The 68,400-nt window shown below is 58.7% G+C and overlaps 2 protein-coding genes across 2 annotated transcripts in view; one reads left to right on the top strand and one right to left on the bottom strand.

Annotated features, from left to right (window-relative positions):
* Window positions 1-2,385, bottom strand: part of MRGPRF (MAS related GPR family member F) — a 7,709-nt gene extending 5,324 nt beyond the window's left edge. The window contains exon 1 of the mRNA XM_069470295.1: window positions 2,220-2,385. The gene's annotated coding sequence lies outside the window, so the exon portion shown is untranslated. The remainder of the gene's footprint in view (window positions 1-2,219) is intronic.
* Window positions 2,386-20,202: 17,817 nt separating this feature from the next.
* On the top strand, window positions 20,203-50,666 carry TPCN2 (two pore segment channel 2). The gene is made up of 25 exons (XM_069471722.1): window positions 20,203-20,336; window positions 24,717-24,781; window positions 25,430-25,506; window positions 25,907-26,084; window positions 27,360-27,476; window positions 30,779-30,885; window positions 31,683-31,755; window positions 34,040-34,139; window positions 35,105-35,170; window positions 35,425-35,489; window positions 36,035-36,135; window positions 36,754-36,835; window positions 37,045-37,131; window positions 40,235-40,354; window positions 40,491-40,550; window positions 40,927-41,055; window positions 41,806-41,855; window positions 43,511-43,610; window positions 46,220-46,291; window positions 47,384-47,460; window positions 47,813-47,894; window positions 47,996-48,078; window positions 48,749-48,830; window positions 49,202-49,296; window positions 50,006-50,666. Exons 1-25 carry the CDS (start codon window positions 20,228-20,230, stop codon window positions 50,082-50,084), a joined length of 2,256 nt encoding a protein of 751 aa, XP_069327823.1. The 5' UTR covers window positions 20,203-20,227; the 3' UTR covers window positions 50,085-50,666.
* The last annotated feature ends 17,734 nt before the right edge of the window (window positions 50,667-68,400 follow it).

Genomic DNA, 68,400 nt, shown 5'->3' with positions numbered 1-68,400 from the left:
CAAGGCACACCCCTAGCCACGCATGCTCCCGCGTTGTCAAGACTAGAACAGCTGCAGGGGAGAGAAGCCAGGCCAGGGGAGGGGATCCGGGGGAAGGGGCGACCGAGCCAGAGACCGGTCCACTCTGGCCGGCCAGAGCTCACTGGTGCGCTTGCCCTGGGTCCCCTGGAACTGACCCCTGTCCTTCAACCTGAGCTCTGCCCCAGCAGGCAAGCACCTATTCCTTCCTGCAGTGCAGATGGGGAAACTGAGGCTGTGAGCGGAGAAGGGCCTTGCCGGGTCTCAGGCTGCTGGGCCCCTCCTCTCTCTCCGGGGAGAGCTCGGCTCCCTGCTAGGCTGAACTCCCCCGAAATTCCTTCCTTGGCTCGGCGCAGGTCAGCCCGCTCCCGCCCGCCAGCCACCGGCACCGCCCACCGCCGCCTCCTCCCGCCCAGGGCCGGCCGCCGCGGCCGCCATTGGCTGGAAAGGGTGCCCGTCCGCGCGGGGGCTCGCCCCCTCTTAACCCTTGCCTCCCGGAGCCGCAGCGCCAGGACAGCTCCCGGGGGCGCTTCAGGGCCCCTCGCACCTGCCGCCTCGCTCCCTCCGCCCCCCTGGGGCCTGCGCAGCCGAACGGCCGGAGCCTGGCCAGCGGGTGGCTCAGCCTGGGGGCTGCGCTTCGGGGTGCCCCCATGTGGGAGCACCCTTTTGCCTGTGGGAGTTTGTGATGCGTGTGCAGTGTGCTTGCAGATGGCAGGTGCTACGACTTGTGCGTCCTTAGTCTCCCTCCCCCCACACACTGCTTGAGTCCAGTCGGGCCACTGTCCCACTGTCATGGACAGGCCGAGTGCTTCTCCAGGCGCTGGGCTTGCCCAAGCTGTCCTGTGCCTGCGACCCCAGACCTCCCGCCCACTCTCATCCTTCTTGCGCCTGGGCAAGAGCCTCCACTCTTCTTGATGTCCCTTCCAGACACCCACCGCCCCCCGGGTCTGGGCCCCAAGCCTTGCCTCCAGGGTGTTCTGACTCTGGAGAGCCTCACGCTCTCACCCCGCGTGGCCAGGCTGGATCCCAGCTACACCAACCAGTGCCCAAGGGCAGTGGCCTGGGGCCTCCCGGCTGCAGGTGGGCATGGGTGAGGGGCTCCCAGCTCACCGTCCTGCAGACTGATTCGTTCCACGTGTGGTGTCCCTGGTGTGTCCTGCTGGGGATGATTTGAAAAGTGATTTCACTCATGCACAGAGAGATCTAGAAGCCAAGTAGACCCCAGATGAGCCATATTAAAGGACATGTGTGTGACACGTGGATGGGATGTGTGAGTGCGTGTGAGTGCGTGTGAGTGCGTGTGCTCCTCTGGGTGGGATCTGGGCTGTGACAGAACTGGTTTCCACTAATGCTGCCCGAAAACTCAGTCACTCCTGATGTCCCCACGCAAGTCCAAGGCTGGCGGGGCCACCTGTCTGCCCCCCAGCCTGCCCTCGGGAGGCCCCTCCTCTCCTTTCACCCCACCCTCCGTGACACAGCCCTGATGCATGCTGGGGCCCTCCCAGCCCCTCTTCTCGTTCCCTGGCCGCCACCTGGGCTGGGCCTGTGGGCACTGGCCATCTGAGGGGCCTGTCTGCGGCTCCTCTGACACAGACCCTGTGTTTCCTCACTCCAGGCCCTGGGGGACCTGAGGCCTCGGAGATGGTGGGACTGCAGCTGCCTGACCTCCTGTGGCCGACCCGTTGGTGTCCCCGCAGGACTACCCTGCAGCTGCTCCAAGCTAGGGCTCAGTGCTCAGGGAAGTGGCTGAGAGCAGGGGGAGCCATCTCCCTGTGCTTGGGACACTGCCTGCTGGGTGTTCCCTCCAGCCCTTCCAGAAAACATGCTTGGACAGCCAGCAAGGCTGGGGGAGGGACGGAGGGGGAGCCCCCACCCCTGGGAGGACAGAGCAGGGGCTGGAAGTGGAGGGTGGCTTGGGCTGGGGGTGAGGCCAGCTGGGGATCAGGGCCTGCCGCAGGAGGAAGCCTCTCCAAGATCCCCCTTGTCCCGGGAAGCCTTGGAGCCTTGGGAGTGGTGGAAGAGGTCCTTCACTGGGTGACAGCCGCTCTGGGGTCTCAGGGCTCCCTCTTGGAGCCTTGGGATTTCTGGGAGCTGCCTGCCTGGACGGTGCCCACCTCGTTTTCCTTCCCTGCCTGGCCCTCACCCTGCAGCCCCCACTTCCCAGAACACCCTCCCCTGGTCCCTGGGCCCCTCAGAGCTACCTGCAGCTGTCCCGATCAGCGGAGCCTCCCCTCTGTGGAGGGCTCCTCCTGCAGCTCCCGCCTCCGGCTGACCCACCAGGGCAGCAGGCCAGCGCTGAGCACTGCCCGGAGCCTCGGAAAATGCGAGCTCAGAGTGGAGGACGAGCCCTCGCCTGCTGGAGGAGATGGCTTTGGAAGCAGAATCCGCCCCAAACCCAATTCCAGGCCCGGCAGGAGAGGGTGGGGGGGGGGGAGGAGGAGGAGGGGCTGAGCAGGGATGAGGCTTCAGGAAGGAATGCCCCACTCCTCCTCCTCCTTCTCCTCCTCCTCTGGAGCCCCCCCAGAGTCCCACTGGGAACTCATCTCTCCGCCTGGTGACGTCACGCTGGCCCGAGCACTGCAGCCCCGAGTCCAGCTGTTAATCTCCCTCGCATTCTGCTGCTTGGCAAAGCTGCCCAGGAGAGGGAGCACCGGGCAGTGCACTGCCTGGCGCCTTCGGGCTGCTTCCAGTGGGCAGGTCCCCGCCCCATCGTTTCAATTTACTGAGGGGCTGATGCAGGGAAGCCGGGGCAGCAGGGTGAGAACTCCATGCAGGGCGGTGCAGAATTGTCCGAGAGGCGGGCGACACCACTCAGGGGGCACCCCACCCCCCCTTCCCACTTGGGATCTGCCGAGGGCCCCCTGTGGGCTTATGGAACCAGGAATTCCCTTTCTCCAGCCCTAATAGCAATCAGATGGTGCAAGTGGAAAATCACAGGCTCAGCGAGCGGGAACTTGGCAGGCTGCGGTGCCGGTGCGAGCGCCGCTCAGTGGGAGAATGAGTCAGGCCCCCCACCCCCACCCCGCCCCGCCCCGCAAGCCCCTCAGGGTCCTGGAACGGGTTAGTGCCCAGGGCACCTGGCACTGAGCCCAAGCCTGGGGTTTTTTGGGGGGAGCTGGGGGGGGGGCGGCTGTGAGGACTGAGGTAGTGAGGACCGGCCCTCTCCTCCCTGGGCCAGCTTTCTCATGGTTCAGGAAGCCCAAGGGAATTCTGAGCTTTCGCTGCAGGAGCAAACCGTACGTGGACTGGGGGAAGTGTGCCTTGGTGGGCACCTTGAAGAGAACCTCCTGCACCTGCCCTGGAGCTCCTGCCTCCTGCTTGTCCAGCCCAAGTGCGAACCTTGGCAGGGAGGAGTCTCAGATTGTTGCCTGCACAACCCAGACCGCTGGCTCCTGGGGTCTCTTTTCTGGGGCAGAGTTGGAGGGTTCTGGGATGCTGGAGGCTCACAGGCCACACCAGAAGGCCGAGAGAGAGGCTGGCAGGCAACCGGCAGGGTGGTGACCCGTCCCCTCCTCTCCCAGGGCAGCCAGCTGGGGCCCAGCTGGGCCACTTGTTTACATGGGATCGGGGGAGGCCGAATCCAGGCAAGTTCCAAGTGTAATTGCGTTTGGACACTTAAAAGGAATTGTGTGAAGTGGGCAGCGGCTCTGAAGTCCACCGCCTTATTTGGTATGGAAATTTGTTTCTCTCAAAATAAGCGAGAGGTGCTTGTAAATGGGAGAGCGTTTGTGGAGTCCCGCTGCCAAGGCTCGGTCTGTTGGGGCTGCTACAACACAACCGCACAGACTGGCTGGCTGCTGAGCGACACGTTTACTTCTTAGGGTCCTGGAGGCTGGACGTCCACGATCAAGGCAGCGGCAGATTTAGCGTCCGGTGAGGACCCGATTCCTGGTTCGTTGACAGGTGTCTTCTTGCCGTGTCCTTACATAGTGGAAGGGGCAAGGGAGCTCTCTGGGGCCTCTTTTATAAGGATACCAATCCCATTGATGAGAACTCTGCCCTCGCGACCTGCTCACTCACAGTGGAGAGTAGGTTTCCACGTGTGAATTCCAGGGGTGGAAGGTGCACGGACACTCCGTCTGCAGCAGCCACCCTGTGTTTCCCCAGGGGTCGGGGCCTGGGCTGTGGGATGGGCCGAGCTCCTGCAGACGCAGTTGATAGGAGCTCCAGTGGCTGCCTCTGATCTTGCGTGACCTCAGTCAACTCACTTTGCCACCTTGAGCCTTGGTTTCCTCACCTGTCAAGTGGGACAAAATAATGACTCAGGCTGGGCGTGGTGGCTCATGCCTATAATCCCAGCGCTTTGGGAGGCCAAGGTGCGAGGATCACTTGAGACTAGGAGTTTGAGATCATCCTTAGCAATGTAGCAAGACCCCATCTCTACAATAAATAGAAAAATCAGCCAGGTGTGGTGTGTGCACCTGTAGTCCCAGCTGCTCAGGAGGAGGCTGAGACAGGAGGATGGCTTTAGCCCAGGAGTTTGAGGCTGCAGTGAGCTATGATGATGTCACTGCACGCTACCTGGGGTGACGGAGTAAGACCCTGTCTCAATAAGAAAATAATAATGACTTACAGGGTCACAGTGAGGAAGGGATCAGATACCGGGTGGGAAAGTTCTTCACGCACCTCAGAAGTGCTCTCTCTGCACCCCCCCCCCGGCTCGGTGGGTGGGTGGCATCATGCACTCCCTCCCTCCCTCCACCAGGCACAGGGCTCTGGCTGACGGAGACTGAGGCAAGGTCCCTGCTCGTGCAGCCTTCGCTTTCTGTCCTCATGCTCTGAACAGCCACTCCCACCATCAGGTGTCCTCCCCGCCCTTCTCAGTAGAGATGAACTTTGTTTTTAGTTGTCCCCTGCCAGGAGCCTATGGTCAGACTCAGCAGTCCTATACCCTTCCCCACGTCCCTTCCCAAGGGTGCAGGCCTGGGCCCTCCTCTGCTGGGGGTTCCTGGGGGCAGGAGGCCAGTTCTGGGCAGTGATGTCTCCCTGCCAGGTCCTTCTGTGGTTGGCGGTTGTGCCGCTGATCCCTCAATGATGGGACCGGCGTGGACCAGCCCTCCCGGGGCCCTCTGCAGCCAGCTCTGACACCATCCTAGCACAGCACAAGTATCTACTGAGCACCTGCTGGGTACCAGGCACTGTGCTCCGTGCTGATGATCAGGACAGGCAAGGTCCCTGCCTTAGGGAGCTGACGTCAAGCTGGGAGGCAGACGAGAATCAAACGAAACAGGTGTAAAAGTGCACCTGCGATTAAGGCAGCACTTAGGGCCACTGGGCCACAGGGATCTGAACGCCTCCCTGAGGAGGGAAAGGCTGGGCACACGTCCATGCTTCCTTCCTTTGTATGGTGCTAGGCTGGCTCTGTTGGGGGTGTGGTCCAGGCCCCTCTCCCTGCTGTTTGACTCAATCCTTAAAGAGCTAAGATTCTCCAGGAACCCCTGAGGCCCTTTGGTTTCAACTCTTGAGATAAAAAGGTCTCCCCAAGGTCTAGCTGGCTTTCCTGATAGTGAGAATGAGTGGGACTCCCTCCTTCCCCTTCTGTTCCCCTCGCCAGCCTAGGCTGGTCCACTGTGTGCTAGGAGGTGCATCTTGGGAATCTGGCAGAAGCCTACATTTTCCTCTGTCCTGCATGTGGGAGACTATTCATTCATTCGTCCATCTGTCAAACTAACCATTCATTCACCCACCAACCCACTTACCCACCCATGCATTCATTCATCCATCCATCCACCCACCCATCCACCTATCCATCCACCATCTACCCATCCATCCACCCACCCACCTATCCATCCATCCATCCCTCCACCCACCCATCCATCCATCCAGCCATCTACCTATCCATCTATCCATCTACCCTCTAGCCATCCACCCATCTACCCATCCATCCACCCATCCATCCACCCACCCATCCACCCACCCATCCATCCATCCACCGTCTACCCATCCACTCATCTACCCATCCATCCACCCACCCACCCATCCAGCCACCCACCCATCCACCCACCCATCCTTCCACCCACCCATCCATCATTTATCCATCCATTTACCAATACCATCCATCCATCCTTTCACCCAACCACCTACTGAGCCATCCACCCTCCATCCACCCTTTCACCCATCTGTTCATTCTTATCTTCATTGAACATATGAACCAACAATGTTCGTGTTGGGAAGAGAATCATGGAGGAACCAGACATGGGCATGCAGAGCAGGTGAGAAATAGAAACAAATGAACACAAAAATTCCACCTGGAGTCAGTGCAGTGGAGAAACCAAACAGATGTGGTAACAGAAACGTACATGGTGGGAGGGGGAGGGACAGGAGGTGGATTGAATAGGTGTCCTGATTCCTAGATCCTGAGAACGTGTGACCTTACAAGGCCAAAGGGACTCTGTAGATGGGATGAAGTTAAGGATCTTGAGCTGGGGACATTATCCTGGAATATCTAGGTGGCCCCATGTAATCACAAGGGTCTTTATGTGACAGATGCGGGAAATCAGAATGAGTAGCAGGAGAGTGATGTGAGGGAGGGGCTGTGAGCCAACAACGCAGGCAGCTTCTAGAAGCTGGAAAAAGCAAGGAAATGGACAGTCCCCCGGAGCCCCCAGAAGGAGCCAGCCCTGCTGACACCTTGATTTTAGGCCTTTGGTCTCTAGAACTATTACGAGAATATATTTGTGTTGTTTGAGCCACCAAGTTCATGGTTATCTGTTACAGCAGCAACAGGAAACTGATGCAGGGCGGGTGCCAGGCTGGTTTAGCCAGTGAAGGGCTGGAAGCTCTTTCTACAGAGAAGATGTTTGAACTGAGACCTGCAGGAGGAGGAGGAGGAGGAGGCACCGCCCGCTGAGTCCTCAGGAAAGCACTGCAGGGTCAGGGATGAAAGTGCACTGGCCCTGAGGTGGGAAGGGTTAGGCATGGCTGGAGAGCAGGAGGGGAGGGTGCATGCTGGGGAGGAGGGTCGGCCCCGTGGGCTCAGCCCCTGCAAGCCCATGTGCAGAGCAGCCTCCCGGAAGCCTGAGGTCAGGACATTCCAGTTTCCCATCTCTCTAGTTACGCGAGAGATGCCCACTTTACGATTCCCCACTTCCCTGCTGCCCAGATACTGCTCGACCATGTCCACTTCTCCCCCTTCCCCTGGTCATTACCCTGCTGCAGGCCTCTGCCACCTCCCACCAAGACTGCCCGCTGCAGCCTGAGCTCCACGTCTGCCCCTCGCCAGCTCCTTCCTCAGTGTGGGCGACCCGCCGTGTGCACCCCTGTCCTGCCCACCTCCAACCCCAGGGTCAGCCTTGGTGCCAGGCCTGGTCCACCTCTTCCTCACGCGCCTGCCCTGCCCCTGCCTGGAGCAAACCCCAGATGACACCTCATTCGACCTGTGACCATTTCAGCACCAGACCAAACAATGAGCAACGTTTAACAAGTCCATGGTAGCCTTTTCATGCCTAAAAGTGGTGAATATAATTCCTTAAAAATCATTAAGCATCCAATGTTCAAATTTCTGTCTTTCCTTCTTTTTACAGTTGTGTGCGTGTGAATCAGGACCCAAGCACGGCCACCCCCACAGGCCAACGTGCTCCTGAGCGCCGCTGATTCTGCCCCATCTCTCTCCCTCCCGCCCTCCTTCTCCCCCACCCCGAGCTGGGTCAGGAGACAGACACATCACACAGTTAGGGAAACAGGTTCATATGGGGTGTGGGTGGGCAGAGGAATGGCCACTGTGCCTGGCTGGTGCCCACGTGGGCACAGAAGCTGCAGAGCCCTGGGAAGGGCCATCTGGCCCCCGCGGGCCCAGAGGAGGAGCTCGTGGAGAGGTCTGGCCACCATGGCCTCGTGGAGTAACCAGCCCCGCTGTGCTCACCTTCCAAACCATACTGTGATTCATGCTCTGACCCGGTTTCCAGGAGGATGGGATGGGGCCGACAGACAGTCCCGCACAGGCAGCCCCTTTGTGACTTGGTGTGATTATGTTCCTTCAACTAGACTTCACTTTTTGCGGGGTGAGGTGCAAGGACTTTATCTGGGCAGCGACCCCAGGAAACACTACAGGTAACTGGGAACATGAGACGGAAGGAAAGAATTAGGAGAATTCGCTCCTGCTTTCCTTCCAGGGGTCTGGTCTTTGGCCAGCCACCACCCCTCGTTGCCCTCAGGGATTATGGTGACAAGAGACACCTGCAAAGCCTACCCGCAAGGGCTGCTTGAGGGGCCGGAGACCGGCTGGAGCAGTGTGCGGACGGCTGTCAGACCCGCCGGGGGCCGGTGGGAGGCCCGTTCCAGATCTGGGGAGCAGGAAGGAGGGAGGCAAGAGACGACGCTGCCGAATGCTGAGGTCGTGTGCTGGGCTCCCTCCAGGCCTGTCGCTGGTGCATGCGTGCAAATAAAATTCAAATACGTCTTGATGTCCACACCAAAATTAGCCATTTTTACGTGTATAGTTCAGTAGTAGTAGGTACATTCACACTGTTGCACAGCCATCACCACCATCCCACCCCAGAACTCCTCATCCTGCCAGACTGAACTTGCGCCCCTCGAACACCAGCCCCCCACCTGCTCCCCCAGCCCCTGGTAACCCCTATTCTGCTTCCTGGCTCCGTGTGTGATGACTCCAAGTGCCTCGTAATCACATGGTATTTGTCTTTTCGGGTCCGGCTTCTTCCACTGAGCATCATGTCTTCAAGGTTCATCCATATTCTAGCCTGTGTCAGAACGTCCTTCCTACTTAAGCCCGAGTAATATTCCATGGTGTGGACAGACCACCTTTTATTCACTCATTTGGCAACTGACACTTGAGCTGCTCCCACCCTCAGCCTATTGTGCACCATGTTGCCATGAACATGGGTGCACAGGTATCTCTCTGAGACCCTGCTTTCCACTCCTTTGGGTGGACACCCAGACGTGGCATTGCTGGGTCACATGGAAATTCCATGCTGTTTTCCACAGCAGCCGTACAGGTGACATTCCCACCAGCATCCTCGCCAGCACCTGCTATTTCCTGTTCCTGGGATGCAGCCATCCTGGGGGGTGTGAGTTGGTACCTCATTGTGGTTACCTACACTTAGCTTTTGAGTAGAGAACGTAGTAATATCCTCTACCTAATATAATCCAACCGTCCCCTGTACTCCCAAAGCCACACTAACCCTTCCCTCCAAAAGAGGAGATAAAAAGTCCCATTTGTCCCTTTAGCCGCGTCTGGGTCATGTCCATTTCTCTTCTCCCTGAGCCACACCCCCCTTGGATATCCTGTAACTTAAATACCAGGTATAGGGCTAATCGCTATGAACACACTTTGTATCAGACAGAAGAGGAAAGGGAGAGGGAAGTGGGAAAAAGAAATAGGTGATACCTGCAAATATATCCCTATCAAAGCAAGGAGGAAAACACCTGTAGCCACAACAGCCCCTGTCCCCGTAATTCCGGAGGTAGATGACACCTCCTTTTCCTCTATGCATTCCATGTCCCCTTTGCCCTCAGGCCCATCTCAGCTGGGCGCGGTTCTTCACGTAGTGGTGACCCAAACCTTCATTCCTGAAGGATCCGTGCCATCAGGGGCCTTCCTCTTTTGGGTTGCTGCAGTTTCCCGTAAATTTTTACCATAGGACAGGGGAGTACTAAGGGTGCCCCAGACAATCTCCTGGATTCCAGGCACAGGCCTCCCTGTAGCAACCCGGCTTCCCCATGGAGTCAGGACGCGTCCCAGCCAGTATGGTGACCCCTCCCTCCCCCGTTGGCTCAGTGGTGGCTGGTTCAGAGTCTATTGCAACCCGTAGTCTCACGACGTATCGTTACCCAGCCAAGAAAAGGCCATTCCTCCGTTCAGAAATGCTCGCTTGGGATGACGGGAGCCTGGCAGGGCAGAGAACGCAGTGGGCATAAATCTATCCGTGTGCTTTATTTGTGGAAAACTGAGTTCCTGGAGCAGGAGCAACGTAGTTTTCAATGTAATAATGATCCACATTGGATGGCGGCTTTGGCAGAAGCCTTGTAGGCAGGGAAGACAAATCTGTATTCAGAGCGAGTGATTATTCCAGGAAAAGTAAATCTCCGTCCCTGCTATGACGGAAGTGGTCCAACGGAATCGGCCTGCCACGAGGTGACTGCTTTTCCCTGGGGAATGGGCGTGTGGGCTCTCAGGAGTGGCTGCAGACGTGCCGGCCTTGGCGAGGGGAAGCCCACGTTGCTGAGCCCATGCGAAATAGGGCGGCTAGAGAAACAGGCTGAGCAATGTCGTCGGCACAGGTCATCTGGTCCACCTGCGTGTCGAGAGCCTCCTCTGTGAGTTGGCCTTTGGTGAGTATGCCCATGGGCACGGATACTGACGTGCCCACCTTGTGCCCACTGAAAGAGGTTCCTCCTCCTGCCTCTTGCACAGACCTTGGACCCAATCGTCCAGTACTGTTCCAAGCCCCTGAGCATTTGTGAGGCGCTGTCAACGAGTCTGTGCAGACCCATATCTCTGATCGTCTCTCCTTCTGCGCAGAATGAACAACCAAGTGCACTGTTCGGAATTCTGTCCCCAGACACTTCAGGGCTGCCCTTCCTGGGGCCACTGAGCTACAGCTGTCCGCGCTCAGATGGTGCCAGCAGAGGCAAACGTAAAACAGGCCTGACGCTCTTCTTCGGTCAGCTGATGGTGAGGGACGCCCACCCCCGACCAGTGAGCTCATCTGCAGACTGGGGGGCGGAGCTGATGCAGCGACGTGGGTGCGTGTCTGACTCATTTGCTTGTGCAGTGGCTTGTGCCTTCCAGATCCACTCAAGTCTGAGCACCTATGTCCCACTTCCACTTGACAATGGTGCTACGCCACACATCTAAACTTATGACCTGTTGGGTTAGTTAACATCTAGTTTAAGATGGGCAGCTCAGATCACATGGTAACTTTGTGACCCATGGTCACACACTTAGTCTCTTCTGCGGCCTAAGAGCAAGCCAGGAGCTGTTTTTCAAAGGGGGAACAGTAATCTTCAGAAGAGGATATAACTTTGCTCCAAAATTCTCATAGTCTCTTCTAGGACACGCCTGTTGGAGCCTGCTGAGGGCTTCGTACGGAATCCCCACCTGCCCCAGACACTTCGAGATCCAGGCATTCCGTGGCACTTGCTTGCTACCACTGACGTGCATGAGCCTTGCCAAGACTTCTGGGCATTTATTGCTTCTTGTTCATCAGGTCCAAGCTGCGTGATCAATGAGTGAGGCGGTCTGCTGGACTGTGGAATGGTGGGGTGATCCATGTCCCCCAGAACCAGCTGTGATAGAGGGCTGGACAGCTGACAAGCCTCAGGTAAGATGGTGACGGTGTATTGCTGTCACTGCCAGGTGGAACGAGCTTCTCATTTGTTTTTGTTTAAATCATGATTATAGGGAAAAAAGAATTTGCTAGGTATTAGGAGCTGTCTTGATTTGCTCAGTAAAGATACCCCCAGGAGAACATATGAAATTGGAGTCATACCTGATTAAGTTCACAATATGATTTGGGTTTCTCTTTTAGGAGAGCGGCGGTTCCGGTGGCTTCTACTTGGCCATTTTGACCACAGTAGCCCTCGCTCTACCAGTCTGGTGGGAACCACTGCGGACTCTGCCAGTTGCTGGGAGTGTGAGCTCCACTCTGCTCTCCAAAACCAGGGGAATAGCCACAGTGGATCTGAGGACCTGCTGAGCCTCCTGTGACACGGATCAGAACCAAACCCCATGAACTGCTTGGCCTCATAAAGCCCCACTCCGACTGCGGGGCCACAGCGGAACTGAGGCCTCAGCCCAGATCCAGAGCCTGGCCACCCCCCGCCCCCCAGGTCTGGGCATTTCCTTTTCCCTATCCGCCCTTCCCAGATACCCAGCAAGGACACCCAGCTCCTCTTGTCGTCCAAGGAGCTCTGGACAACATCTGGGAATTGGGTTGGGGGCCGTGAGGCTCCACTGGGGAGATTCAAGTCAGGTGTCTTCATCAGATCCAAAGTGTTTTTCCTATCAAATCAAGTAAGGTCTTAGTAGGCTGCCCATCGATCAGGCTGAATGACATTAAACTGTAGTTTTTCAGGCTGAAAATGGTTGAATATCAGCAATTTTACGTGGTAAAATCAAATATTTCAGCCCCAACTGTGTCGTGATCGATCAGCCACTGCCACGGATCTCTGGGGGTCAAGCCATTCCGATGGTCACTCTGCTTCTCTCTGTGATGGCAATGGACCTTCTTGGTCTCTAGGTGTCCCTTGGCTTCTGCCACTTTGGGATTCCATCATCCTATTGAGTTCAGGAACCTCATTTCAATGGCAGCGTCTCCCACTGTTGCTCTTGGCCTGCAGAGAGCAGCCCCTACGAAACCTTTCAGACCCGCCGATGTCCCCTCCGCAGTGTCGTTCTCGGAGCTCTGGGGGGCCCCTCCCTCCTGGGAGCCTGGTTGGGGTTGAGACAGCAGGTTGTACATAATACACCCACTCTAGTGCTCCTCTCTCCCTGAGGTTTTGGACGCCTTTCTCTGCAGCAGTGGCTCTCAACCAGGGAAGATTCTGTGCCACCCCCTCCAAGGGGACATTTAGCAATGTCCAGGGACATTTCTGGTTGTTACAACCAGGAGGGGTGTGTTTCTATCCTCTAATGGGCCAGCGATGCTGCCACAACAAAGAATTATCTGGCCCCAAATATCCGTTGAAAAACTCTGCTCTACAGTATACCAAAGACCTCCTGCAACCTCATCTTCATTTAAACTGGGCCACCTCTGGGGCCAGGTTTCAGTCGATGACAGGAGCAAACTGTTAGAGCCACTCCCTGCTGTTGAGCTAACACATGGAACCTAGAGTCTCCGGTGAGTGCACCCATGTCAAAAAAACCAAGCCTGACCCAACATGACATTTCCTTCATCCTGGTCTAACACCTTTGGGGTGTCGTTCTCATATACCTGCCCTAGGTTTCTGCCATTATAAACTGGAAATATCTTGCAATTCTTTTTTTTTTTTTTTTTTCTTTTTGAGACAGAGTCTCACTCTGTCGCCCAGGCTGGAGTGCAATGGCATCATCATAGCTCACTGCAACCTCAAACTCCTGGGCTCAAGCCATCCTCCTGCCTCAGGCTCCTGAGTAGCTGGGACTATAGGCGTGTGCCACCATAGAGACCCGGCTAATTTTTTCTGTGTTTAGTAGAGACAGGGTCTCGCTCTTGCTCAGGCTGGTCTTGAACTCCTGACCTTAAGCAATCCTCTTGCCTCGGCCTCCCAGAGTGCTAGGATTACGGGTGTGAACCACCGCGCCTGGCCCACAAATCTCTTGCGGATCCCTCCCCCTGTTAAACTTAACCAGGAACCGTGTACGGAAGGGGATTCTGGGACTGGCAGTTTTCAGTCTTAGAAGGATGTGTTGGGGCCACGTTGAAAACCTTCGATCACACTCTCTCTTTTCTGGTTTTAGTGTGTATTTTGGAATTGAGAACGTTTGTGTTCTTGTTCTTGTGCCTACCTCCACACCAATACCTTTATATGATACCCTCAGTTCCCTCTTTTTCTTTTTGGCTTTTGCTGTTTGGTTTTCTACTCTGAGCAGTGGTGCTCTTTTATTGTGTAGTTTTAAGAAGCTTCTATTTCGGGAAAAATTTTCTTGAATTATAATCCATGTTATTTGTTCTGTTCCATCGCTTTGGTTTTCTTCTGAGATTCCTATCACATGAATCTTGGATCTTTTTTTTTCTTTTTTTGAGACAGAGTCTCACTCTGTTGCCTGGGCTAGAGTGAGTGCCGTGGCGTCAGCCTAGCTCACAGCAACCTCAAACTCCTGGGCTTAAGCAATCCTACTGCCTCAGCCTCCCGAGTAGCTGGGACTACAGGCATGCACCACCATGCCCAGCTAATTTTTTCTATATATATATTTTATTTGGCCAGATAATTTTTTTCTATTTTTAGTAGAGACGGGGTCTCACTCTTGCTCAGGCTAGTCTCAAACTCCTGACCTCAAGCGATCCACCCGTCTCGGCCTCCCAGAGTGCTAGGATTACAGGCGTGAGCCACGGCGCCCGGCCACGAATCTTGGATCTTATTTGCCTATTTCCCACGTCTTTGATTTTCCCTGAACAGTTTTTTTTTTTTTTGGTCCCAACATTTCCTTTTGATTTAAAAATTTTCCTGCTTTCCAGTCTGTTTCTCTTAAGGCATTATTTGCAGTGCTTCTCTGCTCTCGTGTTCCTCTCGGTTTCAGTCTTCATTTCTTCATTAGTTTTCTCTCTTTTTGTATTTCATTTTATTTTAGTGGGAACCTGGGTTTGTATAGTTTTCTTTTATGTAAATTCCTTTCTGAGTTCATAGCCTCTTTTCAATTTTTCCTGTTCTCCAGTTGCTTTGCTTCTGAGTTCTTCTATTAAATAATTCTGGTTTATGCTATTTTTCCATAACTTCTATTAATTTCTTAATAGCTAAATTATGGCTCCTTTTGAAATGTTAAGGTGACGGCTTTTGTCCGTTTTGAGAGCGTGACCTTTTCAAAAATTAATTGATTAACTCATTCTGAAAACTCCCATGACAGGTAGAGGGCGTGTCCTTTCAGCGTGTCGTCATTGGCTGTGCAGTCTTTCCCTCAAGCCTCTTTGCACGTGTGTTGACAACAATTCTTTTCTGTTGCTCTCTCCCCGCAGTGAGGTACATCTTTCTGAGCATTTCGGAAGGAAAGGTGACAGGAGGCTCCTCAGAGCTCCTCTGTTGTCAGTTTCGAGACGAGGTAACAAGCACGGCCCACGCTTTCTGCAAGCTGCCGCCTCTGCTGCCTTCTCCCTTCTCCCTGGACGGTCTCCTTTCTGTCCCTGCCCTGGTCAATTTAGATTCCACTCCCAGCAATTTTCTCTCTGCGCTGGGCCTCGTCTTCCAAGGCAGTTTCGTTTTCTTAGTTTTGAGAGCACACAGCCCAAAGGTCTCGCTGCCCTCACCGCGCTGGGACGCCCACTGGCCTCCTGCTCTGACTCCTGTTGCCGGCTGGCCCACCATGCTTTGCAGGGGGGAGCTGCTGGCGGTGACGTGGGGCTTCTCCAGTTCCCAGGACCATCAGAACCCACCCCAACACTGGCTTTTCTCCTTGTCCTCTTTTGCAGTTGCTGATAACACGGGGTCTTGAAGCTGCCAGTGACTCCTCCCCGCCTGCATGTAAGCTGCAGTTCTGCTGGGCTTGTTGGGGTGGTCTGTGAATAGGGCCATGTGGGAAGGGCCTGAGCTAGGCGTGGTCTCATCCCAGTGGGTGCCACTGGCAGCTGTCTGTAGCATGGTGGTGCTCCCTGATCCGGGAGAGGCGGATGGTGCCCCTGCCAGCCCCTCGGCCTCAACACGCAAGGAGATCTGTGCCCCAGGCACAGTCCCCCGCACCTGGCCCATGTCGGCCAGGAGTGGGGAGAGCACCCCAGCTTCCTTGCCCCTGGGTGGGATACCTCGGAGGCTTATTGTTTGTCTCCCAGAGGTCCCAGTGGGGACTGATCCCAGCTGCCACTTGCTGAAAACCCACCATATTTGACTTCCCTTTCCCGTCCCCCATCACACCAAAACAAACTACTCTGCTCAAATCCTTGCCTCAGGGGGCTCCGCTGAGCCTTCTCCCCAGAGGTGCACCCCAGCCCCGAAGGCCTCTGGACTTGACTTCGGGCTGGCTCCTCTCCACTCCCCGCCCCCATGACTCTTGTCCCCCATGGCCCCTCCCTTGGGCCACCACGGCAGCTCGGTTCCCAACATAATAAACGATCTGGGGTCCCCCAGATTCTTGTAGCATGTGTCATGAGCACGAGAACTCAGAATAGCCTGCGCCTGGCCTGGGAAGCATCTGGTTTTCCCAGGGGCTGGGCCCCAGGGCAAGGATGAGGGGGTTTGCGTGCCCACGACCCGCCCTATGGCCCTGTGCCTAGCTGGTGCACTCTCCTTCCTGTCTTGGGGCCAGGCTTGGTGTCCACTGTGCCCCTCACTCACTGTGTGACTGTGAACCAAGCACATGGCCTCTCTGAGCCTCATTTTCTCCAAGTGCAACAGAGGGATGATGGCTGGGCTTTTGTCTGAAGCAGTTTCAGGGCTGAAGTGTGACAAGTGATTAGAGAATACCTTGTGATCTTAAAGCACTGTGTTATTTTTCCCCCAGAGATGGGCGAGAAAGGTAGGGGTGGGACGGCAGGAAGCCAGGAGGAGGTCCTACTGCGCATCCTTCCTGTCTGCAAGCCCAGGGCCATCACCATTGTCACCCACACTCTAGGGATGCAGAAACTGAGGCCCACCAAGGCATCAGGGCTGCCCGAGCTCATGGGGCTGGTGGTGGGCAGGTGGAGGCCCAGGCTCTGCTCAGTTGACAGTAAGGCCTGGTCACTTTTCCTTTCTTCCATGTGACTTTAGAAGTTACTGGAAACTAAAAATGAGCACTTTTTGAATTATTCAATAATGCCTAGAACAGTTAATGGTAGGTAGTAGGTGCTCGATAGATGTGTAGGTGAATGAGTAAGTGAATAAATGAAAACCATAAAGCTAGAAAGACCTACGTAGCCACATGCTCTCTGCCCACGAAGCTGAACAGAGGAAACCTGGCTCCCCAGGGCGGGGGGACTGGCCTAGTGCACCCAGGGAGGAAATAAGTGTGGCCGGGAAGCATCTAGAACAGGGCAGGGAGCCTGACATCGGATGGCCAGTGACTCTAGGCTGCAAGCATGCTTGGGTCCCTCTTGGGAGGTTCCTGCTGGGGAGAGGGCCCTCCCTGCCTCACACGGACTTTCTCCACCTCAGGTGACCTCCATGGAGGTATCGCGCTGGTGCTTCCCTTGTCTGATCTTGTAGACGCCCCGGCAGCCACTGGAAGATACTGTTATTTCTGCTATAAAAAAAGGGGGAGCTGAGACGCAGAAATGGTGGGCACTTTGCCCAAAGTCACACAGCCAGGGCAGAGTTTGGAAGCCCACAGGGCATTTCTGACATTCAAACCAAGTTTGGGAGAAAAAGCTCTTGGTAGATGGCAGAGCCTCCAACAGCGGCCCTGGTATGACATAAGGGACCCTTGGGCGAGAAAAGTCAGTGTCCCCACCAAGAGGACGTCTTTCTCCACTGCAAGTTCCAAAGGACATTGCATAGACAGGCAACAAAAGCCACTTTGGAGACTGCAGCTGTGCGGCTAGGGCGTTTCTTGGTTGATTTACTGGGGCAGACGGGAGAGAGAAGGACAGAGTCCCCTTATGAATCTCCTGGGTTGTTTTCCTGCATGGGGGGAGGGCAGGGATTGGATTTCCATGCAGAGGCGCCTTCTCCTCTTCATCGCACAACACTAGCTCACACTCAGCCTGGACACTCCGTCTGGCCGTTCCATTTGCAGGAGGAAGCTGCTCTTTTGTGGCTGTGAATGGCGATCCCAGCTGAGCTGCCACTGGTTTACCCTCCGCTCCGGGCTCAGACTCACTTTTCCCGATTCTTCCCACCCTGGACAGGTCTGCGGACGCGGTGGATGATATGCCAGTGCTGTTTTCGGAGGACACTGTGCCTCCAGCTCATTGGGCGATGCGGCCCTGGGAAGGAACATGGCAGAGGCCCTCCTGCCTCAGTTTCCTCATCTGCTGACTCAGGAAGGTGACAGCTCTCTCAGTTCACAGGCGGGATGTGAGAACCAGATGAGAACTGTGGTGTGGGAGATGACCTGGGACTGGGGCAAAGGAATGAATGTTAACGCAATGTCTTGTTAGGTAGACAGCGAGGGACCTCTAGCCCCTCCTGGGACAAAGGTGGGCACCCCACCAATTGTCACACCTGGGGGAGGAGGGAACACTCTGCCAATCAGAACTTAGTGTGCCAACTGCAAAAGAATATAGAGGATTCCCCAGCCTGCGGTGGGCCAAATAGCACAGGTACAATAGGGTCTGGAAAGTGACCTAGAACAACTTAGGCTAATTATCATGTCATTAGCTTAAGTCTACATTGCAGTTCACCCGCCTAATGGGCTTTCAGAGAGGCTCATGGGCAATCCGCATACACAGTACAACTCAGGATATATAACTCCCACTGACCATCTAAGTGGTTCAGTGGTGACGTTTGAACCACGAGGAGTGCCCAGCCTAGACACTATAAAACAGGACCCCAGACCATAATTGGGGCCCTCCTGTTATGACAGGGGCTCTGTTTGTTGTCCGTGGTGAACGTATCTTGCTCTTGCTCTGTGAACCTGTATCTTACACTGGCTCTGTAAACCTACCTTGTTCTTCCTCAATAAACTTCGTTTCACACTTGCCTTGCTTTTGGTGTGTCTGGTCATTCTTCTGCCAAGAACACACCAAGAACTGAGAACGAGATTGCCGACCCGACAGCCTCACTTGGTGACTTCCACACTGCATATTGTGGTAGGCAGCCTTCTAAGATGACCCTGAGATGGAGCAGGGACCCCTCTTAGGGGCCAGCTGGGCTCCCTCAAGCACCGAAATAATAAGCACATGAAAAGATCCTCAACATCACTAATCATTAGGGAAATGCAAATCAAAACAGTAATGAGATATCACCTCACACCCATTAGGGTGGCTACTGTCAAACCAAACAACCAGGAAAATAACATGTTGGTGAGGATGTGGTGAAAATGGGAACCCTCGTGCACTGTTGGTGAGAACATAAAAGGTCAGCTGCTGTGAAAAACAGTACAGTGGTTCCTCAAAAAACTAAATTACCACATGATCCAGCAATTCCACTTGTGGGTCTGTACCCAGAAGAACTGAAAGCAGAGCCTCGAAGAGATATTTGTACATAGCAACGTTATTCACAGTGGGCAAATGGTGGAAGCAACCCACGTGACCATCAGTGGACGAAAGGCTAAGCAAAATGTCATGCGTAAATTCAGGGGAATATTATCCAACCCTAAAAAGGAAGGAACTTCTGACACATGGATGAACCTTGAGGACATTTTGCTACATGAAATAAGCCAGTCACAAAAAGACAGATACTGTGTGATTCCACTTATATGAGGAATCTAGAATAGTCAGAATCATAGAAAGGAGAATGGTGGTTGCCAAGGGCTGGGAGGTGGGGGCAATGGGGAGTTAGTGTTTAATGGGGACAGGGTTTCAGTTTGGGGAGATGAAAACAGTTGTGGAAACAGACGGTGGTGATAGTTGTATAGCGTTATGAATGTGTTTAATACCACTGAGCTGTACATTTAAAAATAGTTAAGATGGTAAATTTTATATGTATTTTAATCCCCCAGAAAGGGGCAAAAAACCCAAAGAGATGTGGTAGAGAGAGGTCAGAGAAATTTGGAGTATCTTGTATCTTCAAGCAGCTCATTTGAAGCATGACAAGGAGTCAGCGTGCCCTTGCTGGCTTTGATGGGGGAGGGGATAGATCCATCATGGAAGGAATGCAGTGGCCACTCTGAGATAAGAATGACACCCAGGCCACATCCGGCAAGAAAACCTGGACCTCAGTCCTAGCCCCATGGGAACAAATACTGCCAACATCCTTGCTGAGCCTGGAAGTGGATTTTCCCCAGAGACTCCAGATAAGAGCTCAGAGGCACTGTGACTTTGGCCTTGTGAGGCTCTGAGACAGGAACCCAGTCAAGCCGCTGGCCTTCTGGCCTCCAGGACTGAGAGATAATAAAGGGGAGCTGTCTTATGCTGAGTTCGTGGTAATTTGTCACTGCAGCAATAGAGAACAATACAAGCTCTTTATATACTAATTTTAGATATGTTGTAAATATCTTTTCAAGTGTGTCATTTGTGCTTTTAAACTCTACCCTTAATTCTATTTAATTTTCCCAATTTCATTATCAGAGGGTAAACTCGAGTTCCATTTTGGGGGTGCCCCTCGCAGTCACCCCCATGTACCCAATACTCACATGCATCAGAACCATCCTCATCCTGAATCCTTGTTAAAACTCAGATTCCTGGGCCCTGCACCCAGAGTTTCTGATTCGGTAGGTCTGGAAGGGCCCAAGGTGTGCTCTGGGTCTGAGACCGACCACTGCTGACAACGCAACACCCCCCCAACCTTCAGACAGTCCTCAAGCCGCAGGTGCCGCCCCTCCCCGGGCGGAAGAAGCTGAGCCCCACCCTCGGGGGCGGGACCCTCGAAGCTCCGCCCCACGCACGAGACCTCCGTTCTCATTGGCTGGTGGTGAAGAGCGCCCGTGCGACACAGTGCTCTGCGCTCCTCCTGCGAACGCCAGGGGCGGGGCGCTGCGCCTGCGCAGAGGGGTCGGGCGCTCGGGCGACCGGAGTTTCGGTGAGGGTCGCGACCTGAGCGCCGGATGGCGAAGCCCCGGGCGGAGTCGGAGCCCCTACTACGCCGGGCCCGCGGCGGCAGCGGCGACTGCCCGGCGGGGCTGACCACTTGCCGCAGCGTCCAAGCCAGCCCTGGTGAGCGGCCTGGCCCGGGACAGGGGAGTCTGAGGGGTTTGGAGCATCCGGGGGACTGGCTCGCGCGTGGGCATCCTGCGGTCCCTGCACCGCACGTCGCGGCCGGGCGCGCCCACACCGACCGGGCGCCGGGCGCCAGCGGAGCCGCTTGTCTGAGGGCCAGCGGGCTGCGTCCGGAGGCCCCGTCCTGGGATGCGGGCGGAGTCGGGGTCGCTGCGGGGTCGTCGCTCCGAGGGCCCTGGGGCAGCCTCCTGCGGCCCTTCCGCTTGCGGGCCGGGCCCACACCCTGGAGGCAGCGCTTTGATTTTTCCCTTTTCTAAGGGGGAAAGCTGGGGCTCAGAGAGAGGCGTTACTCTAGCCAAGGTCACACAGCCAGTGAGTGGCCGAGCTGGGATTCAGCCCAGCTGGAAGCGACTTGCCAGTCCTTTCTGCTATGCTGTTCCTGGTCCCACTTCCCGTGGGGCTGGAGCTGGCCTCCTCAACCGGGCCGGCTGCTGCAGCTTGCCTTGCGCCAGGCCCAGCGTCCCCTCTCCACCTTCCTCCTGCCCTTCCTGTTTACCTCCTGGCTGAAGATTGCTGAATCCTTCCCTGGAGAGTGCGGCCATCCATCTCTGGCTGACGTCTAGGGGATTAGGTGCTGGGTTAGAGGCAAGAAAGGCTCAGCTTCATTTTACAGATGAGGAAACTGAGGCCCAGAGAGGCCCCAAGACCTGCCCAAGGTCACAGCGCTCTGTTCTGGTGCAGCTGCTACTAGTACCACTCTTGGTGTTGGTGCCTGGGCCACTGCCCTCTCTAGACTTCTTTTTCCTTCTCTGACGGGTGGGGACCAGGTTGGAATCATGGTCCCCATCCACTGGTCTGTATCCTGAGCCCATCCATGGAATAGTGGGGGGGGGGGTGCCTTTGGGAGGTCCCTGACAGGGTTTGATGAAAAAACTAGAGGCTGAGGTGGCCACCCTGTCTGCCCACCTCAGAGGCTGCCCCCAGGAAGTTCTGCAGTTGTCTCCTGGGACCAGTCAGGATTGAGGTCTGCAGGGACAAGGTTTTGCAGGTCCCTTGCCAAGACACGTAGGCTATGGTGGTGTTTGGGGGACACAGACTTTTGTCTCTGGAGGCCTGGGTGCCTTTCTGGGGCTGCCCCTTCCTGGCTGTGTGACCTTGGCAGGTTGTTTAACCTTTGTGAGTCTCAGTAAAAGGGGGTGGTAATAAGGGCCTTGTGAGGATTCAGAGAGATGCAGAGGTTGCCCTTAGCACAGGGCCCAGTGGGGCAGTGTGGGGTGCCGATAACTGTCCCGGGTAGGAGTCCGTTAATTATTGCAGGTCCTTGTCCTTGGCAGAGTGGACATGTGGCAGATGAGACCTGCTCTGTTGAGATAGGAGCCAAAGCTTGGCAGTGTGGCTGGCAAGAGGGGGCCCTTGGTGGGGAGGCTCTTTGTCCCCACACTGTGGCCTCAGTGAGGGCTTCTGAGAACGTGGACAGGACACTCTTGTGTTCTGACTCTTCTTGTCCAGGCCCCCGGCTGGGCTCACACAGCACAGGAGCAATGGAGACTCAAAGGCTCATTCAGTCTCTGCGCCACCGCCCGTGTGGGGCTCTGAGATGGGGGCCTGGTGCTCTGGGTTCACAAGTCCTGCTGCTACTGGATGCCCTGAGGACCCCAGTGGACCCTGCAGTCAGGTTCTTCTGACTCAGCCCCACCTGGTGAGGCCATGGCCAAAGGTTGAGGCCAGTTGCTTTCTCTTGTTCCTGGGTCAGAAAAACTCCCTTCGACTGGTTTTGAAACAGTCAGAGGACAAGGCATTGCTGTGCCATAGAAGCTTTTAGACTAACAGGAAAGGTTTATGAAGTGCTTACTTTGCAAAGCACTCTGGCTTCAGTAACCCGTTCAATCTATGCGTAACTCCTACTGGGTAGGGTCTGTGAGGAACCAGGGCACAGAGAGGTTAAAGGACTTGCCCAAGGTCATCTGGCCAGGGCCCTGCACAGGTTGTGCAGGTGGAGCCTGGAGCAAGAGGGGAGCGGGAGTTTAGACCTGGGTGTTGGGGAGCAGAGGCTTGGGGCAGGGAGACCAGTCCAGGGTTGATGTGTGGGAAGCAGCCGTTGAGCCCCTTTGTCATCTGTGCTGAGGCAACATTCTGACCTACTGTGCCCCAGTGGGATGGGTGGGGTGTGGACAGGTTTTTGCTACCCAGAGTGATGACCTCAGGGCAGGGTGAGCTGCTCCAGGGGAGTCCCTGGACCCACAAGTTGGAGGATGGTGCTCCTGGCAGAGGCAACAGCCTGGGCAGGGGCTTGGTGGCTTTGGAGAGCATGGCCTTGGCAGAGCCAGGTTCAGAATGAGTGGCATGGAGGGTGCGAGGTGGGGAAGCAGCCCTGGGGCTCTGCGGTGCCAGGCTGGGGCGGAGTGTGGCCTGCATAGTAGGGCCCTGTGAAGAGCTGTGATGTGCTCCTGAGCGTTTGTGACAAGATCCTCAGGCTGCTGCAGGGTGGGACACCGGGCAAGATTGGGTGGCCAGACTTAGAATTTTACAAAGCAGCAACCAAAAAGCCAGGTGCAAGGGAACCACGAGCAGCTAGGCAGCTTCAGGGGTGTGCGCCCCCCTTTGCCTGTGGTGGCCTGCATGGGTGGTCGTGAGCCCCTTCCTCAGTTCTGGGGCCGGTGGGATTCCCGGGCCCTTGGCAGCCTGACTCTTCTTGTCTGAGATTCTGTCTCTCCCCAGGGAATTTGGTAATGTGGGGACTCTAGACCACCTGCCCTCCAGGCTCCCCTCAGGCTGTTCATTTACTCATGGGATAAACCAGCTTTGAGCATCACTGTGTGCCCGAGCCCTCCGCCGTCCTGGGCTGTGCAGATACAGCGAAGAGCAAAACAGCGTGGCTGCTGTTCACAGCTTTCCCAGGACACTTTCAGGGGATCCCAGCAGTCACCACCTTCAGAGCTTCCCTGGGAAAACATTTAGGAGTCCTCGGGGTGAGCCAACTGGTTGTACCTGTCGGGAAACCCAGACAGAGGGAAGGTGCTTGCTCTGGGTGACACAGCAAGGCCGTAGCAGAGCCAGGACGGGGCCAAGCCTCCTGCCTCTCTCACCAAGGTCACCCACGTCTCTGATCAGTCCCTGGGCCCAGCTGCCTCTGCCTCATGTCCCCCAGTACGAGCCCTGGGACAGGAGCAGCTGCCTCCCCAGGATTGGCAGGCAACATGGGCTGGCATCTCATCTCCAGGCCCTGACCTGTGAGCTGCCCTGGGCTCCCGGGCCACGGGAAGTGGGACGTCAGCCTCCCAGCTGCTCTGCCGCTGCGGGCCTCTGCTCCCCCAGCTTTCCCTCTCCCTTTGTCTGCTGCACAGCAGCTTCCTCTGGGGGCACCCCAAGCCCACCTGCAGTGATGGCCCAGTGTGCCAGCTTGCAGCTCCTGGGCGGGTGAGGGGCTTGTGAGCGGGCTGGGGTGCTGGGACCCGGCTTTTCTGCTGCCTGAGTTTTCCGGAAGGCCCCTCCTAGTCAGGAGCCAACTGCTACCCTCTCTCAGGCCCGCTGGGAGAGGTTGTGCCATGACAACTCAAATCTTTGGTTGGTGGAGGCGGGTGGCCACCCTTTGCCAAGGAGGGTGCTGGCAGGGGCCTGGGGGACTCGGATGCTCCCTGGGTGCTGACCCTGGGGTTGATTTGGGTAGGGTCACCTGATCCTTTGGTCCGTGATGTGCAGGGATGGGACTTCGGTAGTCTCAGTGTTGGCAGTACCTTCTGGTTCTAGAGATCAGCTTTACATATCAGTGTTAAATTCATGGTCTCCTTTGACAGAGGGTAGGGAGGACACTGAGTACAGTGTCCTGGCAAAGGCTGCTTGGGACTAGGCAGAAGAACAGTGATGGCAGTTGTTACTGAGCATGCTCCATGAGCCAGACCTGGCAGGGGGCTCCTGCGCTCCCACCTTGCACCTCACGGCACCCTCTAGGGACCTGAGCAGGGCAGCCATTCCACCCCCATTTGACAGAGGAGGAGATACCCGCAGTCTCCATGCCAGCAGGTGGGAGAGCCGGCCCTGAACCCCGAGTCTGGTGCCAGGGCCCTGCAGAATGTGCTGCTGCTCATGGGTGACACTGGGTGCGTGTGCTCTCCACGCAGAGCTGCTTCCCCTCTGGGCCCGGTTCCCGTGCACATGACACAGTGGCTGCTTACCTGGTTTGGACCCTGCCTGGGGCACGCACAGTGCTGCCGAGGAGGGGTCCTGTCTTCTGGACACACTGCAGCGTGCAAGGCATCTCCTTACAAACGGAGCCTTGCACGGAGCCGCAGCCAGCTTCTCTTCTCGGTCATGATCGTCCTGTAAGGGTGAGGCCACATGATCCCGTTCAGTTGCCCAGCGTGTCCTCTCGGCCTGCAGGTGCTGCTGCCAAGTGGGGCCTCTGCATTGACCAGGCTGTGGTCTTCATCGAAGATGCCATTAAGGTGGGTGGCTCCTGCCCCCTATGGCTGGGTCTGGGTGAAGGCTGCCTGCTGGCCGGTAGCCTCTCTGGCCCCTCCATTCCGGGTTGTCCTGGGCCAAGGCCTCAGTTGCCGGACTTTGGTTAGGATAATGGTGATGGCTGGGCCTCTGGGCACTGCTCTGCTGAGTCCTCTGAGGGACGTCTTCTGAGTCCTGGAACCATTTGCTTCATTGATTTACCACCTTCCGAGGCCTGTCATGGACCACCCAGTTCTAGGTGCTAGGTTGGGGGGCCATTCTGGAAGATGACACAGTTGCCTGGTGGCTGGGAGGCTCGGCCTTGCACATAGAAGAGGGCCTTGTGGGCAGACAGAGGACGTGGCTATACCCTCAGCAAATGTTCCCTGAGTGTTTGTCAGTGCACCTGCTGGCCCTGGGTGTCTGGCCCTGAAGGAGTGCTCGGTTTCGGGGCACACCTTGCAGCTTGTAATGGTCTGAGCCTGCTGGGTCAGGGCAGGCCTCGCCCACATGCTGAAACAAGCCCTGCCGTCCGTAGCCCGTCTCCCGACTCGGGCCTGCCTTGGTGGGAAGGGTGCACTGCCTGAGGCTGTGCGGTGAGGGGGCGCCAGGGCATGCTGCTCACGCTCCCCTGCGTGACCTTTCATTTCTAGTACCGCTCCATCAACCACCGCATGGACACCCGCTCGCTGTGGCTTTACCGACGGTATTACTCGAACCTGTGCCAACGGTGAGGATGCCCCCAGGCTTGCTTGGTGGTGGGAGGCTGGCCTCACCTGTGCTGGGGCCCACACCTGGCCTTGGGCTGGGCAAGCTCCTTTCCCTACGAGTGCAGAGGAGGCCGACGGCCCCCTCCTCCCTGGAAAGGGGCCCAGCCTGTAGCTGGTGACGGGGGTTCCTTTGGTGACGGGGGTTCCTTTGGTGATGGGGGTTCCTTTCCAGAACACTTAGATCAGCCAAGGGCAATTGAGTTGTGGCCAGGTCAGTGATATTTGCAGTCATGAGAGTCCACAACCCCCGAGTGCCAGCTGCTGCCGTTTGGACTGGTGGAGTCGGTCCTGCTCATCAGCCTCTTGGCCACAGAGGGCTGATGGTTCTTACATTTTAACTAACTTTTGTCCTTTTTCCAGGACTTTGAGCTTCACTATTTACTTGATCCTGTCTTTGGCTTTTATTGAGACCCCGTCTTCGCTCAGTAGAACGGCGGACGTGCGCTACCGCTCCCCGCCCTGGGAGCCTCCGTGTGGCCTGACAGAGAGCGTGGAGGTGCTCTGCCTGCTGGTCTTCGTGGCCGACCTCTCCGTGAAGGTGAGGGCACCAGCTCAGGCGCCGTGGCCCTGCGCACTCCCCGCAGCGGCCCTGGCTGTCCTGCCCCTGACTGTGTCTTTCCTCATGTATTTCTGGTGCTGAGCTGGCTGCCAGCTCTCCTGACTGCACCGTGACCCGCTGAGCAAAGGCCCGGGTTTCCTGGGCAAGTCTGGGCCCCGAAGCAGAGGCTGTTTCAGCTCTTCTCAGAAGTCTAGGCTGTGTGGGGGTGGGGTGGGCGGGGTGGCGCAGCCTAGCAGGGCCCCTGGGGACGGTCCCGGGCCTGGCAGTGCCACTGTGAGGAGAGATCGGAGCAAGTGAGGACCAGGTAGTCTCTTCACGGCTCACTCTGCCACCCCCAAGGGAGGAGGAGAGGACCTGGGTGGGGCAGAAAGGCATCTCTTACCACACAGCAGCTCCTGCAGGTCCGACTGGATTCTGTCTGTGACCCGCGTCCTTCTGCAGGCTGGAGGTGGGCCTTCCCTTGTTCATTTAAGCTTCCGAGCCTTGTCAGAGCTTAGTGACTTTCCAGAAAGGCTCAGGGTGCTGGGTCCGGTGTGGGCCACATGTTCTGTTGCCCGATTCCAGTGCTGTGGTCCCAGGGCCGCCACGTCCACATCCAGCAGCCCGAGGCTGCAGCCTTCCACAGGGTCAGCCCTGCTGCTCCTCGGGTTGGCCTGTGGGCTTGCGTGGCCTCCCGGTCACGGTCACGTGGTGGCTTTGTCTAGTGCTGCCCGCAGTCCCCTGTGAGAAGGGTGGCTTGTGTGCTGACTGAGGGGTGTGGCTGGCTCCTGGTGTGTGTGATTGCAGGCCATGGGGGCCGTTTCTTGTTTCCTCGTTTTTAGCCAACGTGTGATTAGCAGGTTTGGGGGGTTTTAAACTGGAACTGAAACTGATGAGAAGCTGTCATTAGCATTTTTTGAATGATTGGCACTTTGGGGAAGTCTCAAAAGGTGAGAGAGAACATGTGTGCGAGCTGTGACCTCTGGAGGCAGGAAGCCCATTACAAAACTGTTCCCAGTTTTTGAGGAAGCTGAGGTCAGAGAGGTTAGGTGCTGTGCCTGAGGGTGCACAGCGAGTGGCTAGTCGTTGAGATGGGAGCTCTGGACCCCTGATCTCGGCTCAGCTCCCGCTTCTCCACGACGTCGCGTGGATGTGGATGAAGCTCTGTGTGCTCTGTCCACCCTGATCCCTGATTGTCCGCACCGATGCCCTCTGGCTGGCTGCAGGGCCAGCGTCTGTGTGGCTGCCTGCTGGCTCACCCCATCTCTCTTGCAGGGCTACCTGTTTGGGCAGGCCCATTTCCAGAAGGACCTCTGGCTGCTGGGCTACCTCGGGGTGCTGGTTGTGTCTCTGATAGACTGGACCGTGTCCGTGAGTCTCCTTTGTCGGGAGGTAGGTGGTAAGGCAGGGAGCCCTGCGAGGGTGTGGGCGCGAGCTACAGCTGCCCAGGGGAGCGGTGGGACAGGGGTCCACGGCCTGCAACTGTCTTGTACACCTGCCTGGCATTGCCTACTTTCTGTGGCACTTAAGTCCCCCATTGGCCTGGGAGACTTGTCCCCACCTTTCAGGTGCAAACCCTGAGGCCTAGAGAAGGCCTGAGGCTCCTTAGTGAGGGGAGGACCTGGGAGCAAGTCCCCGGACCCCAATCCTCGGCTCTGCACTTTTCAGCTGAATTCCTCAACTGGCTGAGTCCCCCATGAAGGCGCCACCCAGGGCCTCACCATGCCCAGTAATTGCATCCCAAAGCTTTGCGAGGCCTGGCAGTGAGAAACCCACTTCCCCGCTGCCCGCGAGCGTCTCGACCGCAGATTCTGTTTCCCCTCAGAGCACCGAGAAGCACCTCCCGTGGTTTGGTAGGAGGGAGCTGGGCAAGGTCGGTGTGCAGTCAGCAGTCCCCATCGGGGTCTGTCAGGGAAGCAGAACCCCCTCCTGCTGCTTTACTAGAGAAAATTGAACATAGGGACTTAAGGAGATGTTAAGTAACCAAAAAAAGGGAACCAGGAACGCAGCAGAACAGTAGGAAGCAGGCCCTCCCCTGGGCTGGGGGAACGCAGGGAAGAGGTTGGGGTTATTAGCACCTGGACACTGACGGGTGGGACCCACAGAGCTGGGACCCTGCCCTCTGCCCTCTGGGAAGGGGTGCTGCCCCACGTGCTGGGCCTTCCAGAGGCTTGGTGACGTTGGTTCCAGGAGTGCTGACTGGGGAGGCCGGAAGCGCTGGGCACAGCCAATAGGAATAGCCCGTGATAGGAAGGCAGTGAGCCCCATCCCCACCTCCTGTCTGGAAGCCTCTCCCAAGGCTCCTGCTGGTAGCACCTAACAGCTGCTGCAGGGGAGAGAAGTGGTGGGGTCTCAGCCCCAGCAGCACGGCAGAGCTGAAGGGCGGGTAGAAAGCTCAGCTCCTTGGTCTCCACGGCCTCCTCCTACGTCCATGCACGAAAGCTTCCCACCTGCTAAGATGCAGCCCTCCTCCCTGCAAAGGAGGGGCTCCCATGCCCTCCCCAGGAAGAGGAGAGGGGCAGCCCAGCAGCTGCCATTTCTGAGTCACGGGTGTGGTGTCTGTCCTGTTGGCCCCTGGTTGTTCTGTAACTTACAGGCTAAACTGTAAACTACCACTGGGAATCCTTCTGTGAAGTTAGGAGGGGCAAGGAGGGAGGACAGAGATTCATTAATATGCATAAACACGTGCCTACATAACCAGCAAGGGAGAAAACACGCATAGCTAAGATAGCGCTGGTTTTGCTCCGGCTGTGGGCCTTACTGCTGTTCCTAACCCTTTCTGCCACCTGCTCCCGGTCCCTTGCCTCATGCACTTCCCCAGCTGGCCTGGGTTCTTCACCCTCATTCCTGAGGGACCGAGTCCTCGGTGGTGCTGCTTTTTTTTGATGGCTGGAGTTCTCTGCTAAGTTTTCCTGTTAGATGTGGGAGTATTAAGAGATGCCCCGGAAGACCCCTGACCTGCCTTCTCTGCCACTCTCGGGGGCAGCATCTGTTGTTGGAAATTGGAATCCTTCACCCCGCCCAGCACATCAGCTCCCCTCCATGAACTAGTTATGGTCCAACCCAGCGGGTCCAGCGTGTGTCCCTGCTGGAAGCATCCCTCCTCGGGAACGGATGCTTCCAGACCAGGGGAGCCCAGAAAGCCGGGAGTGGGAAGTGGCAATGCTGCCACTCCTATCTCCTCACCTGGGTCCCCGTGAGTCCTGGCTAGGGGAGGAGCAGCTCTGCCGAGTGGCCAGGGGTTCTGAGTCTGTGCTGTGCTCAGTAGCCCACAGCTGGCGGCGTCACTGAGTCTCCCTAAGGCTCTTGCACCGTCCCGCAGGCCGGCCGCTGTCGGGGAGCGCTGGGGCTGCGCTGTAAGGTGCGTTCTTTGACCTGAAGCTGTGTTTGCAGGGCGGTGAGGTGGTGGCTGATTCTGCACCAAGTTCATCCAAAGCGTGATGGGTGCCAGGATGGAAAGGAACCCAGAGCAACGCTAGGGGAGGCAGCGCTGCCGCTTTATGCCGAGACAGCAGTGGGGGGACAGCCAGCAGGCGAGGGCTGCGGCCGGTAGGCCCGGGGTGGGCTGGAGGGGCTGGGGGGCCTGCTTCCCTGGGCCCTGCAGGCCACAGTCAGAGGCTGACAGCCGTCAGAAGGTTTTGGTTTTGCACAGGGAGCTGACAGTGCAAGACTGGCGCTGAGAGCTTGGGTTTGAGAGTGACCGTGGGAGGAGTCCAAAGTGTAAACGTGATACTTAAAGTCACAAGGATGGATGAGCTTGAGTCAAGGGTGTAAGGCCAGAGGGAGGAAATGAGGGGTACAGGCAGTGGGGGGCTGGCTGGAGGCTCAGGGAACCTGGGGGCAGCCTATCTGGTGCTGAGAGCACGAGGCAGGGCCAGAAGGTGTCTGTGGGTCCAGTGGCCTGGAAGTTACTGCGGGTGGGTCCCGGTGCCTGGGAGAGGAGGATGGATTGGGACAGGAGCAGGGAAGTGTGGAGCCAGTGAAGGGGAGAGGGGGTTTGGTGTGAGTTGAAGGTGTGGTCACAGTGGGGGAGATGGGAGGTGACAGCCAACCCTTGAGAGGGCTGGGTGGCTTCCGAGAATGGCAGGTGGTGGGCTGTACAGGGACCCTTCAAGGGAAGGGGGTAGGAGGGGGTGTGTGTGGGTGTATGTGAGCGTGGGGAGTGCAGTGTGTGAGTGTGGGGGTGGGGGGCTCTTGGGGACAGTGTCTGTTTCTGGGAGGGGAGGAAGGACGGGAGTGGTTGGGGATGGAGGAGGCAGGGACTGGAGGGGGCTATCTCCTGAGAGGTGGGCAGCAGCTTACTGGTGGCGTGGGGTGGTTGGGTGCTTTGAGAGCAGGCGGCAAGGGCTGGGAGGAGGCGCACCAGCCCCTACCCTTTCTGGCTGTGCCCTGGGTGGGCAGTGGGGGACAGGCTCTGACACGGACTGGGACAGAAGTGCTGGGTGGGGGAGCCTGAGACCACAGTGCCCAGGAGTCAAGAGACACAGAGGCCGGCAGCAAGGAGGAAGAGTGGGGCCGTGTGGCCCGGGAAAGGCCTAAAGCCAGTTCTGGAACCCAGGCCCCGACTCTGAGCCTGGGGCTTGCAGGGTGGCCCCCAGGGCACTGGGGTCTCTGGTCCGTTTGCCCCTATGGTGGCAGGTGTGGGGTGGGACTTAGGATGCAGGTGGGTTCTCAGTCGCCTGGGTCTCTTGCAGCCCCTGCGAGTCCGCCGGCTCCTGCGCCCCTTCTTCCTGCTGCAGAACTCCTCCATGATGAAGAAGACCTTGAAGTGCATCAGGTGGTCACTGCCGCAGATGGCCAGGTGGGCTCTTGAGGCTTGCAGGGTAGGCCATGCAGTGTGGGGTTCCTTTGCAGCTGTGCTCAGACCCCCTCCATGCTCGCCAGCCCTGGCTCCCTCCCGGCTGGTGGGGAAGCTGGTGGGTGGGCGTCCTGGGGCCTCTGGTTCTGGTTGGAAGGTTGGGAGCCCTGTGAATACTCTGCTCACTGGGTCTGCTCGTCCTCTCCTGTCTCCCCGTGACCGCCCTCCCCTCTGCTGTCTCCTTCCACTCCACGTGGCGTTGGCGTGCCCTCCGTGTTGGCATGCCCTTGGTGTCAGCTTTATAAGGCCGAGCTGCTCCTGACGTGGTTCCTGCACCACCAGAGGTGTGGGGCTCTCGCCTGCATTCCAGGCCCAGCCTCTGTCCAGCCCCCACCCTCCCCTGCCCCCTGGAACCCCCATTCCCTCTGTCCTTGCCAGTGGCAGTGCCGCTGCGTCCCCTATGGCTCCTGTGCCTGCCTGTCTCGCCATCCAGCCCAGATGGATGGAAGTGGACTCTCTGCTCTGAGGGTCCCTGGTCCTTGATGCTGCTTCTTCTGGGCCCCCAGGGTTGCGTTTGTCCCTGCCGAAGAAAGGGGGTTCTGCTAGGCAGGACCAGGCCTGTCCTAGACCCCATGGCTGAGCACAAGGCAGGTGCTTGGGGGAGAGGGCGGGCCCGAGCTGCTGCCTGGCTCTGTTCCGGGTACCAGGCTCCGCGGGCGCTCCCCTCCGGAGCCCTGCCCATCCCACGCGAGCCGCGGGCCGCACTCTATCCAGGGCTGAGTGCCTGTGTCCTCCCCCAGCGTCGGGCTGCTGCTGGCAATTCACCTGTATCTCTTCACCATGTTTGGGATGCTGCTGTTCGCTGGCGAGAAGGTGAGGTGCCTGGAGGGCTGGGTGATGGGATGGACAGAGGGGCTGGGCTGGCGTCATCTGCACTCACTTGCTTAATCCAGTCCAAACTCTGTGCACTAGTCTTGGGCCAGCTCAGCAGAGATCGAGGACCAGGTTATGCCACCTGCCCGAGACCCCCTCTACCCTTCCCTCCCTTCCCATCTCCCCGTCCCCCTTCCAGCCTCCCTGTTCCTCCCACCTGAACTTTGTTTCTTCCTCTCCCTCCTTCTCGTCCTCCCTTCCTCTTCCCCCTCCCTGTGTCCCTCCTTGCCCCTCCCTGCTGGGTGGTCACTGAGGGTGATTCTGCTGGTTCGTCCTCCAGCCCCTGTCACACCTGCTGACACCTGGCGTTCCCTGCACCCCTCCTGGACTGTGGCTCCCGGAGGGCACTGGCCTACGGGGGCGGCCCCACCCGTGCACACTCTCCCTGCTCTTGTCTCCACATCGTCTTCTCCAGCTGCCTTGGCACCCGCCTTGCTGCCCCCCACCCCAACCTGCGATGCCATGTGTCTGTCCTGTCCTGGCCAGGGTCACTGTCCTCCTCAGTGTCAGGCTGGTGCTTCTCTCCTGCTTTATCCTGGGAATGTGGGTGGTGCTCGGCCAGGGCTGGTCTTCACGAGTTTATGGCAATATTTGGGGTTGAGGCTGTGCCGCCCAGGAAGGGAGGACTGAAGACTGCGCCTCTAACCCTAGGTGGAAGGAATCAGCCCTGAGGGGCTGCAGCCCCAGTGCCTGTGTGCGCGCATACGTGTGTATCTGTGTCTGTATGTCTGCAGGTGTGTGTGTAGTGTGTGTGTCTCTGTGTATCTGTATGTGTGTGTATCCAAGCGTGTGTGTGCCAGGGTGGCGGGGGCAGCTGGGCTGCTGCGGTGGGACTAGCCGGTGGAATCTCAGTGATGGCCGCAGTTACTGCTGTTGCCCAGAGCCCAGGACAGGTGGCCAGAGTCGGCATGGGGGCTGGAGGTGGTGACAGCCTTGGCCTCAAGACTGGGGCTGTGGGCCTGTGTCCCAGAAATGCTGAGTGTCCCGAGGTGCCTGGCAGGCTTGGGTTTCTGCCCCAGGAGGGGACACTGGGCTGAGCAAGGTGGGTGTTGTGTAATTATGGGGGATACGGCTGCTCACTGTGGTCTTGCACGTCCAGTTCTCTGCAGCTCAGAGGAGCATGTGGTGGTGATGGACCTGTCCTGGGTGCCTTGACCTCAGCCGTTGTGCCCCCTTGTCAGCCTGTCCCGGGGTGGGAGCTGGGCCTTGCCCCTGGGTGGCCTTGTTCAGCATCCCCTGGCTCCTCCTGGCTGAGGGAGCCCCTGACCTTGTAACCCCTGTGTCCCCTACCCCTGTAGTGGTTAGCTCACCTGTCCTTGGGGCCCCTGACTGGGCAGACCAGGGGGCAGTGCCATTTCCTGTCTGAGGACCTGGAGGCCCTGGTGTTGGTGGTGTGTCCTGGTCCCTGAGGCAGGACGGGCGGCCTGTGCAGCAGAGTGACCATCGTGGGTGGCTCCTGGCAGGGCCTGCTTGCAGGGTTGGCCCTTGGCTGGCAGCTGGGAACTTGTCTTTGCAACAATCCCTAAGTGAGAAGATTGTTTCATGTGTTTGTGGGGCTGAATCCCACTGTACAGCTGCCCCCACGGTTTGTACGGCCAGTCTGGCTTACAGGGGTCACCCATCTGGCTGGGAGTCTGCAGGCTTGGTGGAGAGGGTGCCTACGTGCCCAAGACCCTAGGGAGAGCCCTGGGCTTGGAGTCTTGAGTGGAGCTACCATGTGCTTGCTGTGTTTCCAGGCTGGGACCCCCCAGGAGGGAGAGAGGGTGGGCAGCGGGCGCACACGTCCCTTGCTGATAAACCCAGCATAAGGCCCCCGATGCGCAGCCTGTAGAGCAGGCATTCTGGACCCAAGTTCCAGCTCTTCCTCCTGCTCAGGAGTCTTGGCTGTGCTGGGTGTGGGCTCTGGTCGCCAGGCTGTGACGCTCTGAGCGAGGCTGGCTGAGGGCTTTTCACTGTGCTTCTAAACAGGCCTGCTCTGGTGGCCAGTGTCTGTGTGGGTGTGTGGCCTCCCTGGATGCCCGCTTTTGTGCCCAGAGACTCTGAGGTCGGTCCTATCTGGCCACGAGCTCAGAGCCTGCTGAGAAGAGATGGGAAGAGGCTGGCGGCGGGCAGCTGGGTGGATGTTTCCAGGTTGCTGGGGCCAGGGCCTGGAGCTCTGCCACCTGTGGCTCAGCCTGGGGGGCGGGCCCAGTGGCTCTAGAGCTGCCGCTTCTGCTTTCTGCAGGACGACGGGCAGAGCAGGGAGAGGATGACCTACTTCCGGAACCTGCCAGATGCTCTGACTTCGCTCCTGGTGCTGCTGACCACCGCCAACAACCCTGATGGTGTGTGGGGGGCGAGGGTGTGTGGGGGGAGGGCACATGGGGGAGGGCACGTGGGGGAAGACGTGTGGGGAAGGCGTGTGGGGAAGGGTTCCGGCCTTCAGCGCCCCTGGCAGAGCTTGCCTGCGTCCCAGCAGGTGGGGATGAAGGGTGGCACTCTCCTTCCCTTCCCTGTTCTTTCTCTTCCCCACTTTCTTCTTTTTCAGCGTCCCTTTTCCTTGTTCCTCTTCTTTCCCACTTGTTTCCTTTTTCTTTCCATTTGCGCCTTTGCTCGCTCTCCGTTTTTCTTCTCTTGGCCTCCTCCTTCCCTCGTCTCCTGACTCCTCTGAGCAGCTACAAGTGATGGGTGTTCCTTCTGTGGTGTCACGTGGCGGTGGCCAGTGGGCTTCCTCTGGTGGCCGGCCAGGCCCAGCCGTGGGGCGCCACGTGGCAGCGTTGCGTGTGAGAGGCCCTGGGGTCTGGGCTGGCTGGGGCGCTTGCTGTGTCGTGTCGCGGTGCTGACGGGTCCGAGGCCGCGCAGGTGCGGGTGTGGCCAGGACGGGGAGGCCGAGGTCGGGCTGGGCTGTGGCCGGGCCACGCTGCCTAGGGCTTTTCCTACTGGGCTCAGGGGTGTCCCTGGCCATAGAGACCTTCCCAGGAGGCAGCCAGGGAGCTTCCTCCCCCAGGGAGCGCTGTGCTGCCGGACACATGTCCTGTGAGTCATGACAAATCCCCGCAGGCAGAGCTGAACCGTCTGTGGGGAGTGTCACAGGGAGGCCAACTGCACCTCTGCGCAGGGACAATCGTCCTTGATAAGGGAGTCTCCATTCCCAGGGCGCGCAGGCAGGGGGTGAGGGTCGGAATGTGGCCGAAGGCCTCGGCGCTCCCCGCGCAGGGCTCGCCTTGCTGCTGAGGGGCAGGTGGTGTCGGGTGGGATGTACAGAGTTGTCAGTGCGATTTCAGCTTCTTGGGTGTGTTCCTTCTCTCAGTGATGATTCCTGCGTATTCCAGGAACCGGGCCTACGCCATCTTCTTCATAGTCTTCACCCTCATAGGTGAGCACGGGCGCGTCTGTGTGGGCCACTCGGCCAGGAGTCTTCCCTGTGACAGGGTCCTGCACGCTCAGTGCGGGTGTGCCCTGCCCCCGACCCCCTGGCTTCACCTCAGCATCCCCCACCCTGTGGCTTCACCTCGGTATCCCCCGACCCCACAGGTTCACCTCAGTGTCCCCCACCTCATTGCTTCCCCTTGGTGTCCCCCACCCCGTAGCGGGGCGGTCTCCTCTGACCGTGTCTTTTTCCTCTGGAAGGAAGCTTGTTTTTGATGAACCTGCTGACGGCCATCATCTACAGTCAGTTCCGTGGCTACCTGATGGTGAGTGAGCCGCCACCCCGCTGGGCCGCGCCCAGAGCTGCCCCTGGAGGTCCAGCAGGGCGTGGCTTGAGCTGACCAGAGGGTGACGCCTCAGCCTCAGTGGCCAGGCTCCCTGTGGGGTGGGAGGCTGGACAGGGTCACTCCCTCTTGTGGAGGAGCCAGAGATACAGGCATGTCGTTCCACAGCCACCCAGGGTCCTCTCCCTGAGCCCCGCCCCTGTAGAGGGAAGTTGCCAGGATTGTGGCCTCCAGTGCTGCTGGCGCCCACCCTCCTGTGGGGATCTGGGCGCCAGCAGCACCCAAATACACAGAGAAGAAACACGTTCCTTGGTGAATCGCACTGTGAGCCGCTGTCGGGCACCAATCCCGGCTGGGCCTGGGTCTGGCTTCCTGCCTGGACTGTCCCTTGGAGTCTCTGTGACCATGCCTGCTGCTGCCCAGGCGCCCTCAGAGGCTGTCCAGGTTCCCCTTTGCCTATTCCCCAGGGGAGGCTGTGTGGCCAGGAGAGGGCCGGGCCAGGCCACTCAGAGCCATTCTCCTTGCAGCAATCTCTCCAGACCTCGCTGTTCCGGAGGCGGCTGGGGACCCGGGCTGCCTACGAAGTCCTCTCCTCCACGTCTGGAGAGGGAGGAGCCTCCCCTCGGGGGTGAGTGCCAGGGCCCTGGGACCTTCTCCTCCCTGAAGAGGTGGGTGCTGCTGCTGCTTTGGGAGTGGGAATGGGGCGTTCTCAGGGACTTCCCAGGCACTGACTGCACCTCGCTTCCTGCTGGCTGGCGCTGGGCTCAATCCTCCGTTTACAGTCACGACACCTGCATGTCCTGGTGCTCTGCGGTTCCTGTAGCTCTTGCCCTGAGTCAATGCATTTATCTTTGGAATCCCCCTGGAGACCCTGGGCTGGTGACGGGCTGAGCGGCTCTGGCCTGCTCTCCGCTCCTGCCTCTGCTCTCCCACACCTCTAAGCTGGTACCTGGGCGTCAGAACCAGTTGTCCACTCTGCTGTCCTGTTTGGAAATGAGGGCAGAGAGCTTGAGAATGTCACTTTGGAAGGTTCCAATCCTGACTGTGGGGCGGCAGTGGAGTCTCGCACAGCAATATGTCCCTCGAAGGCCCGTGGTAGACGAGACGCCCCTTAGCAGAGGTTTGTGTCATGGCCCAGGGCTGCAGAGTGGATTCGTGGTGAGGCTCAGGCCAGGCACCAGGACCCACCCAGGCCTGCGTTCCGAGGGGACTGTGTCACTGGGGCGTGGGTTTTTTTCCTCCACAGAGTTGGGGTGAAACCCCAGAACTTACTAGATGTGCTTCAGAAGGTGCAGCTGAACAGCTTCCACAAGCAGGCCCTCATAGAGGTAGCTGCTTCCCTCGCGCCTGCCCCAGCCTGCTCTGGGCTCGTCCCGGGAGGTCGCGTGGGCCAGCAGTCCCTTTTCAGGCCCGGGGATGTGGTTTCGCATCAGCCTCGGTGTTCACAGCCCTGTTGGGGTGGGGCGGGGCGGCTCACCTGCTCTGGGCCTTGTCACTTCCCGCTGGCCCCGGCCCACCGTGCGTCCCTCCTCTGCAGAAGGTGCGCTCCTACGGAGACGTCCCCCTGTCGGCCAGCGAGTTCCAGAGGATCTTCCACGAGCTTGACAAGACTCTGGTTAAGGAGGTAAGTGGGGGCCGCTGGGGCTGGCCTGGGTTGCCTGCTGAGAGTGGGGCCACGCGGGGTGAGGGAGGGCTTTGCAGGGTCCCTGTCACTGATCACCTGGGGGACTCAGTGACAGGCGCCAGCACTCCCCTGCCCAGGGCTTCCGGCTCCTGGGATGGCAAGTGGGAAAGGAGACCTGTTTGCCTCTTGGAAACTGGGGAGATTTTATTGACCTGATGAAATTCATGAGACCCCAGGAACAGGCCTGATACAGGTTTTCTTCATTTCCATGACAAGCTTTCCTCTTCCTGTGTGTCCTGCCTCAGACACTGGGCCTCTCCAAGGCCTTTGTCTTTTCTCCTTGACACTGATTTGCATAGTCACCAGGTGGGCCTTGGCACTGTCCCAAAGGCCTGGAGTGGCTTCTGAGGGGTGGCGGAGATGTTGGGAAACAGCTGGGTGTTCACAGGCAGTTTGTGGGGCAGCGGAGGGGCTGCCCTTTGAGCTGCTCGGCCTTGAGCGAACCGAGCTGGACCCTGGAATGGGCGTGGGGGTGAAGGGCACAGCCAGACGTTTGTGCCGGCTGCTCCTGCTGGTCTTGTGCCACTGGTGTGACTCGTCTGCTCAGGCTGTGGTGACGAAGCACCACAGACGGGGAGGGGCTGGTGCTTGGACAGCAGACGTTTACTGTCGCGAGGCTGGAAGCGAGGTGGAGGTGCTGCAGGGCTGATGGCTTCTGGGGCCTCTCTCCTTGGTTTGCAGATGGCCACCTTCTCCCTGCGTCCTCACGTGGTCGTCCCTCTGTGTGTGTCCTCACCGCCTGTTTCTGTAAGGACCCCAGTCAGACTGGATTAGCGCCTACCTTAATGATCCCATTTTAACCTAATTGTCTGTTACAAGGCTCTGTCTCAAAGTACAGTCCCATGCTGAGGTCGGGGGTTAGGGCTTCAAGGTACGAATTTTGCGGGGGATGAGATTCAGCCCGTGACAGCTGTCAGCTGCTGCAGGATTTGTTGTTGGCCTCTCTGGCCTCAGGCCTCTGTCAAAGGTGGTTTTCTTATAAACAGGTTTTCTGAAGGTCTTGCCAGACTGGAGCCAGGCCCTGCGGCAGCCTGAGCCTTGGGTGCCACGGGCTTGTCCTCTCATCATTTTGGGGCATCCCTTTTAGAGCAGTGTTCCTCAGAGTGTGGCACCCCACATCCCCCTGGGGGCCCGGGAGCCAGTCATAGTGACACATCAGCAGGTGACGCTGTATTCATGCCTTCAGACCTCTGTGCGGGACAGGGCTGGGCAGTGGGGCCTCAACCTAAAGTTGGCTTGAAGACGATACTAAGAGCATGCTGTCAGATGTAGATTTTGCAGAAACCGTGGAAATGGTCCTTAAATGACAGGAAATTGGGAGACACTGTTTAGATAATGGCTCTTGTCCTAGGGCCAGAGGTTTGCTGGGCTCCGGAGGCAACTCTTAGCAGCTGTCATGGGCCAGGTTTGCTGTGATGCTGTGACACACCTGGGCGGGGAGGAGTTGGACATCATAAAGGGTTCTGGAAAGGCGGTTTTTGCTCCTCAGCGTTTTACTCATTTGTGTCCTCTGGGCCACGTGGGCTCTTCCTGGGAAGTTGCCTGCTGACCTGTAGGAAGCTGCAGAGTCCTGGTTATCCGAACTCGACTCTCCCCCCCGCCCCCCCCCCGCCCCCCCGCCCAGTGTCAGGATTTGAGATCGCCCTACGAGATTGCTTTGGTCCTGGCCCCGCAGAGTGGGCTCATGCCTGGCACAGGGTTCGGGAAGGCCCAAGACACAAGCCATGTCCCTTCTCTGGCCGTGCCTTTCCCAGCCTGGCCGTCTCCTCTGAAGCCTGCGGAATGCTGTCTCTTACCATGGTGCCTGGGGTCTACGGTCCAGAACTGGGGTTTGAGATGGGAGCTTGGGTTGCAGAGGTTTTGGGAGCTATGATATCCTTGCCCTGGTTTTATGACACCCTCTTCCCCCAAAATGCTGAGCGCAGGGGGAGGCAGTACATTTATCCCTGTTTTCCAGGGGCACTGGTTCCAGGACTCCCCACAGATACCCAGATCCTCGGGTGCTCAAGCCCCTTATGTAAAATGCCATCGTATTTGTATATAACCTACACACAACTTCTTGTATGCTTTAAATCGTCTCTAGGTTATGTGTACAAGCTAATACAATGTACACGCTGCGTAAGTAGTTGTTATACTGTAGTGTTTAGGGAATAGTGACGAGAATACAAAGGTCTGTACGTGTTCGGTAGATGCTTTTTTCCCCTGAATGTTCTCGATCTGCAGTGGGTTGAATCCGTGGATGTGGAACCCATGGACGTGAAGGGCCGACGGGATTTCATTGTGAAAGGCAGATGCTTCCAGGATTGCTAACATTTGAGGCGGGCCGCGGTTTTGGGATCACTCCTCCGGGGAGGTGCTCTCTGGGCAGGCCGAGGTCACGGGCACTCGAGCCCTTTAGGGAGCCTCCTGTGTGGTCAGTGCCTCCCAGCAGCCTCTGCCAGCTTCTGCAAGAGGTCTCTTCTTTTTATGAGAAGCTTTTTGGGTTAAAAATGGAGTATTCATTATAGATAACAGAGCAAAATGGAAAAAGCCACCATCCTGTCCCTGTTACCCTGAGACAACACAGCAACTACAATCCTATCAAGGTTTATTTCTTAATTACACAAGAGGGTCTCGAGGGTGGGTGCCGGGTGGAGAAAGCGCTGGTCTCGCGAGCGTGTCCAGGTTGGCAGCTGTTGCCGGAGGGCCCCCCCGCCTTGCCCCCGCTCACGGTGCACGCGTGTGCTCGCTCTGCGCTGCGTGTGTGCGTGGCTCGAGGGCACTGTTCATATGTTTTTTCACACAGCGTTTTTCATGGGTGGACAGTTCACATACATTTAAGATAACTCCATCGTATCACAGCATGGTTTACATATACTCAGTGCACATTCCGGTTATTTCCGCCTCTCTTCTGATGTCATAGAGACCACTGTGTATCAAACTATTCCTGCTTGGAATTGTTTCCTTAGGCTGGATAGACTAGGATGGGAGTTAAGGTAGGGAAATGTTGAATCCCAGGGTAGGAGGGCACTTGGGTTTCTGAGCACGTGTGTTCCCTGCCCAGCACCCGCCGAGGCCCGAGTACCAGTCTCCGTTTCTGCAGAGCGCCCAGTTCTTCTTTGGCCACTACTACTTTGACTACCTGGGGAACTTCGTTGCCCTGGGAAACGTTGTGTCCATTTGCGTGAGTTTGCCTTGTGTTGGTGTTGGGGGGGAGCCCTATTTCTTAGCCCCCTTGCTTTCATACCTGCTCTTCCTCCCCCGCCCAGCGCAGTTCTGGGCCTGCTTGGTGAGCCGCACCCCCACTTCTGGCTTTTCAGGTGTTCCTGGTGCTGGATGCGGACGTGCTGCCCGGTGACCGGGATGACTTCATCCTGGGGGTAAGCTCTGAGGTCGCTCCCTGGTCAGACTGTGAGCTCTGCCAGGGTCCAGGGGAGTCAGAGCAGCAAGAGAGCATGGCCTCCCTGCCTGGGGCTCTGGGTCTAGCGGGAGGCAGGGCTGGTGCAGAGCAAACATCCCGTCATGGGGGCATGGGCGTGGAGGGCAGGAGAGGATGTGCCCGGAGGAGGCTGGGCCGGGGGAGGCTGGGCCGGGGGAGGCTGGTGCAGGCAGAGGCGATGTGGCCTGGGGGGAGGGCCCTGCCCAGCTGAGTGACGGAAGACTGATGGCTGCGTGATGGATGGCCACCTGGGCTGAGGCTGGGCATGGCCAGTAGTACTGGGACCCGACGCTGGGCACCTCTTCTGCCCCTTTCAGATTCTCAACTGCGTATTCATCCTGTACTACCTGCTGGAGATGCTGCTCAAGGTCTTTGCTCTGGGCCTGTGGGGCTACCTGTCCTACCCCAGCAACGTGTTTGACGGGCTCCTCACCACAGTCCTGCTGGTAAAGTGGGGAGTGGCCGAGGCCCGGCCCCTCCTGGGTGGGCGGCGTGAGCCCCGCCTGTGGCTTTGTACTGTGTTCTGTCTCAGGCGTCCCTGGAGGACCAGAGGGCCTCCTGCCTCCAGTGACAAGGGGGCTGGCTTCCTCCCAGGCCAACTACTTGGTGGGTGGCCGGTGGGGGCTGCAGGAGCCTGGATTTCCGCTGCCTGTGTGCGTCATGGGGGCAGGCTGCCACCCTGACCCCCGAGGGAGGCCCGGAAGGACCCGCAGCCCTTGCCAGTTAATCCCACCCCCAGCACGGCCTCTAATGCCACTGATTCACGATGTGACCTCTGCGTGGGTGGACTGAGGGGCTGGGAGGTCACAGACACCCAGGATGTCCTCGGGAAAGTTACACTTCCTCTCCCCAGACACTGTGGGAGTGAGGGTGTGTGTCACAGTAGTGATGCCAGAGCGACATTTACTCGTGTTTGGTCAGAGTGAGTGCAGAATTTGCGGAGGGCTTCTCGGTCCATCCTTGACTAAGTAGCTTCTCCGCTCTGCCCTTGCTGTGCACGGGCCCTGAGCCTGGGGTTTCCAGCTGAAGAAGTCCTCATATCTGGAACCAACCCACAGGGACAAGGACCAAGCTCTGATTTCTCCCCAAAATCCCCTTTTGGGGAGAACATGTTAGACACGAGCTTTATTATTCATTTAAGACCCACCCAGATTAGCGTTGCTGTAGCGATGCCTTCTTCTCTTTTGTAATTAAAGGTTTTGGAGATCTCAACTCTGGCTGTGTACCGATTCCCACACCCAGGCTGGTATGTGACTGGGGAGAACCGAGGGACGCTACAGCAAACAGCGCCCCTGCCTAGCCCCTGGGGGGGTCTCAGCTGCCCCCCAGGAGGTCCGGGCCTGCTTGCTTGGGCTGCTCTGACTCTAGGGCCGTTGCTGGGCTAATGCTGCCTGGCTGAGGGTCGTGTGGGGGCGGAGCCCTGCTCATCGCTCCTGGGACGCTCTTCAGAACGCTGCCCCCCTGTGGCTGTGGGGAAGCAGTTGTGTTTCCCTCGAGGCGCCTTCTAGAGCGACAGTGGGCTCCCCTCCCAGCTCCGTGATACCACATGTGGCCCCAGCTGTGTGGGAGGCTGGAAGCAGAGACATCCCAGGCTCAGGTCTGCGGGGCTTGTGATCTCTGGGGTGGAGCTGGGCCCCTCCCCTGGCAGGAAGGCCCCTGTGTAAGCTCCGCCCAGCAGTGTGACCTCGGGCGTCAGTTTTTATCCTCCTTAAAGTTGCAGCAGCGAGAGGCTTGGGGCGTGATGAGCTCTTACAATGCCCTCGGAGCCCCACTGCCCCTGGTTCTGGCCAGGTAGAGAGACACCTGGGCAGTGACTCTAGGGAGCCTCGTGGCATGGCAGGGTGCAGGCCTGCTGCCGGGGCCTCTGTCAGCGAGGCTGCTGTGCCCCAGGAGTGTGACAGCCATCGGGTGGCGCTGAGATGTTCCAGCGATGAAACAGGAAGAGGGTGGCACGGCCCCAGCAGCGCGTGTGGTCAGCTGGGCGCTGTTGGTGTCTCTGTGTGCTGCTTCCAACTTACCCGCGCCACTGTCCAGGGAGCAGCTGGAGTCGCCTGAGTGGGGAGTGGGCTTGAAAGACCCTCACTGTGCAGCCACCTCTCCGGGAAACCCGCCAGGACTTAGGAAGATGGGCAGTGATGCCACACGGTTTCGTATCACAGGCTGGTGTCGCCTTGCCTCTAATGTGCCATGAATGCCCCTGTTGCACTTGTGTCTGCGTCCTCACCCTGGGAATCGTGGGGGTGACACTCTGGGTGAGAATGGGTTTCAGTTTAAATAGAAATGAAAGAACAGAAAAGCCATGAGGGATGCTGGGGGGGGGGGCGCCACAGGGGAGGGACAGGGTCGGAGGGCAGGGTCACGGGACAGGAGACAGGGTCTGGGGACAGGGCACAGGGTCAGGGAATGAGGTCAGGGGCCAGGCTCACAGGACAGGACATGGGGTCTGGGGACAGAGGATGAGGTCAGGGTCACAGGATAGAAGATGAGGTCTGGGGACAGAGGTTGGGGGCAGGGGATGAGGTCAGAGGTCCGGGTCATGGCACAGGAGATGGGAGATGGGGTCAGGGACATGGTTTTGCCCAGTTCAGCTGGGACCTGGCCAGTCCCAGCATCTGGAACCTCAGCGTTCTCCTGTGTAGACGGGGGGTCTGCCAGCCATGTGCTGCCGTGAGGGCCAGGCTGGAAGGTGTTGCCGTGACCAGGGCTGCCCTGGGCGGCAGGCGTGCACAGGAGCAGTGAGTGGCCCAGGCTCTGCCCTCTTGCCGTGTTGGGGCTTTTCTGCTCCGTGTCGGCCACAGGTGCGCTCCCTGTGCCTTGTCCTTGGGACTTCGTGTGTCCCTGTCTTTTCCTTGTGGGCATCCTGAGCTTCTCCCAACCTGTCTCCCGTGTGTCTCTCTCCAGGAGGCCACAGATGCAGGGCCTGCTGTCGCTGTGGGACATGGCCCGGCTGCTGAACATGCTCATCGTGTTCCGGTTCCTGCGCATCATCCCAAACATGAAGGTGGGCAGGCGTGTCTGACCCTGGCCCTCGCCCTGTGTGGTTCCAGCTGTTGTACTGCTCCAGTGGGCGGGCCCGGGGCGGCGGGAGACTGAGGACCGTCCCCACCACCTTGGGCCCTCTGGTGCACCCTCAGCTCTGCCGCGTCCTGCAATGCTGGGTGAGCAGTGCGAGGGTCCAGCCCCACGTGGCTGGGAGAGGAGGCCAGGGCTAGTGGGGCGTGGTGGCCCGACGCCCTTGGCCAGTGACAGGAGTAGCTGCGTGCTGCTTGGGCCCTGGCACCTTTTAAATAGCAGTGTTCTCAGGTCTTCTCAGGTTTCCAGAAAGGCCTTTGTCATAGGCTTCTAGGCATTAGTAATGAGGGGCAAAGGTACAGTTGGCCAAGGTGCTCACTTCTGGGGCCTCCTGATGTACAGGTGTGTCATGGCCATCTCCGAGCCTCGGTTTCTCTTAGTGAACTTTGTCTTTTTTTTTTTTTTTTTTTTTTGAGACAGAGTTTCACTCTGTTGCCCAGGCTAGAGTGAGTGCCGTGGCGTCAGCCTAGCTCACAGCAACCTCAAACTCCTGAGCTCAAGGGATCCTCCTGTCTCAGCCTCCCGAGTAGCTGGGACTACAGGCATGCACCACCATGCCCGGCTAATTTTTTGTATATATATATTTTAGTTGTCCATATAATTTCTTTCTATTTTTTTAGTAGAGATGGGGTCTCGCTCTTGCTCAGGCTGGTCTCGAACTCCTGAGCTCAAACGATCCGCCCACCTCGGCCTCCCAGAGAGCTAGGATTACAGGCGTGAGCCACCGCGCCCGGCCTGTCTCTTAGTGAACTTTGAAGGGTGGTCAGGTGTCCCCCTCCTGGCATGGGGCAGGCTTTGCTGCTTCTGTCTCTGTTTTCCTAAGAATTTGTCAGGAACAAGAAAGACCTCTCTTCTGAGTGTCCAGGTCCTTCCTCTGTCCACGTGCAGCCTTCTGCTGAGCTGTGTCCCTGTCACCTGTGCGTCACCATTAGCCCAGCAGTGTTTCCCATGGGAAGGCGGCTCTGGGGTCCTGAGCACAAATGAGGGGCCTTCATAACACATGCACACGTGTGCACATGCAGTCACACACAATTACGCAACCACACCCGGTCACACACGTGATCACACACCTGCACACACAACCACACAGGCAAGCCTGGTCACACATAATTACACATACACAATCATGCATGCATATGACATATGCCACCACACAGACACATGTATACATATATACACTTACATAGCCATATGCACAAATAATCCTATACATGTACACACAAACTCGTGCATGTATAAGACATATCATATGTGTGTAAATATACAGTAAGTCCTCACGTAACATCTTCAATACATTCTTGGAAACTGACTCTAAGCCAAATGACACATGAGACCAGTTTTTTTTTTTTTTTTTGAGATAGAGTCTCTCTCTGTTGCCCGGGCTAGAGTGCCGTGGCGTCAGCCTAGCTCACAGCAACCTCAAACTCCTGGGCTCAAGCGATCCTCCTGCCTCAGCCTCCCAAGTAGCTGGGACTACAGGCATGCGCCACCATGCCTGGCTAATTTTTTCTATATATATATTTTTAGTTGTCCATATAATTTCTTTCTATTTTCAGTAGAGACGGGGTCTCGCTCTTGCTCAGGCTGATCTCGAATTCCTGAGCTCAAACAATCCGCCCGCCTCAGCCTCCCAGAGTGCGAGGATTACAGGCGTGAGCCACTTCGTCTGGGCCTTTTTTTTCCTTTCATCAACATAATGTGCCAGGCGTGGTGGCTCCCGCCTGTCACCCTAGGACTCTGGGAGTGCTGGGGCGGATGGCTTGAGCCCGGGAGTTTGAGGCTCCTGTGAGCTAGGCTGACGCTGCAGCTCTCTACCCTGGGCAACAGAGCAAGACTGTCTCAAAAAAAAAAAAAAAACCAAAAAAACACAACATTATAATGAAGCGATGTTGAAGGAAATGATATTATTGGAGGACCTGCTCTGTGTCTTTTCGTTTAAAGTCACAGTTTCCAAGAACCTGCCGACGTTGCGTGAGGACTTACTGTGCACACACAGACACGTGCACGTGTGTCAGGCACATGGCTACATGCACACGTATGCACATTGGTACTTAGCGTTCCACCTGCTCGTTGGGCTCTAGTGTCCTATTCAGGTACAGCAGGTGGGAGATGGGGCTTATTTGAAGCCTTTCTCAGGGTCGGGTTGTGTGTGGGCCGAGCGACCCTTTGCAGCTGGCTCTCTGAGGCCCCCTTGTCCGAGTCAGTGCCACCTCTAGGCCACAGAGGGGCTCACCTGCCCTCAGGGTCTGCAGGCAGGTGTGGTCTGAGGTCCCGGGTGGGAGGGCTTCACCGAGGGCCGTGGCACTCGGCACTCACAGGAGGCAGCTGGGTGGAGCGTGTGGGCAGACGTGTGTGGGCCGTGAGGATGTGAACGCGTGTGTGCGTACAGGTGTGTGTGGGCGGCTGCAGACACAGGTGTATGGGTTGATGGTAATTTACCTGTCCTGGGGGTGGGCAGGGACTCCCCGCCCTCCCCTTGCCCCTCTCCCCCCGAGTGGGGCTGAGAGGAGGAAGGGCTTACTTTGTTCTTGTCCTTAGCCGATGGCTGTGGTGGCCAGTACCGTCTTGGGCCTGGTGCAGAACATGCGGGCGTTTGGCGGAATCCTGGTGGTGAGTCCCCGGTGGTGCTGGTGGCAGGGGCAGGGGCAGGTGCTCCCGGGAGGCTGGCTCGCTGCTCCGTGGCGGTGTCCCTGTGTGGGCAGGAAGCCAGAGTCGCTCCCTTCGGTTCTAGAGCAAGGGGCTGAGGCCGGTGTGGCTGGGGCCCTGGGCAGCCGCGCTTCCCTTCCCTGCCGGAGAGGCTTTGGTGGCTCTGGAATTCCTCAGGTTTTCCACACTGTGAGTCGCTTTGAGAAACTAACGAAACAAAATTTAAGAGATGCGAGAGTTTGCCTCCCAGGGACCCTCAGAGCCCCCTAAACCGCAGGCGGAGGTTTGGGTCCCCAGCCCTTTCTCAGAGGGGATTCAGGGACTCATGGCTCTGTTTGCAGCAGAACCCGTGGCCCGTCTCCGCCCGCCCCAGAGCCGCTGGGCAGCTCTGCCTGTGGCCGAGCTCAGGCAGGAGGGGCCGTGACCAGGCAGGCCCAGCACTGCTCTGCGCCAGGTGACAGGAATTCCTGCTGCGAGAAGTCCTGTTGCAGTGGGGCTGTTGTCATTTTATTCTGACTTCCACGGGGTGGCACTCACATGGGCGGGAAGGACACCCCCGGGGAGCCGCCTGGTGCTCTGGGCCTGGGCTACACGTGCCGGCTGCACCTCAGGAAATAGACTCTTGCGTCAGGCGCCCTCTGCCCAGACCCCTGACTTGCCAGTGGAGGAAGCTGAGGCCCAGAGAGAGGACCAGGTTAGCCCAGGCCATGTGCCCCTCCGCTCCCCGCTGCCTGCTGGGACACACCAGGACAGGTCTAGGGGCAGGCCGGCAGCTGTCTTTTAACCGTGGCCACCGGGCTGCCTGGAGCAGAGCCCCGGATTCCCTGGGGAGCTTTGTGAACCCCCCGCCTCAGGCGCACTGGTGTCTGCGGACTCCCCGGCCTGGGGGCCCCGCTGTGTGTGTGTGAGGCGGCAGTGTCCATGGCGGGGGCAGCAGCCAGGCTGGGAGCCTCCACGCCTTGGCAGGCGGTAGCCTGGCTTTGCGGTTCCAGCCCAGGGTGGCGGGGCCTGTGCGCCATGGGTGGGCTGACTGGCCCTCGGCCCCTGCCTCCCTAGGTGGTCTACTACGTGTTTGCCATCATCGGGATCAACTTGTTTCGTGGTGTTATTGTGGCTCCTCCTGGAAATAGCAGGTGAGGTGGGATCTCAGGGTGCCACGGGGAGCGTCTCTGGGGCACCAGGGTGAGTGGAGGTCTCAGTGGTTCCTTCAGCTTCTCGGAGGGGAGCCGTGGCCTCCTGCTTCCTCATCTCCCACCCCACGGCCCCCTCTCCTCGGAACCCTCCCTGGGGTCCGTGGGACATGCTTCCCACGGCCTGCTCAGAGCAGCACCCCCTGGACCCCTCTGTGGACCTTCAGGCCAGGATGGGCACACTGGTTGGGGGGGTTGAAGTGCCAGAGAACCTAGAGCCCGAAATCTGCCCCTGCCCCGCTGGGGTGTGCAGGGCCCTGGACCCCCCCTGACCCAGGTGTGCCCTGTCCACCAGCCTGGCCCCTGCCAATGGCTCGGCGCCCTGCGGGAGCTTCGAGCAGCTGGAGTACTGGGCCAACAACTTCGATGACTTTGCTGTGAGTCCTGCACCCTGCCCCAGACCTCTGCTCCCCCAGGCCCCCCTCCTGCCCCCGGCACCTGTTGGACCCTCCGGGACCTCAGTCTGCTGCCCCCGCAGGCCGCCCTGATCACACTGTGGAACGTGATGGTGGTGAACAACTGGCAGGTGTTCCTGGATGCGTATCAGCGCTACTCGGGCCCGTGAGTCCCTGTCCCCGACAGCGTGGATCAGAGCGAAGACGGGGGGCTCCCTCCCCTCCTGGTGTGGCGCAGGCAGTGGGGCCTTGCCAGGAAAGCCTGCCAGTACGGCCCCCGGCTGGCCTTGTCCCTTCCCCGACCCCAGCGCTGGCTGACGACTAGGCTTACACCTCCTGGGGGCAGTTGTGTCTGGCTGGGGAATCTGGTAGGGTGGGGAAGCCCCGGACAGCTCAGGCCAGCCCCAGTGGATGGTCGTGGGTTTGAGTCCCAGCCCCACCGCCTGCTGTCCGCGCTACCTGAGCCACTTGCTTGACGTTTTTGAGCTGTGGTTGGATCACCTCTGAAGTGGACGTGGTCATATGCTCTACGCCTGTGGTCCCCAACCCCTGGCCTGTGGCCCAGTACAAGTCTGTGGCCTGTTAGGAAATGGGCCACGATCGCTGCCTGAGCTCTGCACCCCTCCCCCATGATGTCCCACTGCCCATCCCTGGTCCGTGGAAAAATTGCTTTCCATGAAACCATGTCTGGTGCCAAAAAGGGTGAGGACCGTTGCTCTACGTCACGGAGTCCCCCGGCGAGATTCAGTGAGAGCTGTCTCGGCCATGCGTCGTTGTGTTTGAGTGATCTCACTCTGTTTATGGCGGGTCTGGGTGGGCCTCTTTTTTCTCTGCAGGTGGTCCAAGATCTATTTTGTGTCGTGGTGGCTGGTGTCATCTGTCATCTGGGTCAATCTGTTCCTGGCTCTGATTTTGGAGGTATCAGAACCCCCGCGCAGGCTGTGCTAGCAGTGGGGGAGAAGCTTTGATGGGAGAGTCCCTGCTGGGCCGGGGCTCAGCTGGGGGTCAGCACTGCTTGCCCTGGCTGCTGGGGTCCCGAGGGACGCCCCTGGCATTGGGCCTGTGGGGATTCTCAGGCCCCCAGGGCTGCAGCTGAGGGAGGGACTCGAGTGTCTGGCCCTGGCAGGTGCTGGCAGCCCCACGGGGCCTGCATCCAGGATGAGCTGCTCGGCCCCCGCAGTGGACGCCAGGCCCACCCTGGAGGGGGTGGGGAGGGGACGGGGAGGGGCAAGGCTGCTGTCACTCAGGGCCCACACTCATGGGCCCCTTCGCTCCCTCCTGCTTCCCAGAATTTCCTTCATAAGTGGGACCCCCAAAGTCACCTACAGCCCCTTGCTGGGACCGAGGAAGCCACCTACCAGATGTCCGTGGAGCTCATGTTCAGGTGTGTGGGTGGGGAACGTGCTTCCTTGTGGCCTCCTGGGGCAGGAAGCCAAGAGCTGGGGGTGGGCAGGAGGTGGCAGGCCCTCTGATGGCCACCCTCCCCATCCACCCTGTCACCTGGCTTCCTGCCCGTGCTGCAGGTGAGCAGGCGAGAGAAGCAGGTGAGAGAAGAGTGGGGTCAGGGTCGGGCTGCTGCCTCTGCCCTGCTCTCAGAGGGAGCGCCCTTGAGGAAGCTTCCTTCAGGTTCTGTTAGTCTCCAGGTCATCCTGTTGGATGTAAACAGGTGGCCCGAGGAAACTGCAGCCCTCTCAAGCTTTGAGATTGTTCCTCTACTAGTACAGAAAAGTGACTGGCCACCCGGAGGCCGCCCTGCCATGGGGCCTCTGTTCCTTCCGTGGGGGTTTGCCATGTCACTGTAGCCGATTTCCACACAGTCCTGCCGGCCAGCGTGGAGAGGTGCCTTCTGGGCTTTGAAGATGCCGTGTAAACCTTTCTAATGTCTGTATCCATCCTGAAGCTGGGTCTGAGTCCCTGTGTCCCCACGTCCTTGTCACACTCACTTTTGCACGTGTCTCTGATGATCTCCAGGGAGAACCTCCTCCATGGGGCACTTGGGAGGCTTTCTGATAAGTTCTGCTCACTCGTCCTTCTGAACGTGCCCAGGGTCTGTCTGCAGAGGCCTGTTAACCCCCTCCGCCCCGCCCCCACAGGGACATCCTGGAGGAGCCCAAGGAGGAGGAGCTGACGGAGAGGCTGAGCCGTCACCCGTACCTGCAGCTGTGCAGGTGACATCCGGGTTGCCTTCCCGGGTGGGTGCAGGAGAGAGATGCTGGCCTACGGCAGGTGCTGGTCACGGAGGAGGTGGCCGGGCTGTGGCCAAGCAGGAAGAGACCTTTCCTTTGACCACTTCGCTGGGAACCGGCAGAGCCTGGGGACCAGGAACCAAGTCCTTCGTGTGCCGCCCAACAGAACCTCTACGGAACAGCCGCTGGCGCTTCAGGGCAGAGTCACGCCATGCCGCTTTCTTCTATAAGCTGCTTCAGTGACACTGTCACTTTTTTAAACAAGCAAAGAGGTGACTGTACAGGGACCTTTAAGACAGTTTGGAAAGCAAGAAGCAGTGGCCTTCCCCCTGTGCCCTGTGGCTTCTGTGGTGCCTTTGCTGCTGGTGGCCTTCAGGGACCAAAGGCCCACCCGGGGCCTGCACAGGTTAACCAGCAGATTTCCAGGACATTAAGGTTGGGATGCTGGTGGTTTTACACGAAGAGAATGTTGACTGTGTCTTACTTAATGGCTTGTATGAATGTGATTGGGTGTGTTTCTTTAGGGGTCAGAATAATAATTTTCATCAATAAGTTATATAAAGAACGGGATTGTTATTCTTACTTTAACATGACTGTGGTCCTACTTCTCTGGAGCAGGGTTGCTGGATAAGGTTGGTCGGGTTGTGTACTGCACAAGGGCACCTGGCTATGAGGGTGTCTACCTGCAGTGAGAAGTGCCTTTTCTAGTTGGCACAAAAGCATGTATAAGCCAGTGGTGGCCGTCCACTTTGTGTGTCCTTGGTGTGTGACAGAGGGGGTCTGGGGTGGGGTGGTGGGGAGAGTGAGCAGAGTGTGGAAAGCCACATTGTCACTTGATCCATGCTAGATTGGATTGACAGTTGGTTTCCTCAAGTGCCAACGCGAGTGATTGGCATCATAGTTCGCGGAGCTGTCTGTTGAGCAGGAGTGGAATTTTCATGAAAAGGCATGTCGGGGCAGCCGAGTGTGGTCTGCGGGGGGCACCGAGGGGAAGCGAGGGCTCGGGTGCGGACTCCTGTAGGCTGTGGCCTCCTGTCTTTTCCAGCTTCTCTGGGAAAAGGGAGTTGAGGAAAGTTTAACTAAAAACAACTTCTAAAATGTCACGAAGCCCCAGGGCTCGGGTGCTGTGAATCCTGGGTGCTGTATGTACCGGTGCACACGGTAGCTTCTGACTGAGCCCGAGGCTGGTCTGGCACCCCCGGGCGCTTACCTGACCGCTCATGTTTGGGGTTCCCGTGGGGGCTGTGAGACGCTGCAGGCTGCCTCTCCGGAAGGCTCGGGTCGGGCCGGCCTCAGGGAGCAGCAGGTTGGACGTCCACACCCAGCTCGCCTCGGCGGACGCTTCTCTCTGGGTCAGGGTGGGGACCCACCTTCCTTGCTGCCGTTAGCACCGGCTGTGTTCCCATGGCCCCCACCCCCTTTCTGCTGGGGGTCGGGTGCCATCTAGTGGTGGGATGGGGTTCGGTGGCCTTATTTTTAATGCGAGGCGGACCCTGACACCCAGAAATAGCTCAGGGAGACAGTGCTTTCTCTGGGCGAGCTCCCCTCCCGGCCGGTGCCTGTGCAGCCTCTCACCAGCGCGGGGGGCCGGGTTGGGCACCGGCGGGCTGCTTCCGCCCGATATTCTCCTGGGCACGGAGCCCCCGCCTCTTGGTGCCAGCTGGGGGCGGGTGGGGGCGTAGTGACAAAGTTGCTGTGACTGAGACGGGGGAGAGCAGCAAGTCGAAGGTGAAGGTCTTGAGTTCGTTTTTGCTCATGTTTAATAATAACAATGACGATGACATGGAAACAACGAAGTCGGAGGACGGCTGCCAGTGCGCTAAGAATAACTTCTCCTGAGTCACTTGCCGGTGGCTTGCAGTTCTGTGCCCTCCTCCCTCGGTGCTTTGGGGAGGTGTCCAACAAACGGGACACCCTGCCGCAGAAGCACAGGCCATGGAAACCGGGGCGGGGACGTGGATGGGCTGCCGCCCTCTGAGGCTCAGGCCCCGCCAGGCTCCGTGCTGGGAGCGTCGGTTCTGCAGCCCGCGCGGCTTTGCGAGTCCGGCTGCCCGCACGGCTGCTCACCTTCCTGCTGAAGATGAGCCAGTGACTTTAGAGATTGGCTCCCAAACTGGGTTTGTGGGAGGTTTCCTCCCGTGATCAGGTCGCGGTTCTGCCCTTTTGCCAGGAATGTCACAGAAGGGGCGCTGTGTCCTGCCGGGTGGCGTGTTCCGCCTTTCCACGCTGGCGCCCACTCCGCCGCTTGCTCAGGCGCCAGCCTCTGCTCTGCCCGGGGCCGCCCTCCCAGTGGGGCGCGGGAGGTGCTGAGAAGCTGTGTGAGCGTCCCGTTCCTCGTCACACCGTCTTGTCTTCTGTTTTCCTCTCCACCCACTTCCCGTCTTGCGTCCGTCTGTGTGGATCCATGGGGACAGACCCACTGTGTTTGCCCCGGTGCTCAGGCTGTCCCTACGTGCCAGGGGCGGCTCCTCACCTAGTGTCTGTGTCCTGCTGCTGTGAGCCTGCCGTTCTGCCGGTGTTTCTGTACTTCCTGGCGCAAAAAGATATTCAGGGCTCATTTTATTCCTTCCTTGCCGCACTCCCTCCATTCACTGGGATGAGCCGCTTCTGGGAGCCGCGTCCCTTCTGTAAATGGAGAATAGCATCTGGGAACCAACCTGTGGGCGTGAAGCGTCCCTGTGGCTGCTGGGCTGTTGCTGTGTGCAGGTGCCGGCAGTGGACGGAGCTGGGGTGAGACACGCGTGTACACGCCTCTCTCTCACGTCTGTCGGCAGCTGTGAGCTTACACCAATCCCTCCGCTCAGTCAACGGCACCGGGTACCGTCCCGCTCTCTCTCCAGTGAGGCTCTTTCTCTGAATGGTTCTCATTCTCCTTAAGCTACCGTTTGATCAGTTTCCCTGTGGATAGTCAGTCTCCTATCGCCCTGAGATACCGTGCTTACCCGACTTGGGCTCTGACCCCCACACTGAGACGCCCCTCTGCATAGACGCCTCCTACCAAAGCCTCCAGGAAACGGCTTTCCAACGGGAGAAGTTACTGTTTTAAAATTAGGAACAGAAAAACCTACATTCTACTGGAGCTCCTCGTCAGCTCATTAGGGCTAAGTAAGCAAGTAGATAAGTGAGTAGGAATAGCATTAGAAGAAATGTACCACTTTATTCACAATGGGATTGTCTATGCAGAAAATTCAACAATGACAGAAAGAATTCAGTGGAATGGTCTGCTGTAAGACTAGTGATATCAGTGGCTTTTCTAAATACTAGCAACAAACTTACAAACTGTGTATTTAGAGATACCATTTAAATAACAGTAAAAATCCTTAAGGTCCGTAAAAATAAATTGAACGAGAAATGGTCAAGGCCTATATACAGAGAACTATAAAACTTCATTCAAGCCCGCTGTGTAGAGTCGAATAACGGAGACTGTTAGCATTGTGTTAACGAGTCACCACTTGCTCAGTAACTTGCCACAACCCCGTTCACTAGCTTCAAGTGCAGGTCAGAGGTCAGGCACGGCCCAGTGCGTCCTCTGCTCAGGTCTCGGCTCTCGGTGTCAGCCTGGCTGTGACCCACCTGGAGGCTTTGGGGGACCTGCTTCCCAGCTCACCCTGGTGGTTGGCCGGGTCCAGCCACTCGCAGTTGTAGGACTGTCATTCCCCTTCTCTTCTGGCGGTCAGTGGGCGTTGGCTGCTCACAGGACCTGGGAGCCGCCTGCGTTCTCTGCCACATGGTCCCCTCCGTCTGCAGCCTCAGCAGCAGAGAACCCGCCTCACGCGGAAGCCCCCTCTGCCTTTGGGAAGAGCTGGTGCCGTCTAAAGCTCCACCTGACTAGGTCCCACCCACCAGGAGTCTTAAAGTCAGCTGTGCCCCAGAACAGAAGCCAAGCGCAGGTGTGGCGTCATATTCACGGGTTCCACCTGCACCCGAGGGGTGGAGCTTATGTGCGGGTGAGGGGCCCTGGGGGCATCGGGAACCCTGCCCCCCTTGGAGTTCCCGTCTTCACCGGCAGAGTCGCTACTGCAGAAATGTCAGTATTCCCCAGCCAAACCCATACATTCACTATGATTCTAGACGTAGGGCCATTTTTCCCAAGAAGTTTGATGGCTGCTCGAAAAACGTACAGGAAGTGCAAAAACAAGGATAGCCGCATCCTTTCTGTAGAAGAAGAGAGTTGAGGGCATTGTTCTGCCGTTGTCCCTACCTTTTGGTAAAGGTGCAGTAGCCACGACAGCGATAGTGGTGCAGGGACAAGTCGGCCAGCGGGAGAGAGCCCAGAAGAGGCTCTGTGCGAATGCAGAACCGTGATGTGTGGCAGAGGATCGGTGGGGAAGGGAATTCCAGCCCAGGTGGGAAAAGAACGAGGTAAGATTCCTATTTCACACCTCACGCAAAAGTACAGACCGGCTGGATTAAGGGCTTACGGTGAAAAGCAAACTTTAGAACATTTAGAAGACAATGTAGGAAAGAAAAATTGATGAACTCAAGATGTTTCAGTTGAGAACTTCTTTCAAAGATTTCATAAAGTAGACAGGCAAACCACAAACTGGGAGAAGATACTGTAACACATGTAACTGATTAAGGACTTACATCTATCTAGACCACACACGGAGCTGCCACAAATTAGTGAAAAAGAAAACCAGTGGGAGACGTGGGCTTTTCACAGACAAGCAGCCAGCCAGTTCCACAGTGATGTGAAAAGACGCCCCGTCTCGTTCGTAATTAGCAACACGCAAAGTAAAATAGAAACGGCACGTTTCACTCGGTCAGAATTGAAGAAGTTGGACAATCTGGATTGTTGGGACTTTTATATATTCTTGGAGGAGATTTAAGTTGAAACCACCTCTTTTTTGGCATTATTGTAGTTGAGTACATCATCCTTAATTAGCAGCACTCGCTGGGTACACTCGTGTGAAACGCCCGCCCGCGTGCCCCAGGAGACAGGCAGGATGTTGGTCAGAGCGCGTCAGCACCAGCGACAAGCTGCACGCGGCCTGCACGTCCTCAGCGGAATGTCCGTGTGTCAAGGCGTTGACGCGCTGGAATCCCGTACAGCAGCCAGCGCGCGTGGGCTCCAGCTACAGACACTGACGTGAAGGACTCAGGGAAGCGATGCTGAGTGAACGAGTTCCAGAAGTCTCCACACGGCACGGTATTTATGTTAACTTCAAAACCAAGGTTAAAGGCTGTGCCGTACAGGCACGCATGCGTTGGTGGTGATTACTGAAAGTGCAAGGGAACAGGACGCCTACAGTCTAGGGGAGTGGGCGCCTCCTGGGGACACGGGCCCGGCTGGGAAGGGACATGCAGGCGTGTGCAAGTCCTGCGGGATGTTCGTGTTCTGCGGCTGGGCGGGGCCTGTGGTCACGTTACTAAACTTTATAACGTGCGCGTGTTGTGTGTGTGCTTTGGCGCGTGCCAAATGCTAAAATGCAGGGAAGGAACAGAGCGAGGCGAGGGACTGCAGGGTTGAGCACGGACGGCTCCCCGAGGAATTGCGCTGGGAACGGGAGCTGCGTAGTGGGGGTGGCTGTGGTGGCGCACGTGGGGCCAAGAGAATTTCGCGGTGGATTTTCACACGGAAGGGAACCGTGGGAACCGGCGGGAAGACCCAGGTCACAGTGAGCAGGCCGCTGGGGCAGGAGCGAGAAGGCGAGTCGCCCGCACCCGTGGACAAGCCCGTGGGCACCCACGGAGAGCAGGGGGTTGCCCGGCTGTGGCAGGAGGTGCGGCGGCAGCAGGGGTGGGTGGGCTGGGGGGCCTCAGCGCCCAGGGCTCGGGCGCAGACTTGGCCAGGGCAGGGGCTTCTGCTGGCCCCGAACGCCCTGCGTCCCCGGGGAAGTGGTCAGTGGCCCTTGAGGTCCCCTCCTGGGCTCCCTCCCACATGCCGTTCCCGGGTGCGGGCGCTGGACGGGGTCCAGGAGCTGTGCCCAATCTGCCGCTGGGACCTCAGAGCAGGGTCTCAGCGAGTGGGCCCGGGGCCTTTCATGTGGCCTCTGCCGCTCGGCACAGCAGGAGGAATCTTCTCTTCCACCAGAACGGCCTGGATTGGGTTTCCTGCCCCTGGGATAATTGGTGTTCTTAGGAAAAGGTTAGAACAATTCCTTGCTTAAAACAAAACAAAACAGAAAAACCCCAAGTGGGACACGGGCACACCGCACGCTCTGGAAAATCAAAGGCGGAGGCGCGGGCTCAGACAACGCCCTCACATCAAAGCGGCCGGCGGGGGCCCGGGCAGCGGGCAGGCGGCCCTGAGCTCTCGGTCACATTTTGGGGGGGCCGAGCTATTCTTCTGGTAATTCAATCGGAGCCTCGTGGGGCGGTGGGGCCCACACCTGTGGGCGCCTGGCGGGCCCGGCTGCCTCCCTGGTTCCGACAGCAGTTGGCTAATCTACGCCTGGGCCTGGGCCCGGCCCCAGCAACACCTGTCGCCAGGTGAGCCAGACCTGCCTCCCTGCCTCCTTGGCCCTGCAGGTTGTGGCCTTTTTGGTAACAGCTAGCGGGCACCTTCACTTGTGAGGTAGAGGGGAGCCAGGCAGCCCAAGTCCACGGCGAATGTTCTGTGGCCGCTCTTGCTTCCGAAGTCTGGGGACGAGGAGTGCCGGGCAAGTGGCCTCACCAGGCCTGCCGGACTGGAGCGGCGTCGGCGTTCCCTGCCGGAGAACTTTTACAACACAGGTTCCTGGGCTCCACCCCCCCAGTTTCTGACTTAGGTGGTCAGGGTGAGGCCTGAGAATCCACATTTGTAGTAAGTTCCAGATGCCGCTGCCCCTGGCAGGGAGACGGCACCGGAGGAGCTGGCCCAGGCAGCCGAGACCCCCGCCCTCCCTGCCTTTCCCTCCTTGCTTGCTTTTGGCAAATGTGTAAGGAGCACCCACAGCTGCTGGCAGTGAAGTTTTAAATAGCAATGTCTTGGTCAGGCGTGGTGGCTCACACCTGTAATCCTAGCATTCTGGGAGGCCAACGTGGGTGAACTGTTTGAGCTCAGGAGTTCGAGACCAGCCTGAGCAAGAGCGAGACCCCCGTCTCTACTAAAAATAGAAAGAAATTATATGGACAACTAAAAATATATATATAGAAAAAATTAGCCAGGCATGGTGGTGCATGCCTGTAGTCCCAGCTACTTGGGAGGCTGAGGCAGGAGGATTGCTTGAGCCCAGGAGTTTGAGGTTGCTGTGAGCTAGGCTGACACCATAGCACTCTAGCCCGGGGAACAGAGTCAGACTCTGTCTCAAAAAAAAAAAAAAAAAAGCAATGTCTTGGGAGGGGCAGTTGTAGAAAGGCCCCCCTTCTGGGCAGTCAGAATTGCCCAGACGGTCCTCTCTGGGCAGAGGCATCAGGGACCGATGCTGGCAGGTGCGTGGCTTGGCCAGCAGGGTTGCCTCGGCTCAGGGTCTGTGTGCAAACAGCACCACTGGACGTGGGGAACCTGGCTGGACCCTGCCATACCCAGGGACAAGGACATCAACATGAGCCCCTGGGCACGAAGAGGGCAGAAGTGGGGCCCCACCCTCCATGGGATCTGGCGAGTCCTACCTGCGTCCATCTCCTGTGCTCGCGTCACCTCCACTCACCCTTCAAGGCGGCGTGGTGTTGCTGTTCACCTCTCTGCTCCCAGGGCTGGTGCTCAGTGAGTGTCTGCGAGTGAATGAATTTGTAGATGTTCACGCCGTCTAATGCCGGGGACAGAAGGCGTCTTACATCTGATGCTGTAGCATTCGCTCTACAAATACTTATCAGGGGATGCCATAAGCCAGGCTCGTGGGGCTCACATTCTCATGGTGATGTACCAGTGGGTTGACAACAGAGAAAAGGCTGGGCCAGGAGGAGGAGGAAGAGGCTGGACATGCAGCTTGAAGACCCACTAATACTCCAGGCCAGTTTGGAGCCTCCTGGCAGCCTTTGGGAAAAGGGAAAAGGTTTCTGCCCGAGGAGGTGCACTGCGGTGGCCGAGGCTTCTTGGTGGAGACGTGCTTGTGTGGGGCCCCAGTCAAGAGGCTGCGGCCCAGTGTGGGTTGATCTGAGCCCCACGTGGGGAAACATCTCCTGGAAGTGAGCCGGGGTCTGCAGAAGCCTCAGTGTTGTTGTCCGCATGCTCTGGAGGCTCATGTGGGAGGCCCATGAGGGGAGGGTGTGAAAGTACCTTCTAGTCTGCAGAGCAGGGAACGCGTGGAGGCTGTCGGATTCCCTTCAAGGGATCCTCAGGAAAATAATAGGAATGATCGGTGGCAATGGAAGCCACGTTACTGAGTGCTACGCTCTGCCACGTGCTCTTCTGCGCCCTGTGTGTACCAGCAGATGGACTTAGTCATTCAGAAGCCACTGGCTGTGGCACTACTGATGGGTGGGGAAACCGAGGTACAGGGGTGCGTAGCTTGCCAAGGTCGCACAGCTGTAAACGGTGTTGCCATCCCTCTGCCCCTGTCCGCAGCCTTCTCTGCGTGCACTGGCACATCAGCGTGAGAATGCGAGGTCCCCGGGGCGCACTCGTAGTGGCCCCTGACAAGTATTTATAGAGCCAGCACTACAATGTCATGTGCAACTTGCAGGACAGCCCTGTCTCCCCCCCACCCCCCGCAGGCTGGCTGCAGTCGCGATGGGCCCCGGGTGTCACTGCGGAAGGTGGCAGGCGATGCACATGACAAGACATGCTGCGGGGGCAGGCTGGTCTCCTTGGGACGTTCTGTCTTAGCCACTGCCCAAAGCAGCTCGGGGCGCCGGGTGTGGAGTCAGAGGCCCGGGTCTGAGCCTCGCCTGCCGCCCGCTGTGGTCTTGGACTTGCAGTCAGCTTTGCCCACCATCCGGTGCCTGTTTTGGAAAAGGACACGCGTGGTTGGAAGAGGGACAGTGCGGAAGCCAAGTGAGCCCACACCAGCGTGGTATGCGTGCTTTCAACACCAGGTTCAGTCTTCAGAGCTCTTGTACAAGTGAGGAAACTGAGGCACAAAGAGGTTCAGGGACCCAAGCGGACAGGTGGCAAGATGGAGCGTGAGCCCAGGGCTGTCATGGAGGCCCAGGTCCCCTCAGCCAGTTGCAGCTTGGGGGCTGTTCAGAGGGGACATGTCTCCCTTGGTCTTGTTTGGAAGCAGTGGCCTTGAAGGCGCCTGAGCCTGGGTGGGGACCCATCCGGGCAGAGGGCTGCTCCGTGGTGACTTCTGGGCCTGCGGACGCTGGCAAACAACTGCCCTGGCCCCAAGGCAGGGTCCATGAGGCTGGCACGTGGCTGGGAGGTGCTGGTGCAGAGCTGCCCGTGGAGCAGTCTGCCACTTTGGGTACTGCTCTGGGAGCCCAATGGTCTGGGGACCTTGGAGGAGGCCGGGTGGCTCGTTCACAGTCTTGTCTGTCACCCGCAGAACGTGTGCCGTGAGCCAGGCATGTGGGGGACCGGCCTGGGTTTGCCCCCAGCTCTGCAGGTGCCGGCTGTGCTGGGCCCTTCTCCACTGGCCCGGGCTCCCGGTGGGCGAGAGGGGACGGAAGCCCACCTCCCCCTGGGCTTGCACGCGGGGGCTGGGTCCTGGCGCTCACCTCGTCTCGGGTGGAGTCGCCACCTTCTGGGGAAGCCCCCAGACGTGCTGAGCAGGCCCCGCCCTGACGAGGAGCGCGCCAGGGAACGGCACCTGCACTGCAGGACGAGCAGCCATCGCAGGCCTTGATGCCTGAGCTGCTCCCAGAGGGGCCTGGGGCAGGCTGGTGTCCCCGGCACCTTGTGAACCCGTGAGAAGTACGCAGAGCCGGCTTTGGTGACAGGAAATGCTAGCTCTTCGTGCTGCCCCTGCTGGCAATGGGCTGGGGGGCCCGGAGGTGATTTGCATACAGGCGAGGGCCCGCCAAAGAGGGCCTGCACGTCCAGAGGCAGGACCAGGTAGAGGGCCAGGTAGGACAGCACACCTGGGGGAGGCCGCCGCAGGGCACACGCAGTACCTGGGTGGGCCAGCGGAGGGCAGCAGAGCTCCAGCGGTGGGTGACCCGGGTGGCCTGGCCCCGGCCCCCTCCTCACCGCCCCAGTCAGCACCAGGAGGGCAGGGGCAGTCACCCTAGACTGGAACTTTCTTCCCTCCCTTCTCCACTAAGGTGTCTCCTCCTCCTGGCAGCCTTCCTTGACCCCTAGGCCTGGAAACCTCATCTGGGCTGTCACAACTTTTGCCTAAGGGACGCTAGGGGACCTGCGAGTGACAGTCCACGTGAGGTTCCGGCTACGGGGCAGGGGGCCACCTGCCCCGTACTGGTGGAGGGTGTGAGAGGTGGGCTCCGACACCCTGGGGTGCAGGGCGGTGCCGGGGCCCCCTCTGGCCGCCGGGACCCCTGGGTGTTCTGCGCCTGCCCCGCCTGCCAGCCACGTGGGGGAGCACAGACCCCTCCCCATCCATCTGACACCTGCAGGGGGAATCTGGGTGCTGGGAGTGGGCGGCACAGACCTGTCCTGGGTGATCTGTTGCGGCTCGGAGGACCTTGTGTTTCTGCGCATATTGGGTTCGCTCAACCTTATTTCCTTAGGAATCTGGGTCTCGGCCACCCCTTGCCAATGCCAGGTACGTGTGTAGGGGAAAACCAAGTTCAGGTTTTGTCTGGGCGAAGAGAAGAAGGTCTGTGCCTTGGGACACAGTAGGCTGTCGGCCAGGGCATGCCAGGAAGGTCCCACTTTGCAGACAGGGCCAAAGTCCCAGGAGGGGAGATCTGGGGGGTCAGGGCCAACCTGGACATCCCCCACCCCCCACTCCACAGCCTCTGCCTCCAGGGGTGGGCTGGGCGGGGGGAGCTGACATGGGAACCAAGGCCCAGGTTGGCACCACCCCAGACCTCTGCAGGCTGTCCTTGACTGTGGGGGCCTACACCTGCCCCTGCCCCGGCCCCTGCCCCTGCTCCAGCCCTGGCCCTGCCCCTGTCCCAGCCCCCGCCCCTGCCCCGGCCTCTGCCCCTGCTCCAACCCTGGCCCTGCCTCTGTCCCTGCCCCTGCCCCAACCCCAGCTCCTGCCCCAGCCCCTGCCCCAACCCCAACCCTGTCCCAGCCCCTACCCCTGCCCCTGTCCCAGCCCCCCCCCAGCCCCTGTCCTTGCACTCGGGCCAGTCCCCAGGGGACGCTTTCTATATGCTGGCTCCACCCCCTGACCACCGACTTGATTTTCTCCCTGGCGTGTCCGCTGCCTGGTACAGTATACATTTGGGGGATTATCTGTTGTTTGTGTCCTTTCACTAGAACACAGACTCCATGAGGGCAAGGCCTTTGTTTTATTCACTGCTGAGTCTCCAGTGCCCAGAATAGCGCCTGGCACATGGCAGGTGCTCACCGACTGTCCGTTGACCAAGTGGACGGCTGGGTGACCGGAAGCCTGACGCTGTGCCCGCTGTGGGGTGCGAGGCCGGGTGTGGCCCTGGCTCACCCTTGTGTTCTAGGGACATTGACAAGGACGGTGAAATGGCCTAAACCCACGACCTGGGAAAAATGGTCAAATGAACCTCTGGGTGCTGAGCTAGTGTCAGCACAGACTCTGGGGGACAAGGGAGATACTGTCACAGCCTGGATGTCCAAAGGTGGCAGTGTCACCTCGGCTATGGGGACAGGAGTGCACAGCACACACTCAGGCCCGCAGGGAGGCAGGTCAGGTCCTCTGTGGCTGGAGGCAGGGAGGCTTCTTGGCAGCGCCTGGAGGTATCAGGAGGTGCGGTGGGGGGGAAAGGTGGGTGAGGACCTCAGCTGCTGGGAGCAGGTGGCAGGTGGGCAGCTGTGACACATGCCCCGAGATGGCCAGGGCTGGGCTTGAGGGGACAGACACCAGCACAGGCAGAAGGGCCCGAGACTCTGGGTCTCTGGTCAAAACTCACTGGCTCCTTGAGACTCGGTGCCGGGTCCGCAGGCCTGGCCGAGAGCTGCCTCCGGCTCACAGCCTGACCCGATCGTGCCTCCGGCATTTTTGTGAGATGCCAAGAATGCGTTGGGGGCGCTTGGGACCGCATGGTCTCGCTTTCCACCCGGCAAATCGCTTTGCCGCATAGCTGAAAGGCAGTGACTCAGCGTGACCACGGGGCATGCAGGGCCGCGCTTGGGCTCTGGCCTGGCTGCGGTGGCCAGCGGCCTGCGGGGCGGGGCAGGGCGGCCGGCGGGGCAGTGCCAGGCTGGACGGGAGAGGCAGGGCAAGGGAACCTGGCCGAGGGTAGGGAGTGGATCCCAGCGGCCACCCCTCGGGGCTCGGGGGCCCCTGTGCGATGAGAGTTCTGGCTTTGCTTTGTCCTTTTCCAGAACAAAACTCACCCCCATCCTCAGGTGACCAGTAACGTGGCAGGAATAGGGAGTTCACGCCTCACGGTGGGGGCTGACCCCGCCCCCTGCTCCCCCCAAACACAGGCTGCTGATCCCGTGGGGCCGCTGTGACAAAGTGCCCAGACCGGGTGGCTTTAAACACTAGGAACTGAATCTCTCTCAGAGCTGGAGGTCAGAAGTCAAGGACCAAGATGTGGGCAGGCTGAGCTCCCTCCGACGGCGCTGGGGGAGGATGCTTCCTCACTCCTCCCTGCTCCTGGTGGCCCCGGCGACCTTGGGGTTCCTTGGCTGTGGCTGCATCACCCTGGTCTCTGCCTCCGGCCGCCGTGCCTTCTCCCCTGGGTGCCTCTCTGTCCAAATTTCCCTCTTCTTATAAGGACACCAGTTATATTGGATCTAGGGTCCACCCTACTGCAGTATAACCTCATCTTGATGACATCTGCAAAAAACCCTATTTCTAAATAAGGTCACATTCTGAGGTTCCAGGTGGATGTGAATTTTGGGTGCACGATTCCACCCAGTGCTCTCCCTGCCCCACACTCAGGAGCAGGCAGCTTTCTTCCTCGCTTCGCTCGGGGAGCCTGCAGCCAGCCTGACTTCGAATGGCCGAGTGCCAGGTGCTGGGAAGGCGGAGGGCCAGAGACACGGGTGCAGGAATCGGGACCGTGCCAGGGCCTTGGGCAAGTCACTGGACCCACCTGGACCTCAGTTTCCACATCTGAAAAATGGGCCTGTTATTTCCCACTGCTGCACTGACATCAGTTGCTGATCGTCTAAAGCAAATGGGGACAACAGCGGTGGTTTGTACGGGACCAGGAACGGCATCCTCAGAAATGGCCGAGGGTCCGTCCGGTTCTGCCTGCTGCTCTCTGGCTGCGCAAACTCCTGTGCCTCGGCTGCCGCATCCGTAGGATTGGAATAATGATCATCCCTGCTTGGTGGGCTTGACGTGAGGACAGACGGGGGGTTACCACAGTGAGCACACGGTCCTCCTGTGCCCGGCCACGCCGCCGGCTCTCGCCACAGATCAGTCTCCACGGGAGTGGGCTCCACGCCGCGGGCGCTTGGAGCTGGACAAGGAGGCTCTTGCCCCTCTCGTTCCTTTCCCCGGAGGCCGTGGTTCCACCTTGGGCTTCACTGGCGTTATCAGTGGTGAGAGCGGCCAGATGAACCTGGCGACCGCAGGGCTGCCGGCCACATCTCGAAGATGACTCGGTGCCAGCCGGGTGGCTCGGGCGGGGCAGGGAGTGGCGCATGCAGGGCTTCCGGCATAAGCGACCGCCCGGAGTCCTCCCCTCAGACACTGGCTGATGACGCCCAAGAGTTGCCACCAGTTTGTCTGCAGTGAGAAGATAGCACAGGCGGTGGAACAGCAAGGCCGCCGATGCCCAAAGCACCTCCCTCCTCTGTCCAGAAAGGAGGCCCCACGGTGGGTGAATGGAGGTTCTGCGGTTTCACGGGACCCCGTGTGCCGACTGTCTTTCTCCTGGGCTGACACCATGTCAGTGGGTAGGGCCCAGAGCCTGCACCAAGGCTTGACACTTCTCAGCCTGGCCTCTGTCAAACAGCTAAGGATGCCTGACAAACAGCGCGGGGTCCTTGGGGGGCTCCCGTCTGAAGGGTCCTGCCATGGATCTTCTATAACTTGAGCCACTGCCCGTGGGCTGGGGTTTCCATGGATCAGCGGGGCACACCTGTGGTCACCCCTGCCCACCTTCTCGCCTGGATGAGACAACTCCAGTGCTGTCCCTCCCCCCATGGCCCCCCAGCCCGTTCACCTGGCACACAGAGGCAGTGAGCAACCAAGAAAGGGACTTTTGATCTTGGGACGGCTGGCGCTTTTGCCAAGAGCCCCCAGACATCTCTGCCTGGCTCGAGCCCAAGCCAGCTTCTCAAAGCGCAGCTCCTTCGAGGGAGGCTGTTGGGAAACACCTTTGACAAATGGCCTCATGCAGCCAGCCTGGAGGCCTGCGGACCCAGGCTGGCCACCAGCCTGGGTCCCAGGACGTGGGGCCATATGGCAGGTTTAGAAACGGAGCCAGGCCCTGACATTCCTGCGTGGCAGCCCGGAGGCCCTAATGCCACGGCGCACTCCCGGTCTCCGCCAGCCTTGTGTCCTCAGGGGCTTTCTCCGCACGTGGGGCTGGGTGAGGGGACGGGCTTCCGCACCAGCCGACTCGGAAACTTCCGCGAGCAGTGAAGCCTCAAAGCAAAGCCGGGGGGCCTTTCCCCGCCGCCACCCTTTTTGGTCAGGGATGCTCCACTGGGCCACTTCTCCTGCTCTCAGGGTTCGGACGGGGACTTAGTTTATTTTTGTCCCGGGCTGATTATCTTTATTAAGGCCACAGAGAACGTTTCCTTGTAAGCTCGTTTTAAGGAAATGTTTGTGCGTTAAGCATTTTCCCACAGCGGTGAGACAATGTGCCATCCCCTGCCAAAGATCACATTTGCCGTCCTCGGCGTTCCTGCCGCTGGACGGTGAGCTTGGAGGCCGGCCAGGCGGGCGCTGCCAAGGGCCCTGCATCGATCGCTATCAGGGCGCGTTTGATTAATATCTCCCGGGACGGAGGCCTGTGCCTGGCTGGCCCGCAGCAACCCGCTGCCTGCCGAGGGGCTCCGCGGCAGGGTCCTGGGGCGGTGCTGGCGGCGGGATCGGGCACGGGCCGCCGGCAGGTGGCCTGAGTGCCGGCGAGCTTGGCCCTGGCCGTGTGAACCGGCCGCCCCGCTCCCGGCTCTCTGAAGCACTTCCAGTTCGCCCAGCTCGGTGCCGCGGCCCTCTGCGTTTCCAGTTTATCCAGATCCACGGAGCAAAACCAAACTGTCCGCGTCCCCTGAGGGCTGCTGCCCTGCCTCCCAGGCCCGGCCACCCAGAGAGGCCTCGTGGGAAGGTGCCTCTGGGCGATTCCCTGAGCCTGCCGTGGGGGCAGGGGGTGGGGTGGGTCCCAGCCTCTGCCCCTGGTGAACTGCCCCCAGTGGGGATGGGCCTCCCTCCCACCATCTTCTTGCTCAGGGCCACATGGAGGCCACGAGCTCCCAGGGCCCAGTGCTGGCTCACCGAGCAGGGAGGCAGGGGATGGCCCCAGTGTCCGGCTGTGTGGGGGCCTGGCCACAGAAAGGCAGGACGGCAGTGTTTGGGGTTTCCAGGGGTCACAGCCTCTGGTTAGGAGAAAGAGGCTCCCTGAATGTGAAGTACTGCAGGGGGGAGGGAGGGGAAGGAGGGAGGGGCCGGGGGTGGGCGGGTGAGAGATGGGGGTGGAGCTGATGCCCGCGGAGGGTGGGCAGCCCAGGGTCAGGGTTAGGGTCAGGCACCCTGCCTGCCCAGCGAGCTGATGGCTGCATGGGTAAGGCCATCGCGGGGGGTGTTTTCTAAGCAGGAATTGGAGACCCTTAAATCGGGAAGGGCCTGCGGGGGCCGCGGAGTCACACCCCCCCCCGTGTGGGGAGGCTGAGACCTGATGTGGCAGGAGTGGTCCAGGCCACGCTGCTGGGAGAGGACCCAGTGGCTGCCACGCTGAACGCTCACCTGGGACAGGTCCTCGGGTCCCTCCTGGTGTGTACCCCAGGGCCCCAAGTGCAGTGTCTGTACCAGGAACACTGACCTGCCACCCAGACGCTTTGCTGTCCCTGTTTGCTGAGCTCCACGCAGACCCGCAATGCCACGGTGGGTGCAGGCCCAGCCCCACCCAGGACTGCTCCGGACAGCTGGGCCCCATCCCGCCCAGCACCGCACCTGCCGGCCTCAGGGTGTCTGCACTAGGCTGAACCGTGGCCTCCAAAAGAGATAAGTCCAAATCCCACCTTCTGGAAGCTGAGAGTGTGACCTTATTTGGAGAGAAGGGCCTTTGCAGTCTGCCGGAGGTTAGAATTCTCAAGATGAGATCGTCCCAGATTATCTGCGTGGCTCACAGTCCAGTGTGTGTCCTCGAGAGAGACGGGAGAAGGCGCCGGGAAGGGGAGGGGGCCGCGTGGAGATGGAGGCAGAGACTGGAGTGATGCGGCCACAAGCCGAGGAACGCCAGGAGCCCCCAGAAGTTGGAAGAGGCGGGAAGGGTCCTCCCCCAGAGCTTTCCCCCAGCGTGGCCCTGTCGACACCTTGATCTTGGACTCGTGTTCTCCGGACTGAGAGAAGACGCTGCTGCTGTTCTGAGCCACCCGGTTTGAGATCGTTTGTTGCAGCAGCTGCAGGAGACTCATGGCACTTGCCAGGCCTCAGCTTAGACCTGCTCCCCGGCGAGTGCTCCCTGGGGGAGGTGCTCTTCAAGGAGTGCTCCCTGGGGCCATGGAAGCACCTGCTCCTGCCCCCTGGGGGCCCCATCATAATCCATGACCATGCATTTGTTAAGCACTTGCGGATCAGTATGTAATCACATATCAATCACTTATTGACCTATTTATTGGTCAGTTCACATTCATGGATCATTTATTGAGAACAGAGACTGCGTCTGGTTCATCTTTAAATCCCAGCGCCTGGCGCACAGGCTGTGCTTGGCTGGCTGTTATTGGGCTCCTGCTTTTATTACAGTTTATTAGTTTTATTTTGATAGTATTAAATGAATGAGCGAATGAGCAGATACCTCCTGACTCATTCACTGACTTCGTCACCATTGACTGTGTGCCCACTGGGTCCCGGGGGCTGGGGATGCGGCTGTGAACAGGATGGACCGAAGTGCCCGTCCCCGTGGGCTGCTCTCGTCGGGGAGACCTGAGGGCAGGGAGGGGAGACCAGCAGAGACCTTGGACAGAGCTGCACATGCAAAGGCCCTGAGGTGGGGTGTGCTTGGCCTGCTCAGGTTCGCTGAGGGGGCCCTGGGGTGCAGAGAGGAGCTTGGGGTGGGAGGCCACGGGGGGCAGGCCCTGGAGGCCTCGCAGACCTGCCCGAGGCCTGTGCTGTGTGCTGTGTGCCGTGTGCCGTGTGCCATGTGAGATGCGGTGCGGGACGGGTTGGGTGGAGCAAGGATGAGGTCCGATGCACGCCCAGCTTGCCACGATAGCTGGGACATCTCTGGCCTTTGAGCTGGACAGTTTGGACGTGAGGGTCCCCAGGGTGGCTCAGAATGTCTCTGAGTCTGCATGGATTGCCGGGGACGCCGGGAATCACTTCAGTCAGGCAGAAAAGCTGTTTAGGTCGAGGAGCCACCACGTTCTTACTCCCTCAGGGGCGGGAGACCCCTGTGCTGCGAGGGCCAGGCGGGGGGTGGGGGGGAGGTGGGGGTGGGGTGGGGGGTGGCAGGCGCTGCCGCGTTTAAAGGCCTCTCCGACCTGGCTGCGCTGAGGAGCAGTCGCTCCCTTCAGCTTCAAACCCACGGATCAGTCGGTCCGCGTGGGTGATGCGCTTCGCCCCCCGTGTGTGTCGGGCACACGTTATCCAGTTTCGTCCCTGCCACTTCCCCATGGGACGCCCCTTTTACAGATGAGGGAACCGAGGCTCAGAGAGGGAAGTCCCTGAGTTCAGGACCTTCTGCCGGAAAGGGGCGGGGCCTAGCGTGAGTCTAAGGACAGCGTCTGTTGTGTGTGTCCCTTACAGCGCGCGCGTCTGGGCCTGGGCGACACAGTGGCCGATGTACTGCTGCAGCCGTGGAGGAGGGAGGTCGGTCCCTGGGCCGGAGGGCTTTGAGCTGGAGGTGAGCTCAGATGTGGGAGGCGGAGGGGCCAGCATCCAGGAGGGAGCCGTGTGAGAGACGGAAAACACGAGGCCAAGAGGTGGGCCTGGTGGGATCTCTGTCTCCAAGGCTAGGAGTGGGGGACGTGGCCACTGGGGGTCCCCTGACTGAGATCCCTGCTCAGCGCTGGGGAGAAGAAGGCAGGAAATGCAAATTATATGACACAGACAATTGTGTTTTGGGGGGATAACCAATGTTCACCCGCCCACCCATCCACCCATCCATGCAAACGTCCATCCAAACTTCCTTTCATTCCCCTCCCCGCCCCGTGCAGTCTGTGACAAGCATTCTTCTAGGCACTGGGGACAGAGGATAGACCCTGGTCCCTGCTCTCAGGAAGCTGAGAAGCTGGAAGTTTCCACCACTACCTTGAATGGTAGTGACAGATA

The sequence above is a fragment of the Eulemur rufifrons genome, chromosome 6 (assembly GCF_041146395.1).
Source record: "Eulemur rufifrons isolate Redbay chromosome 6, OSU_ERuf_1, whole genome shotgun sequence".
Taxonomy (NCBI): domain Eukaryota; kingdom Metazoa; phylum Chordata; class Mammalia; order Primates; family Lemuridae; genus Eulemur; species Eulemur rufifrons.
Note: the sequence above shows the minus strand (reverse complement) of the source record. Positions and strands in the feature narration are given on the sequence as shown.

Coding starts and splice junctions, on each gene's coding strand:
- TPCN2 (XM_069471722.1), top strand. CDS start 20,228: ATGGCGAAGCCCCGGGCGGAGTCGGAGCCCCTACTACGCCGGGCCCGC. Junction 37,132..40,234: donor ACAAGACTCTGGTTAAGGAG/GTAAGTGGGGGC, acceptor TTCCCTGCCCAG/CACCCGCCGAGGCCCGAGTA. Junction 41,056..41,805: donor TCCTCACCACAGTCCTGCTG/GTAAAGTGGGGA, acceptor TTGTAATTAAAG/GTTTTGGAGATCTCAACTCT.